Raw genomic sequence first — 71,316 nt, 5'->3', positions numbered from 1 at the left:
TATGGAGCTTCTCCAGTACTGAGATTCTGATTCTATTCGTCAGCCTTTCTTGCTTTTTGTCAGTGAAGAAATAATATAGCTCCTACTTGTGTAGCAGGAATAGCCGACTCATGGTTGATTTAAGTACAGTACTGCAACTAAGTTACCGGGAATTATCTGCTAAAACTGTTTTTGCTTGCTGACTTTAGATATGCATATTCTGGTGAGACCGCAGATGATTATGATGAGGAAGCCATCTCTCTCACGACTGGAGTGAGGGTAAGTGACTCGGGGACCAAGCTCGAAAGGAAAGAAAAGAAAGCATCTGTTTCAACCGATCTTGTAACTGATCAAAGAGAAGATCTTGAGGAGGACAAGCGTGAGTAGTGTCATTCCTGCATTTCTGGAACGGTAATTGCTAGTACTTTATGTATGATGCTCTTACATCATTTGCATTACATGTACAAAGCGCTAGAGCCTATAGGGATGTCAAACATGTTGTGACTGATATAGTTCAAACTTGTACATAATGAAATGTATGCTACGTTGAATATATTCAGGTGCCATTGACCCTTTTTTCTTCTTTTTCCTTCATCCAAGCATTCTGTTGTGGTGGGACTGGCCTTAACTGACAAGTAAGTACTCCAACTTCAAGAGTGTACTTCTATAAACCTCAACTGTCAACTGTGTCTTGTGGACATTTGACGGTAACATGACACTTAAATTTTGGAGGTGTTTAGATGATCATTTTCTAAGTTTGAGTATTTGATTGATGCAGTGCAAATGTGTTGAGGTGTTTAGATATACATATTTAAAGTTGGAGTACTTATTACTTGTGAGCTGAAGTCAAGTTTGAATAGACTTAGTTAGATGTTTATTTGTCCTTATTTGGCGTCCAATATTCACATTGGAGTTCAACTAAATACAAATGAAAAAGTCTCATATTGAGAGGTTAAATGCTCTCTTACAAAAACAACTCTGTACTCAAAGTGATTCAAACTCGAGATTTTTGGTTATAAATTTAGGGCTCGTTTAGTTATGCGATATGAAATCATCAAAAAAAAAAAATATTACTCCCTCTGTTTTTATTTATATTTACCAAATCAATTTCTACTTTATCATTTATATTCATCCAATATAAAGTAACAATGAATTTTATGTTTGTGAAAATAATAAAATGATTATAAATTTTATTTACATATGAAATAAATGGTCCGTGAATATAAATGTAGGGTTGTTTTAACAAAATATTTAACTTGTGAGCTAATTTTTATATTTGAAAAATCTCAAATTATGATATGAAATTTCTAAAATTATAATTTTTGGAGAATATGATATCGCATGATCAGATGCTTATTAACATTAATGTTAATAATAATGTAGTGATGTTTGACAAGTAGAACATCTTATGCACGTGGCTTTGGAATGATACACGTTTAAAAGTAGTTTATACTTTATCCATACAGTTGCCCACCTACCACAAATTTCTTTTCATAATATCTTTTGCTAATTCTTTTTTAGACGTCTTTTAAAAATATTAATAAGATTTGTTTTAATAATTTATCTTTTTTGAGAGAAAAGATTATTTTTGAAATTTTATAAACTTGTTTAGACTTTCAAAAAATATTATTTATTGATAAAATTTTAAAAAATTAAGTAATTTGTCTTTATTTAATAAATTAATAAGTAATTTGAAATAATTATTTATAGTAAGCTGGATAACTACCTCTGCCCTCGACATTAATGAAGTAATTTTTCTAATCAACAAATTAGAAGTCTTAATCCAATGTACACTCCAATTATATATGAACTTAAGTTAAAAGAAAACGAAATATTATCTTATATTGATATTTTATATTAACTTAACACTCATTAAGTTTAATTGATGTAAATGTAAATTAAGCTTATCAATGATTAAACAATAAAAGTGATACATTAATTTTTATATATATATAGTTTCAATCTTTGAATGGGCTTGTAAGATTGTTCAATTCATATTCGAGTCTTTCAAGTTACAAACTGCTGGAGGTAGTAATTATTTCGTGAAATTAGTCGAAGTACATACAAGCTGGTTAGGACACCACCGTCATATGTTAAAAGTGTTTTAAGCAAAAAAAAAAAAGACTCGTTTACTATCAAACACTGACATTTATTCCTTAATATATAAGGGATAGACATCAATTAATATCCTTTTTCTTTTTTGGATTCAAACAATAAATTAATATCTTAAAAAACCTTATTAACCTAATTGATTGACTACGTAAACTTTCATCTTGCATCCGCTGTAATTTTCTTCACATTTCCCCCTCTTTGGCCCCAATTTTTATTCTATTTTTTCAAAATATCCTCAAATCCATTAGTTATTTTTATTTTATTAGTATAATAAAAGTTAAAAATCAGATTTTTTTTGATAATACACGTGGATTATGCCTATTGGATGAACCACCTCATAGGGTGCCACTTCATCATTTTGTCACATAGGCACTAAAAGCCGCCATATATGTCCTCATCATCTTCTTTAATGATAAGCAAGGACAAAAATAATATTTTAATTTAGTAAGGAAGATCCTATTATTATTATTATTATTATTATTATTATTATTATTATTATTATTATTATTATTATCGAGTTGCACATATTTATTCCTTACCTTACATTATTATTATAATAATAATAATAATAATAATAATAACAACAAATTAAAGTATCTAATTCTTAATGTAAAGTTGAATGCGTTTAAACTCTTTAACATTCTTCGAAGAACATTCATAATAAGTTTAGAAGTTTTATTAACTATAAATTTTGAATTATTAAACGATGTAAAATATAAATGTGATAGATAAAACATATATTCATTCATCACTATATAAAATTTAAAAAGAAAAATAGTTCAACATTTACGTAGCTCATGAGAGTAGTATTCTGTCTACTTTATTTTACTTGACCTTTCAATAACAATAACAATATATTCTATGCAGTCACATATAATGATATAAGAAGGATGTATAAAAAGGATAAAATGTACGATAATTTTATGAATGTGAGAAAAAAAAAGTTTTTAATAGACTTTTGATTCAAGACAATAATTTAAGAAAAGACATAATAAAAGTAATAGAGAGAACAAACAGTAATAAAAACAACATAAATTATACAAAATAATAGATTTACAAAAGTCTAAAAATAAGAAACTACTTTATAAAAATAATTGTGCAATAATTAATATAGGCAACAAATAAAACACTCCTACTTATTAATCTTTTATACTACTATTTCGTATCGTTCTACTTTCATACTTTTCTAGGTAAAGTTATAATCTCAATAAATTACTTGACCTTTATACTAAAAATATTAGATTAGATTTACAAAGTCTTTGATTAACAACCCAAAAAGACTTTGTGGTAGGTAAAACCCCCAAAAATAGGAAAGAAAAAGAAAATAACGTTCAAGTATTTCTATTAATATTAATACAAAAAAAAAAAATCCCACAAAATTCTATGTTCATATAAAAACAATTTCATCACTTCAACACAGTTAACACGTTGAATCTGTAGCTTTCGATTAATTTTGTGTTTTTTTTTTCTTCCTTGTTAAGGTTCTTTTTCGTTTACACAAAGATTACATCTTTCCACTCTTATATCAATAGAGTTGCCTAAAAGTTGTCCTTCTGGGCTTAGATCACCAATATATGATCTGGGTATGATCTATTTTTCTATAAAGATCTGACCTTTATGTGAATTTTCTAGGTTTGATAGCTTCTAGGCCTTAATTTTGACTTTTCTTGATCTGGGTCATTGTCATATTTGTCTATCTAGAGCTAAAGATGAAGGAAAAGCTAGGGTTTTTAGTGTGTGTTTGGTTTATTGTAATTGGGTCTTGTTTGGGTAGATTTGTGGTGGAAAAGAATAGCTTGAGAGTAACTTCTCCAGACTCAATCAAAGATGTGTATGAGTGTGCAATTGGGAATTTTGGGGTTCCACAATATGGAGGAACTATGGTTGGTATTGTTGTGTACCCTAAAGCTAATCAGAAGTCCTGCAAGGATTTTGCAGATTCTGATATTTCATTCAAAACTAAGGCTGGTGGTATGCCCGTTTTCGTCCTTGTCGATAGAGGAGGTAAAGGTTCTATCTTTGCTGCCCTTTGAATTGACTTGTTAGAGCTTGGTTTAGTGATGCTTGTTTGAGTTCATACTAAGGATGTTTTTTATCTGTTAGGTGCTGAGGATTATATAGATTATCTTAATTTTGTTTTTGTCTATAAATTGTGTAATCAGATTTCAGGTTTGTAAATGTCATTTAACTATGCTTCAGTGGGCTCTCTCTCTCTCTATATGGTCATTTCATTCTCATACTAGATTGCCTTTGGAGGAAATTAGATTCCCTAAATCTGCACTTATTCGGACACCAAGTTCAATTCTATACACAGAATAAAAGACTTGAAAGACTCCTGGTAAACATTGGACTCTTCCTGTTAGTATGCCTATTTAAATTTCTACTCTCTGTTGTCAATCATTGAATGTATTGAAGTTGCAGTAGCACGGTTCTTATATGTTGAACCAGAGAAATCGTTCCTACATCAGTGCTTTCTAGAATTGGAAATCATTGATGTAAGGAGCACAGTTCAGATTATTCTGATGCCTTTTGAAGTTGACAATGTTTTGTAGTCTTGTAACAAGCATGCACTTGCTTTTGGCTCTTCCAGTGAACCTGAGGAAATGTCATCTATGTTTGTGTTTTTTATGTGGCTGGTTTTGCTAATTAGTCTATATTTTATATCTATTCCAAGTTCAAACTACCACAAATGCTCCACCTACTATTACTAAGTATTTAAGACTGGATAACTAGTGATGGATGACCAAAGTGGATCTTGTTAAAACCCGTGTATGTATCTAACATGTGTCTCCTTTTTCTTCTCTGGTCTGTGTATACTGCTTTACTGTCAGACTGCTATTTCACACTTAAGGCTTGGAATGCTCAAAAGGCTGGAGCTGCTGCTATTCTTGTTGCTGATGATCGCAATGAACCTTTGATTACCATGGACACCCCTGAGGAAGAGGATGCAAAGGCAGATTATCTGCAAAATATAACTATTCCATCAGCTCTAATTAGTCAATCGCTTGGGGATAGCATCAAGAAGCAACTATCTAAAGGGGAGATGGTTAACATAAACCTGGATTGGAGAGAGGCACTTCCGCATCCTGATGAAAGAGTTGAGTATGAGTTTTGGACCAACAGTAATGATGAGTGTGGTCCTAAGTGTGAAAGCCAGAGAGAGTTTGTCAAAAACTTCAAAGGGGCTGCCCAGATACTTGAGCAGAAGGGATATACACAATTCAGTCCCCATTACATAACTTGGTATTGTCCTGAGGCATTTATTTTGAGCAAGCAATGCAAGTCTCAGTGCATCAACCATGGGAGATACTGTGCTCCAGATCCTGAGCAAGACTTCAGCAAAGGTTATGATGGGAAGGATGTTGTTTTACAAAATCTGCGCCAAGCTTGCTTTCATAAGGTTGCCAATGAAAGCGGGAAGCCGTGGTTGTGGTGGGACTACGTTACTGACTTTGGAATCCGGTGTCCAATGAAGGAGAAGAAGTACAATAAGGAGTGTGCAGATCAAGTAATCAAATCCCTTGGTAGGTTGGAGTTTCTTGTTTTTGGTGTTTCCTTTAACGAATTTCAGCTCATGCACATTTTTTCCAGTGTAAATATGCATTTGGTGTTAGAAAAATATATACGTTTGATGTTAATGGTTCAATGTGCTAACTGCGATTCATCTTTTCCTTGTAATATAGTGGTGATGGTTAATAATTGCAGTTGCTTACTGTATTTTGGTAGTATTTCTGTCTTCACATCCTTGTCCATGAGCAGTGAGCACCGGGTCTTAGCCTCTTAGGTATAGTCTACCTTCCTGGTCCACCATCTGATGCTAACTTTACTAAATTGTTATTTTTTGTGGATTGTAATATCTTCTATTTTAGTCTGTCTAAGGCTCAATCACTTAGTTATAACTGTTCTATTACACAAAAAATGCTTTTCAGCATTATATTTATGTCTTGTTTAGATGGTCGATTTACAACAGTCTGAAGACATGCTCAGATATATACTCCTGAAGACGAGCTCAGATATACTCAGACTTCCTGATAACACATGATTGTTTTCCCACTTGGGTTGTTATGCTCTTACTGAACTGATGCATTTAGATCTTTCATTTAGTTTAAATGTCTGAAATGTCATTTCACCTTCTCTTTTAAAGCTTAAGGAATAGACCTTGTATGGTTTTTATATATTGTTTATCAATTATGTGGTACAGCACGAATTAATTGGCCTTGTTCTTTGTGAACTCAAGATTTTGTCTAACTGTTAACCTTGTTATTTTTTCCCGGAATGGACACAATAGGCTTTGATGTAAAACAGATAGATAAATGTGTTGGAGATCCTGAAGCGGATGCTGATAACCCTGTTCTAAAGGCTGAACAAGAAGCGCAGGTGTGTCAAAAAGCAAATAATGGGGCAAGCTCTTTCCCTGACCTTCTTGACTTTATTGTTTCTGAATGGACTTCTTGAACTTAATTGTTACTTTTGCATTGCTGCATTCAGATTGGAAAGAACTCTCGTGGAGATGTGACTATCTTGCCAACTCTTGTGATAAACAACAGGCAGTACAGAGGTATAACTCAAAGTATTCAAGTGAGACTGTGAGAGGGTGCCTAGTTTAAATGAAAGAGATTCTTGACTTTTAGTGTTATCTACCTTGTAGGCAAGTTGGACAAGGGAGCTGTTCTGAAGGCCATTTGTTCAGGTTTTGAGGAGACAACTGAGCCTGCAATTTGCTTAACTGATGGTCAGTAATCTTTGATCATTACTTTAGCTTTGACGACATCATAAATGTACCAATTGTCATTCTTGCAGACCCTGTTTATGCAATTAATCATTTTTATAAATTGGGGAATCATACTTATTTATTTTTTATATCAAAGGATCCTGAGTTTTTTCTGTATTTCAGACTCGAAAGCCACCAAGCAGTGCTTACAGATCTTGCTCTAGCTTTATCTGACATATTCCAACTTGTGATTTGTTGATACACAATACTTACTTAGCAATTATATCAAAACAATAATTTTTGGTCAAAATAGGCTTCAGGATAGTACACAATCTCTATGATCTCCGATAAGGTGGTAGTCACAAGTTGTTTTGCATTTCTCAGATATACAAACAAATGAGTGCTTAGAGTCCAATGGTGGGTGCTGGCAGGACAAAGCTGCTAACATTACTGCATGCCGGGTATCCAGTCATTTGTCTGTTAACTACTGATATGATAGCATTATTTTGCATCTTTATGTCTAATTTAGTGCTAACTAAATTTCCTATGACATACATTATTATGCTCCAGGATACTTTCCGTGGGAAAGTCTGTGAATGCCCGACAGTTCAGGGAGTAAAATTTGTTGGTGATGGTTATTCTCACTGTGAAGGTACTTAAGATTCTTATGTTCAAAATCTTGGTCACATAAAGTCTCCACTGTGATGCATGAGCATTTTTTCAGAGGCTTAATCTTTTGCGCTTTTTGTGTGACAGCATCTGGAGCATTACGCTGTGGATTAAACAATGGAGGTTGTTGGAAGGGAACCAAGGATGGAAGGACATTTTCTGCCTGCATAGTAAGAAGGCTCCATTCAAGCATTATTACCTTCCACTTGAATTTACTCTCCGGCGTTCCCCCTTTTTTTATGGGGATGCTTACCTCCTTCCTATCATCTGGTTTTATTGAAGCAGCAGACTGAAACATGAAATGTTTTTGTTTCTTAATTTTTTTTGAGAATTGATGCTATAAAATTAGTTCTCTTTGAATTACCCCCTCTTTTTCTGTCCTTCACAGGTTCTAACTTTAGTGATTTAAATTGAGTTATTTCTCTTTGATTTACCCCATACTGTCTCAATTTCATTCCGTGAACAGGGACACTAAATATTTTATCCCTATCTTGTCAGGATGACCACACAAAGGGTTGTAAATGTCCACCAGGGTTCAAAGGAGATGGAGTGAATGTTTGTGATGGTACAGAAAATCTGCTACTCAATATAATTTCATTTTTCGAAATTTGCTGATGTTGTTAGCATTTATGGTATAACTCACAGTTTTTAGCTATATTATAATCTTCTTTTACACTAACCTACTTGAGGTTTTAGATCTTTGTTTGCAACAAAAAGTTTTCCGGACTCTTCTTCTTTGTAGAACCGTCATCTTATTCTCCGTGACTCCGTCCTAGAAAAACATTATCCTGTATATATCCCCATAGAGATGTATAAATAGGAATAACCTTGCTCTTTATTGTGTACTCCCTCTTTACCATTTTATGTGTCACACTCTCCTTTTTAGTTTGTCCAATAAAATGACACCATTCTTTGTTTTGATACTATTGGAATTCTTTACTCCATAGAGATGTATAAATAGGAATAACCTTGCTCTTTATTGTGTACTCCCTCTTTACCATTTTATGTGTCACACTCTCCTTTTTAGTTTGTCCAATAAAATGACACCATTCTTTGTTTTGATACTATTGGAATTCTTTACTCATTTTATCCTTGATGACATGACCTGTTGGGACCCTTTGATATAAGAATTTTTTTCTTTATAAGAAGAGAGAGAATGAAAAGACATGTGGAACTATCACCGGTTTTATTTAAAAGAATTATTTTTGTAATACACATATTTGGTTTACATGTTAAAAGCTTTTGTTAATTTACATATCCAGTCTAACAAGGGAGTACCAATATGAATAATAATTTGATGAGATCCAAAGTTTTTTAATTGTACTACTTCCCCCTTTTCAGATATTGATGAATGCAAAGAAAGGCTGGCATGCCAGTGTCCAGATTGCAAATGCAAGAATACCTGGGGTGGTTATCAATGCAGTTGCAGTGGCAATTTATTGTACATGCAAGAACATGACACATGTATAGGTAAGTTTTAACTTCTCATACATGTTTCTAATAGATTAAAATATGGATGAAGCTAGTTAAATGTTGATATGATGGTTGTGATGCTCATTTAGATGCTTTTATCTATAACAGAATTTGAATTTCACGAGCAGCTTTGAGCTACTGTGATTTCAAAATCTGTTGTATTTTAATCTGTAAATAATTTTCAAAAGCTGCAGGCAATGATGGAAAAGCAGCATTTAGCTGGGGTCTTGTTTGGGTTATCATCTTGGGTTTGGCAGTTGCAGGAGTTGGAGCATATGCCGTGTACAAGTATAGGATCCGGGTATGTTTTTTGTTATATGTTCTTATTTCATCATCTTTTGTCACTTATGACCTTTGGGTTTGGGTACACCACCAGAAATTGGAAATCTAGCAGTAATGTGAGTTAGGTTACCGCAGTTATTCATTAATGAAACTTTTCAAAGTGACGTGGAAAGAAAATGGCCTTCCAGAAGAGACATACAATACTGCAAATGCCAAGATAACCTATGATTTGGATACTCAAATAAAAACAACTTCACTTCTTCTCAAAGAGGGCAGGTGTTTCTTAAGAGCTTGAAATGTGAAAATCTAATCATTCGAGTCCCCCTATTGCAGCTAAAATCCGTTGAGCAGTAGTCTATTTTGTTTTGCTCAAAGCTCCTCAGTAGTTTGATGAGAAGGGCAAGTAGTTCCCTCAAAAGAAATCTTAAGAATAATTTGTGCTCGCTTTGTACAAGCTTCCAGCTATTGTGCCCTCTTAGAATAAATGGAACACCTGAGTTTCTATGAAGAAATCTCAGGAAAGAAATGAATTAACTTCTTTTAGAGACGCTGTAGGAAACAACTTAGAAATATTGTTATGTATTTGTTCCTCATAGGAAAAAGTCGTTCAGGTTCATTCTGGTCTCATCCTGTGCTCTGCAACAGCCATATTTTGGCATGTTTATCAGTTATTGATCGAGTGTTCATATTCCTCTTTTCTCACCTAGTTTTTTATCCTCCTGGAATTTTAATCATGAAACTAGTATGCACAGATACGCGGCCATTGCCTTTGATGCAGTTTTATGTGGAATTTTAATCATGAAACATGTATTTGATGTTATTTTTACCTTTCCTGATGTATATAATCCGAAAACCTTTTTATATGCAGAGATACATGGATTCAGAGATCCGTGCCATCATGGCACAGTACATGCCTTTGGATAATCAGGGAGAGGTGCCTAATCACATATCCCACGGAAATGTCTGATATTATTCCATTGGTGAAGAATGATTGCGCGGATAGAATGTAACATCAAGTGATATCGCGATCAGCTTTTTTTCCAGTTGTCACGAGGTTCTTTATGCTTGTGTGATTCTAGTGCAAACTCTCACTGTCCGGTGAAGTCCTATTTATGTATATGTTCATCATAACAGTGTACACATAAACTCCCAATTATTATAGGGGAAATTTTCCAAACATGCACTATGGTCCTGAGCTTAATGAAGGGAGAAATTTCTTAGGAACTAACTTTGTGCCACCATAGATAATGTTTGCAGCATGAACACGATGGATGCCGTAAATAGAAAAATTACGTTAGTTAAATGGAGATTACTCTTTCTTATGCGGCGATTTATAATTTTTATTTTTTATGTGGTTGACCAAACACTTGATTATGTGTTGGAATTAATTACACTAATCCCTCTCCACAAATCTCAAATGTGATTTCCTTAAACTATATAAATGTACAAAATGAGATATACATATATCATATGGTGTCATTATAGCGACTATTTTAACGTTTCTTCACATTAGCATATAGATATTAGTATATAGCATGTTGTTAACAGCACATGAGGTTTATAATTTTTAGTTTTTTCACTTCAATGGAAGTTTACTTATAACAAAGAAGATTCAGTGGGGTTTCAAACTTGAGACCTCAACAAAGAAGTCCCAAGCCCAAACACTAAGCCACCCTGTAGGGTGATTAGCCTCCATTTTGCCCATCACCCTCTCATGCATGGACCTCTTAATATAATTAGAATACTTATGTGTACCTGATGTTTATATAAAATTATACTCATCAATTTACCATGAATAATAGGGTGAGAATATGTATCATTAAGTAAAGATAAATCCATGCATAAAACACATATCATGCACTTATTGATTGATTTGTTGTAAACGTCATGTACATGTAAATATTTTTACTAATAATGTATACCTGAGAAACAAAAAGGAAAGACCAAGGAGTCAAGTTTTCATATTTCTTCAAGCTAGCACTGCAAGGAAATTTCAACTAAAACTGAGAAATAGTAGCTAATCTCAAGTTGATGAAAATGTGGTCAAGATGTCAAAAGATCTGACCAACAAAGAACCCCAAACTGTGGTCCATAACATTACAGTCTTGTCCTTGAATACAACGTGACAATTTATACATGGGGTAAAAATTGAGAGGAACAAAATACACTGAACCAACAAACTACAGCGACACATACTACTCCTAGTTTCAATGTTTAGTATATGTACATATAATGTAGATACATGTCCATTTTTCAAAGAAATTAACTTAATAAGACATAGGTTGAGTTAGGCACCAAGCTAATAGGAGTCTTCTCAGGCGAGTTTCCTGTTAACAAAGTCGAGGTACCCCTGCCACAAACCACCATAGTTATTGTATTACAGAATATAACAAGCCTCAAGTAAAACCATATTTTCGGCTTCCTTTTTTTTTCCCAGATAAGAGGCAAAGCTAATCCTAAAATGAATTTAACTGAAATCGGAATAGTGAAAATATATTGTTCCTCTAGTCTGAACTTTGAACAAATGAAATCCTAACCAAACCACAATTCAACTAGCCCAAATAAGAAAAAAAAAAAAAAAAACAAGAAAAGGAACAAAGCAAACAATTATGGGCAAAGAGCTGCCTCCATTACTCGAGTTTTTAGTTGAAAATAAGTAGAGATTATTTCAGCTAAGCATTGCAAGATAATTTTATTTTTGTTCAAACAAAACTATTTTTTCTCAGATGAGAAGTTTTTCAGAATATTTCAGCCTGAAATCTATTTAACTGAATGTTTGCTGATTAATAAGGGTCTACTCTAAGTGCAGAAATAAGGTAAGATCTTTTATTACCTGAAGTATTCCAACTGCTGCAAATTTGTCTAACATGGTCTTCGACTGTGTTGGGTGAAACTTTAAATCTTGTAGTAAGAACTCGACATTCTGAAATCAAGACAATACATATAATTGTTGGTCATTTTGCATATCAATAAATAATATTAAATGATCAAAGACAAAACAGTTATGGGGGTCGGGGGTGGGGAGCAATGAGATCAATCTAACGTCAACTAATAAAAACTAAAGGCAAATTACAGAAGAGGTAATTCTTTACAGAAGCAAAAGCTTGTCTTTTATAGTTATTTAAGGAGTCAAACAGTGATGGCCTAAATCGTTCGTTTACATGCAATTATAAGTCAACCTAGACCCCCCACTTGGTGAGATTTCACTGGGTTTGTTGTTGTTGTAAGCTCAATCATCCTCCATAAGTCCGTCATCTGATGTTATTTTGTGGTGTGAGTGTTAAAATAACCTAGTCGCAACCTTTCGATACCAAGAATTGTGTAGTATTATCTTTGATATCAAGATATAACTAATTCGCGATACTTTTTACAAAGTTAAAAAGTTAAGAGCACATACCTTAGATGTGAAGCATTCATCCCTAAAGGTGTAGTTTACACCTCTAAGCTCCCCTGTCCGACAAAGGTCGTCAATGAATAACTTCACCTGCACAGCCTGACAAAGACAGACAAATGTTTATTTCAAATGACGCTAACAAAGTAAGCTAATCATTATCAAAGTGGAAAACATACATCTCGACTAATTTTTTGTCTATCAAATGGATAGCCGAAAACAAAGGCCCCCAAGTTGAGTTCAGAAACCTGCACTTAGAAAAAGGAAGACAAGAATTACGTGAAAGGAAAAGGGAAAAGGGATGATGAAAGTTTGCATTTTGCAGCACCATTCATTACTATTTTTGAAAGCAAGTTTTATTTTCATCTAAAGCAGATGTATCTACCATGCATATTCAAGTAACTTAGAACGCAACTGACTTTAAACTTCTTTATAGTACCGCAATAGTAAAATGTGGAGAAAAGAGAGAAACTGAATGGAAGGGAGCAGGGTTTATAATAAACGGTCGTCTTTTGCAAAACAATTGTTCGAAATTAGAATCTCTCAACATGTAACTGCTCATGCTGAATTAGATTATAAGTAGCAGAAGTCAAGCAACAAAACTATTTAGCTACCTAAGAAACCACAATCGTCAGAAATTGTGGGTTAACTATATAATGAACATTACCAAACCCTGTAAATCTTTGGCCATCAAGTCAATATTTGTTTTCTTGCGGAGGAGAACACTGCATATACCCAACATTAATGTCATTTCTTCTGACACAACAATGTAATAAAAATGAACATGGGGCATAATTGTTTCAACATAATCAAAATTTAAGATGTCACAGAGAAGCTACATTACGCGAGAGGTGATGCAACTTTATTTGTTGTGTCCGAAACAGCTAGACCAACGTACTTATCACCCACATCCAACCCAAGAATACGGCCACTTGCAAGTGCATTTGACTTCAGTAATTCATGAAACAAGTTGGATGGCTTCAAATACCTCATCTACAAAAGTACCAACCAATCATTTAATTTGTGAAACACTTACTTTGGATTCAAGAAAATTTGTTTCATATTGGAGGCATAATGCATCAACACTGCAACCAATTAGCATGGGAAGATCACTACACCTTCACTTGGGCATTTTTGTGAACTCTTGAAGGATAACATTATCAACTTACCCATAAACAGATCAAAGATGCTCACAAATTTGAGATAATCCTAAATGTAAACACAGTGAGTTTGGAATTTCACTAGGACTGATATTCAATACATATCCAAAAATAAATAAAAAGTTATTGGAGCACATTGCAAAAATATAAACATTGCCACAGCCAAGAAGACAAGAATCTCATTTGCAAGAATACTAATTGAGGTTAATGTTACCAAGTCCCTACCTAATGAGATTACTTGTATTGGATCCAAATGGTAAGAAATTTCAGCTACCAGTCATCTATGATTGGGAACCTAAATTCTGCCCTACATGTTTATGGACATAGTTGCCCTCCTAAGGGAAGGGAGGAAGCTAAAGCACCAAATGAACAACTTAAACACAGGCAGGAACCAGGGAGAGTGGTTCAGGAAATGAAGAACAAGGGTACAGTCCAGGTTGTGTCAGTTCAAGAAGCTCTGGTAGCTTCTGCACAACAGGTTACAAGTCAGCCTAGCAACACAGAGTTCTCTTCGACAGATGTTGCTTAGTCCTCAGCAGAATCAGACTGATTGCTCAACAACAGAGTGATGGTCTTCAAATGCAGCAACCTAGTGATTCTACTCAACAAAAGTTGTTGTTTACATCCTTACTTTACTCAAATAAGGCGAAACGTCGTGGTGACTCAAAATATAATCAATTAATTCAATTCAATTAAATTTAAAAGAGTTTTAAGAAACAAACTTATGACTCGCCACCTAATTTTAGGAAAACTAGGAAACCAATCAATTAATTAACAAAAAATATCTATGAAACCAATAGATTAGGTAAGGGTTCAAGTGATTCCGAAGAGAAAGTATTAAACACCCTTCAAAATCCACAATTATGGGTCCCGAATGAATTCATTATTTCAAATTGAGGAGATAAAAGCAATATACAAGTATAATAAACATGTGATATACACAAATAATAAAATAAAAGAATAATATAAGAAAGGATCTAAGGTTTGCCTAACGTCAATAATATACACAATAATGAATATTAATATTCGAACTTCATTCGTATAGCTTCCTGGGAAAGCAACTCTAGGGTACATGTAAATACACTTAGTAAAGTGTTAGTAATGAATAAATATGAATCAAGATAAATAATATATAATAACTTAAGATAAAACTCGTATTATTAACATGGAAGGCCTTCAATATCGATGGTAATTTCTTCATCAGCCAATTGTAACATACAAAGTTCATGAACTTAAACTAAATTTTCGTCATTTAAAATGAGGAGGCCTTGAAAACCGACAGAGAGATTAGGGATTTTTTCATTGGTCAATTTTATAATATCCAAGTCAAAAATATTAAAAGTGCAAGATGATAAAACTGAAACTATTTGAAGAAAATCTCATGACAAAGCGAATAGTGAGAAATTAACTTAAGAAGTAATGCAAAAGGCATTGACATAAGTCAACCTAAAGTTAAAATAGTGGGGAAAAAAACTCAACAACAAAAGTAAAAATGACCAAATAACGTGTTGGAATTATGCCCTCCTTAATTCTTCTAAGGAATACGTAGGAGTTACTTGTTCCTTAGTTCGTTTGTAGTTTCAAGTTAAATACGTACATAACACAATAGCTCAGTAATAATTAACTCGATTAATTATTAATTCACAACTTCAAACTACAAAAGATTACACACCTATGTAGCCTATGAAATTATAAGCTCTAATTCCAAACTCAAAAACACAAAACCCCCAAGTTTTGTATTTACCCAGATCTTAAACGTTCCCCAACCAACAGACCAACAATAGTAGGAAACCCCTAGTGACTAATACCTACAGATTACTAGTCGACTTAAACAAAACAGAATAAGCCCTTCAATTTTGTTCTCATCAATAACTCACAACTCGACAATCAGATTTCTCTCACTTTGTAAATCAATTCAGCTTGGATCTCTCTTTGTAAGTGCACACCTTTCTTTGAGAGAACCCTTCTTCTTTTATAGACAAAAAAATCTTTCCTTCGTTGACTCCAACTTGGTAAACTTTTAGTGACTTCTTCTCCTTGTATGACTCGGACTTCTCTTTCTGTGTGCAACTTGAACGCCTAACAATATTGTATTTATTTTCCGCCTCAACATAATTCTTTTTCCCAGTTCCAGTTGGATTAGGCCTTTTAAGATCATGGTTGTGGAACAGGTTTGTTGTGATTTGTCGTTCGTCAAAACCTATCTTGATCTAACATAATGCAGTAACAAAATTTGCACAAAATAGCTGGAAAAAAAATTAAAAATAATGCAAATCAATGTTAAGCAAGTCAAGATAATAATCTATATCACCCCACAAACAATAATGGCCAGCAAAAATAAAATACAATAAACAAGAACCCAAAAGTCCACCAACAACAGTTAACTTGGCCAATTTAATTGGAGTTCTGCCAAAGAAACACAACTCACCAAAAAGTGCAAAATCGATTTAAACACAAAATTTAATAATAATACAGTGAAATAGATGATAATGAGATAATAATACAGTGAAATAGATGATAATGAGAATAATCAACAATGATCAAAATACAGTAGATTATGCAAAACAAACACAAAATAAGGATTTATTAAACAAAAAGAATGGAAAAAGAGATCTAGCTTACTGTCTGTTGTAGTGTGTTGCTCGAGTTTGGAGCTTGCTGGTCGTCTTATTTTCGACGTGGGTGGTTGGATCACGAGTTCGTCGGAGCTCGGAGCTCGGAGCTCGTTGGTTCGCCGGAGATTATGTCGCGGCAGTTGGGTTTCGCCGGTTGTTTGTCGCGAGTTCACTGGAGTCTGTTTGGTTGCTCACTAGCTCACCGGAGCTCGTGGCGTTGTTGTTGTTGTCGACTGTTAACTGGAGCCAAAAGCTCGCTGGAGAAAGAGGTTCGGTGGAGTTCGTTTGCTGTATTTGTTGTTCGTTGCTGGATAATTGGAGAAGGAGGGGTTGTGTGGTTACTCCGGTGGTGAAGGTGTTTGGGTGGTGGTGGCGGCTGTGTTAGGTTGTGATGGAGAAGTGAGGGCTGGGTCGTTTTCTGGTGGGTCTGGTTTTGTGGGAAATGGGGTCGTTTGGGTTGTTTACTGGTGGGGTTCTGGTGGTTTCAAGTTGTATTTTGGCCGGAGAAGAGAGGTGGATGGTGGCGGCAGCTTTAAGGGTAAATGAAAGAAAAACCTTTTTTTAAGCTTTTATCCACCCCAACTTTATTATTATTTTAATAAGGACTTAATTTAACATATACTTTAACAAAGTGTAATTAATGACATTTTAAAAAAAACATACAATTTAACAAAAAAATAATGATTTAATCGGAAAGAGATAATATTCTCAACATATCCATGTTCAACTAAATATGACAAAACCAATGTAATTAAAATTAATTGATAAAAGATTAAAAAGTTTGAGAAATAAGAATAAGGATCGATAAACTTATTTAAAATTATAAAAAAAATATACTTTGACCTATTGAGGAATAAAACTTAAAAGTTATGAATTTTAAAAATGTTAGATAAGAGTGTCAATAATCATAAGATTCAAAATTCTTTTTTATTTTTTAGAACTCCATGTCAAAGCAAAATAGGCCTAACAAATTGAAGAAAGCACTAAGAAGTACATTTTATGTAGCTTCCGAATAAATAATTTTAAAAATATTATTAGTTATATTTTTTATTCCATCATTTTTGTTTTGCAAGAACGGAGTTCTGTTAGCCTAATCCGAAGATGTGATATAAGTTAGCTCTTAAGATAAAAAAATTGAAATATGAAATAAAATAAGGTATAAAAAAATAAAAATAAGAGTCTCACTCTCTTGTAAGAGTTTGAGACCACTAAATATGTCATGTGACGAAATATATTTAAGTTCAATTAGTTAAGTAGATGAATAATTTTTAATTGGAGACAGACATAATAATTTATGCCAAGTTCAAGAAGTGTTTTTAATGTAGCATTAACATTCAACATTCAACATTTGAGGAGTAACATGTTTTTCAAATTGGAAATATACCTTCAAGTTGAACAAAGTCAAACATCAATTTTCAAATAAAGTGAAAATATTTAAATGGGTCCTAAAAGTAGAAGTTAAAAAGATACCCCTGAGTCCCTAATTACTTGTTCATTTTTCCTTTTATAGTTATCTCTAATTACTTGTTCATTTTAACAAATCAAGAAAAGACAATTTTTTTTACCTATTATACCCTCAATTAAATGACTAATTACTTTGAAAACTGCAGAACTTTTCATCCACTTCATAATTAATAGGGGTAAAATGATAAACTCACTATGTCATTAATTAATTTTTTAATAGGTATGCCAATTCAAAAGTTGACAAGTAATTAGGGACAGAAGGAGTACAAAACATGTGGTCCAAACCACTATTTTTTTTGTAGTTCTCCAATCTTTTAAAATAAATTTACTAAAAATAAAATATCTAATTTAGATTCAAAATGAATATTTAAACACTAAAAGGCGTAAAACTTTATGTTTGGTAAAAAATTAGATGTTCACAATCATGAACATGATTTATGAAATATGTGGCTTATTTTGGCTCATATACATGCTAGTTGATGATTTTACTCCTCCTTACAAATTTAGAGTTAGGATTAGAGTAATACTTCATACGATCGTTGTGCAAGTTGTATATCAAACTGTTTTGAAGTGTTGATATAGATTACAAATTAAAGTTGAAAAACGAGAATAAAGTGATAAAAAGGAACAATTAGTTGTACTGAAGAACTAATTGTTTGCAGGGCCAAAGACTTCACATATTTAGTTATGGAGAGGAACAATTAGTTTTAAAATATGAACAAGTTAAGCGAGTCAATAAAATATGGGCTCATTTTACCTGTAGTATGTTGAAGGAATTGTTGTTGCCTTTAGCTCCCAATGGGATTTTTTTCATACTCTGGGCTCGAACTCGAGACCTCTGGTTAAGGGTGAAACAGTTTCATCACTGCACCACAACCCATGTGTAATACCCCGGAAACTAGTAAGTTAAACTAGAGAGTTCTAGAGCCTTGTGTTAGGGGTTTTAGAGTTTGAGATGAGGGTTAAAATCGTAAAAATGATATCCCTTACTTAGAATGAAGGTTTTAGGGTTAGGGCGTCAAGGTACGACCCCCAGGGACCCCCTAAGGGGTCCTTGAGAAGGACCCCAAAACAGCCCCCCAAAAACTGTAAAACAAAAACAGCCCTCCCACAGAGGGCATCTACGGACAGTAGATGGACCCACGCCCCGTGGAAAGGGGTCGTGGGTCAGGGCCCCTAGTTCCTCTGCATGTTGAGCTCTAGTACCCCATCTACGAAGGCGCAGCACAGTCCGTGGGTGGGGGTCTCGTGGATGGAGGCAAATTTTAGTTTTTAGTTTTTAAGTTATGAGTTTAGGGGTTAACTGATAATTAGTTATGGGTTAAGTGAGGTCGGTTAGTTAGTTATTAAACCACCTATATAAGCCTGATAGCCCCTAAACTAAGCCAATTAAATCATTCTTCCAAGACCTCAAAATAAACTCATTCCCTCCCAAATAATTCGCTCTCTAGAAGTAAAGAAGAAGAAGAAGAAGAAGAAGAAGAAGAAGAAGAAGAGAAGGAAGCTAGGACAGATTTCTTCCATTGATGCAACCTTGGTTAGGGCTTTGAATCAAGGTATGTTAGCTTATTCATCTATGGGTTCTTCCACCCATAGAAGTCCCTAGATTTCCCCCAATTGTGAAAACAAAAACTCAATTCTAGCTAGGGTTTCTTCCTACATTGTGGGTAGTGTTGAAGTATGATTCCAATTGAGTGGATAATACTTAATTATGATTGATTTAGCATTGAATTATGATATTATGATGAATTTATGTGATTTCCATGGTTAACCCTAGTCTAATTGATGAAATTGATATTATGTGGGTTTATGCCATGTAAGGTGAAATTGAAGATGTAACATCTCGCACCTAGAAACGACTATAAGGAGTTCAAAATATGAAAATATTGATTTTTGGAAAGAATAAGGAAATCTAGAAATTTTGTAAGTTAAGAAAGTGAGTTTTGTCCATTTTCAAACGGACATAACTCCTATATCAGGATGAGTTAGGAGCAGCTCTTGATATGGTTGGAAAGCCCTTGGATAGATCTTTCCAACACCGCCAAGTTTGCGCGATTTCGACATCATATGAGTGAGATATGCCTTTCGGAAGTTGGGCTGTTGGATTGAGGAAAGTCCCAATCCGGAATTAAGGAAGGGCAAAGTAGTCTTTTCTCTAATTTATTTTCTAATTCGTTTTAAGGGATTTATTGGGGTAAAAACTTATTTTAGTCAGATTAGAAAAATTAAATTCACGCTTAGGGCTTGGAGAAAAGAGAAAAGAAGAAAGAAAGGGAGAAAAGCCTAGATTTCGCCAAGAACATCAAGCGTTTGGAGTGGAATTCATCGGGGGTATCCCTATTAAGGTATGTGAGATCTTTTAGTGATGGGTTGGTTCACCCACACACCAACTTGTTTCAATTTAGCGATTTTGGGTTGTTTACATGTTAAAAAGTGAAGTTCTTGATTGGTTGTGTTGTTGAAGTTTCTTGTTGATTTGATTCGTGTTTCCGGGTGGATTTTCGAGTTAGATCTTTTGTAAGTTGAGAGTACTAATGACCCTAAGTGTTTGGGAAAAGAACTAGGGAAGATTGGAAGCTTTAGAGATGAAAAACGAAGGAGAAAAGTCGGAGTTCACATGGGGAAAGGGTGGGGCGTCACGCCAGCCTACGCCCTCCAAAAGGATTTCTGAAGTTTTACCCTTGGGGCGCCGCGCCAGCCAGCGCTCCCCAGCATGTTCTATGAGGTTTGGGGTCTGGCGCCCCACGCCTCTCAGAGCGCCAAGGAAGCCAGTGCACCCCATCCCTCCCCCATCTTTTCGTACTTGTTCCTAAGCAATGTACCTATGTTTTCTAGTTGATTCCAACACTCTAAGGTATATCTAAACATCATGAAATCATCCATAAATATGAGATCATAAACCTTGAATCCATAATCCAATTCAAGGAAAGTTCAGATCAAAGTCAAAGGAGTTGAGAGTCAAGTCTAGAAGTTAAGAAGCAAGTCAAAGCAAAGTTTCTTAAAGTTTTCAAGAGTCTTTAACAATGTTTTAAATTCATTTTAAGACTTAAGTTTTCAAGTTAAGAAAAGAGTAAAGAGTGGAGTTCATCTTCTTAAAAAGCTATTAGGGAATTAAGTATTCCCAAAAAAGTTTATAAATGTTTTCACATTTGAGCAAGAAAGGGGAACATTGATTTCATGAGAGCTTTTAAGCTAAGTTTTGAGTAATTACCTCAATTCAAAGAAAGAGTTTTGTTTTTACAAACATATGAGCTAAGTATATTTTGGAAGTAGTATTGAGCACCGATATGGGATGCGAGTTCATATTAACTCAAGTCTCCATAAACCATGTAGCTATCATGGGTAGTAAATGATCATACTTTTTAGATGACTCTTTAAGATGCTTTTAGCATAGACTAGTAGATCCACTAAGTTAAGCGTTCTATATGACGGCAAAGTATATGACAGTTCTGGCAGCGTGGGCAAGACGTTGTATCACCACTTAGGCTCATAGTGGTGGTTGTCGGTTAGAGAATCTCCCACAACAGTTATATTACTTTTATATATAAGTAAAGTTGAGTTTGTTATTGCTTTATCTTTAATGAACTAAGTTATTTATACTGTTTTACAAGCTTTATATATATTGCATGTGCCTTATTGTTGTATATTGAGTTCAGTTATTCATGAGTTGTACAGAGCCAAGGTAAGTGTTCCTTCTCACTCTTTTCAAGCTTAAGTTATTGTTTAGCATTCCAACTCGCATACTCGTGCATTCAATGTACTGATGTCAGTTGGCTTGCATCGTCTTATGATGCAGACACAGGTAACCAAGATCAATATCCAGCGCCTCGTTGATCCAGTTGAACACTCAAAGTCAGTGGTGAGCCTCATTGCATTCCGGAGGACTCTTTTATTCGTTTTCTAGTTTAGTTCATTAGGATGTTGTGGGGTTGTCCCAACATCCATCGCAGTTGTTTAGAGGCTTCATAGACAGTTAGTAATTCAGTTGTCTTTACATTATCATTTAGATGTTGTTTAAAGAATGAGTTGCCATTTTGGCTAAACTATTATTTCTCAAGTTATGCATGAGTTATATTTTCTTATGTTTAAGTCTTCCGCTGAGTTAAGTAAGCCAGGCCAAGGGTTTGCTTGAGGCCAACAATGGTCTTCGAGTGCCAGCCTCGTCCAAGGTGTAGGCTCGGGGGGTGACAGAAGACTTAGAATTGATTTTCTAAAATTGATGATGTATATAGTAATTGTTCAAGAATAGGAACATATAGGCATGAATTGAATTAGATTTTAGTATATATGATGGATCATGTCAGTAAAGTTGAAATTGAATCTTTTATGATGAATTGTGACTAGAATCACTTGGTAATGAAAAATGTGATTAGAATACCTTGAAATCTATGTATGAATGTTGGTTGTGAGAAGTAAAGCTTTGAGAGTAAGGCTTGTAGTCATGAATGTTGAATCACTAGGGCTTTGAAAGTAAAGTTAATGTGATGAATAGAAGTCTAATTGGTATAATTGTGGTGAAAGGCCTATACTCACTTAACCTACCTTATAAATGATTGATTGTATAAAGTGTAGAATCACTTAAACATGGTTTGATTGTCAAGGACATCCTTCCATGAGACACGAATGTTAAACAAGGCTTAATAGCGAATCTTGGGGTGTATGCTTGGCCTCAAGTGGATATTGACAATGAGATGGAGTGTCACACAAGATAGGGTTCAGGCTCCAAGTTGTAAGGAGAATCACACCTAGTTGATGTGAGGACTATCTAAGTTAAAGGGGGAACTCTTACGTAGTAGAGTGTGGGTTTTCCCAAAGTTAGGTCTTACGAGATGAAAGCCTTCACATAGTTGAGTTAAGGTTTCTAGAAGCAATTTCCATATCCAATGAACTAAGACTTACTTAAAGAAGTACCTCATAGTGTTCAAAAGCATAAATGTACTTAGACATGCTTAAAGAGGCATCTCATATGATCTATATTAATAATGAACTTAGATGTGATTAAGGAAGTACATCATAGTGTTCTAAGGTTCAAAAAGAGGAGCTAGTTTCCAACCAAGAAGTATGAGTAAGATGACCAAAAAGGGATACTTAGCTTGGATGGTATTATGGGATGCTATTCATGCATTGCACAAGTATGCTTTGAGGTTACTTGAGAATGGTCTTATTATGATGTGAATGACTAAGAGTTGAATAATGCTTATATGATGCTTGTGTTGGATACTTTGCTTATTATTATGATATTGTCTCTTATGCTTATAATTGATGTTTCTTGAAGTATTGGATTATGTCTTATGTTGACTAACCCTTATCTCATGCTCTTATGATGTTATGCTAGCTAACATATTTAGTACATTTTGTGCTACCCTACATTCTCATCAAATGTAGGGTTCGGAGATTTGAGTCCCAATCTTGAAGCTAGGTTTTCTAAGGAGCAACGGAGTGAAGATTTGGTGAGTCCTCATAGCTTCGAGGACAAGCCCACTATTTCCTTTATGTCTTTTATTTTCATGTTAAGACTATTGTATGGCTGTGTCCCAAAGGTTTTAATTCAAGTTGAGTTTTAGATGGTTTGAGACAAAAGTGTAGTAAAGACTTCTGCTTGCTTTTATGAAAGACTTCGATTGTATGGATAAAGTTTTTAAAATTTATGTACTTTTCTATTATCTTATGTTGTGATATGCTAAGGGCTTGTATGAGACCCCTTCGGGATCAAGTACGCCGTGTTACTTCTAGGGTGTACCCCTGGGTCGTGACACCATGTTGGTGAAGTCTTTTATAGTTATTCCTTTATGATGTTAACTAGATTCAGATACTTGCTAAGACTATTGTTATTTTTGTCTTTAGATGCTAGTCTGGGACTCTGGGCATTTTATAAAGGTGAATTTTTATTTGTAAGTAAGTGCAGAATAGGGAAGTATAGGCTTACTATCTATTTATTGTCAATAGGCAATACTGTTGAGCACCCTTATTTTTGTAACGATCTGTTACTCCGTTTTGGGTACTAGAGTTTTTTATTCCATAAAAGATTCTTTCAGTAAATTCTAAATAGATATTTTAGACTTATGAAAAGTTATTTAATTGATGGGTAATATTAAATAATTAATATTTTATTGGTAGTTAATGAGCTAAATCTGAAATTTATTTAATACCTTATGTCACTTGGCCCACGTGTAAAAATTGAATTTAAGCTAAAAGGGATTTAATATTGGTAAATCATAAATTAACGAGGAAAAAAAATAACTTCCTAAAAAGAGGACCACACAGTGCGACGACAACCTAAGCAGCAATACGATTGCTTCAGAAAAGAAAAGAAAACAAAACGAATGTATTCTAATCTCAACTCAATTTGTAAGTATTTACCCAGTGACTTCAATTTTTAATATTATTATTTTGTTATCATATTATAAATTAAGTCTTGATATATTGAGATAGGTAATTAAATATTAGGTGTATTGTATTATTTGAATATCATAAAGTTATGATAATTGGAGGAATTGAGACTTACCCTTAGGTTTGAACTTTAGGAATTTGATTATAGATTTGGGTGAGTTATTGGATCTAGACTAGACATATAGTAATACAAGTGTCTATAGACTCGTTAACTTATGAATTATGCATACTTGATAGATTCGAAATGTTCTGAGGCATTGAATAAAGGAAAAGCATTGGTGAATTAGCTTGCTTGACTTCGATTCTTCAGTAGAGGTAGATTATGGTTTGTTCTATTGATAGCGAGACTCTTAATAGTGATTAATAGTCATTGAGTAATATTGTGAATTATTCTATGTACTTAATTGTTGTGGTTTTGATGATTATTATGTTGTTGTGATTGATCTGTAATCTCAAGACCGCAAAATTCATAATCTTGAACTTGCTCCATCACAGTGATGTCTTCAATAAAGAAGTCTTGATGAAATATTGTTAATGAAGTGGAAAGTAATAATAACGAATGATAAATTAACTATATTTTATTTGATCGGGTGCCACGAACCGGCATGATATATTTGGATTAGGTGCCATGAGCCGACATGATATTATGGAATCGAGTGTCACGTTCTGACACGATAACATTAAAGGAAAATATATTAAAATAACTTAATATACTAAATCTCAAAGAACTCATTTTCCAAAAGAGCATAGCATAGAGGCCTGAGTCCTCACGACGTTCCTTATATTGTTGACTAATTACATACTTGTTTCATTACTAATGTCACTTGTTCATATTGTTTATTGTTTGCAACCTGCTAAGTGTTATATTTGATTTTATGTTATTACTTTATGCATATTAGTTTCTATTTTGAATCGGTCGATGATATCTACTCAGATATGTTGCCTTGTACTGACCCCTACTTGTATTTTACTTCGTTTTCCTTTTGTGGAGTGCAACAAGTACAAGCAACTTCGACTCACCCTCAACTCTTGTCAGTCTCAAACATATCAGATTCTAGGGTGAGTTACTCCTTCTAGCTTGTGTAGGATTTCTCTCGGTCATGGCTTGATGTCGTTAGTTTTCGGACACAAGCTGTTTTATTTATCTATTAGGGTGTCTTATATTCTGAGACTTAGTATTGGAGGATTAGGTGACCATGGTGAGATGATTTTTAGATTTTCAAAAACGATATGTAATAAACTCTAGTTGATTTTATTTCTTACTTTAATAATTTTTCAGTTTCCACATTTTAATCGTATTTCATAAGTTGAATAGCTAATATAAAATGGGGTTTGCAATCGTTGGCTCGATGTAACACCTAATAAATTGGAATTTGAAATAGAAAATAGAAAATGCTTCAATTGAGTACAAATGCATGTGTACGGAAGGTTGTACAATCCGTACAGGGTGTCATGGACCGTACAACAAACTGTGGTGAAGGGTGAACTTGTGAAGAGGTCCATGACCCGTCTCCTAACCCGTGAAGTTGAACCCCAAAACTCCAGAAGGTTCACAGACACTTGGACGATCCGTGAAGCTTTGTACGGACCGTACCGTGAAAGGGACTTCATCAGCTTTTAAGTTTTGGTCTTTCCCATATGCATTTGGTACTTACACTACGTCATTTTAACTCATATTCTAAGCCTAAACTACGACATTTTACACCTAATTAAGGTCTTAGAAAATGTTAATCGATTCTTTTACGTTCATTAACACTTCAAGTCATTAGAGCAAGGTTCCAAGAGGAGAAAAGGTAGGGTTCGAGCGTTCTTCAAGTTTTATCAATTTCGCCAAGAACTTTATTTTTTCATGTATGTAAGACTATCATAGTATTGGACTAGTTCATCCTCACGCCCTACATCTACTTTTAAATAAGTAAAAGAGTAATCTAGGGTTCTATCCTTAGATTTAAGTATGCTTAAGATGAGTTGATATTGAGTTCTGAGTTCGTGAGTTGTTGATTATTGAATTCTTATGTCTAATTATTGAATTATCGTAAATTGTATATTGTGATTATTGAATGGATTATTCATGTCTATTTTTCAGCATGAACCTTATTTCTTAGTATTCATTGAATTCTTATTAAGAGTCTATTAAGCAAAACATTATTGTTTAAACTGAGTTTTGAGGAAGTAAAGAGGAGTTTGAGAAAGAGTATTACCAGAACTAAGTATTTTCCAAATGTTTCATTTTTACATGAAGAAAAAGAGTAGACTTTTTTTTAGAAGAGTTAAAAGAGTTTTCACAAAGATTAAGTACAGAGTTATAACCTCTTAAAGAGACCCCTTTTGAGTAATTATCTCAATCCATAATGTATTTTTACATTGAGCAAAGAGAAATTTTGTTTTTAAATGAGCAATGAATCTGAGATATTTCAGTGCAGTTACCAGTTTAAAAGGATAGTTTGAGAAATTATCTCAAACCAGAGAAAGAGTATGCTTTTATACATTTGAGCAAGAATATACATTATTGGGAGTAGTATTGAGCATCGATATGGAGAAGAGTTTAGACAACTCACATCCCCCATAAACCATGTCTTGCCAACATGGGTACAAGATCTTATTTTTTAGATGAATCCTTAGTGCCTTCGGGGCCGAGCTTAGTGGATCCACTTAGTTGAGAGGTTCTATATCCCGGTACGATATAAGACAGTTTTGGCAGCATAGACAAGATGATATATCATCACGTAGCTCATAGTGATGGTTGTCGGTTAGAGAATCTCTCAATAGAGTTAAATTGTATTTTAAATATATCACTTATTATGTTGAAGTTCAGAGATGAGAAAGTATTTTGTAAAGCTAAATGATTATATTCCTTTAATTCTATACATTCATTTGAGTTTATGGTATATCTATTACAATCCTTTCATTTAGTTATTTTGCCTCAGCTATATTACATACTCGTACATTCAATGTATTGATGGCATTCGACCCGCATCTTTTATGATGCAGATACAAGTGTTCAGGATCATCAACATGTGTATCATTGAGATCACTTTGCGCTTCAGATAGCTTTGGTGAGCCTCATTGCTTTCCTGAGGATCTCACATTTATTTTCCAGTTATTGTTGAGTTGTTGTAGGTCTTGTCCCGACATCTATCCTAGTATTAGAGGCTTCATAGATAGTTAGAGTTGAGAAGTCTCTCAGTATTTCCCTTTTATTTTGAGATGTTTTATTTATAACATTGAGTACTTTCAATCATTGAGTTGGATCTATTTGAGATATATGAGTTAAACTCTGCATATAAAGCTTCTTTCTGCTTGAGTGAGTCTTCCGCTAAATAGTCAGTCAGGCCAAGAATTTACTTGGAGATTAGAAACGGTTCTCGAGTGCCGACCACGTCCAGGATGTAGGCTCGGAGCATGACATTCGTCCATCTAAAAGATTAAATGTGGGTGTCATGAACCATTTTGGATCGTGACAATTGTTCATACTCACTCTATATTTGCTACACCTTTTGTGTACATGTCCATCTATAGGTTCGTGTGGAGATTGAGCCATTGGACTTGAAGAGACTTGCCAGAGTTTAGAGTGAACTGCTTTGTTCGACAATTATAGATTCTAGTTTCTATTGTTTGTTAACTTTCCTGTTTTTCTTTCTAGCCAATTTCTAGTATTCAGACTTATATTTTGTCCTGACTCACTCTTGTATTTGTGTTACCAGTTATATGGGATTTTTCTAGTTATACAAAAAAAAAAAAAGGTTTTTTCATGAGTCTATACACTTAAGTAGTTAACTAATTTCTTCTTTAGAAAGGGTTGGATATTCAACATATATATCGAATAATATTTTTTAACTTTTGATTTTCGCCCACCTTGTTGTTACCATTTAAGTGGAAAAAAATTAATTTTTGATTGACCAAATATCTAAATTAATGAAAAGATATGTCTGAAAAAGTTCAATAAGCTATTAACAATAATGAGAAAAAAAAATCATAAAAATATACAAAAAGAAAAGATTAAATAGGATCTTCATAAAGATGTGGGGTAAATTTCTTACAAATAACTTTGCATAATATCAAGCTCCACTCTTACAAGATAAATAGAGGCAATATAACAATTATTTGCATCAACGTATAAAGTTGAACTCTTACAAATGACTTCCACAATTGCAATCATCAGAACTTTTGTTGACTTGTCTCCTTTTGTGTCCTTGATTAATTTTGTGAAAAAGGACAAACTAGGCTTTGAATGTAAAAATCAGTAAGAAGACCAAAATCAAATGTTCTAAGATCTACACATCCTATTGAATTATCATTTAAATTGTATATCATGTGATATGGTCTAAACATAACCAAAAATTCACCTCTTTTTGTCAAATAAAAGGATTGAGCAATAAAATATTCCACACGATCTAGAGTATAATTGATAGTAAACATCTTCATCCAAGATACTTTATTCTCATACTCCTTCATTACCCACACCTCTATGTTAGTTGTCGCATTACTACGAATCATGATAGAAAGATTACTTTCCAACACTCCCAGCACGAGAATATCATTTCCACATGGTCGCTCCACCTTTCTCCATTTCTCATCAGTCAAGTCAAAAGAGGTTATGCTCCAGACCCTTAAATCAAGATCATTAGTAGTAGCCCAATAAAGTTTTCCATTCAGAAACTTACCTGTATTCATTAATCTCCCCTCATTTCGAGGATAATCAATTCTTCTCCAAGAATCATTCTTTAGACTATACATAGCGACCTCATCAAAATTATATAACACCACCTTATAATCATCATGGATTTTATCATATCCAAAACCATATATGAAACGACTAAGAGGCCTCGGTTCAATTTTATGATCAGGCAATTTCTTGTACTTTCTTATAGTTGGGTTCCATAAATATATATTTTTTGCCCTATTTACAAGACATATCAATCCATTCACTGAACCCTCAAACAAAAAAGATATATAAAGATTTTTCATGAGATAATCCAAGTTTGATTCCTCTATATTCCTAAGGTGTATGTTATTATTAGCTGATAAACTCAAATGAGACTTGATAAACTCGGGGCTAGAGATCAAAGCAAGCCAAGATTTAGAAACACACCTAAATTTCAAGAGAGATTTCACTGGAACCCTCGAGAGGATTTCAATAATAATTTCAGTAGGCATAGAAGGGTTTGCGGGGTTGCTCCGATTTGAATCAGATACTAAATTCTCTCCATTGAATTTTCTTGCAAACAACATTTTACTCATAATTTGTGAAAATGTTAGAACTAGTAAATAAAAAAAGCAAATCAACATTTTTTCTACTTTTTTTAGATTGAAGTGAGAATGAGAAGAAAATCCTTCCTAGATTTATAATATCAGTTACATAAGGGTAAATGTGTCATTTGAAGTGAAGTGAAAATGAAGATATGTCTCTTGCTAGCATTAAAATTAGTGTGTATACAGTGAATTAATAAGTTATTTGCATTGAGCACCCTAAAATTCTTTGATGTTTACAATTTACACCCTTTTCTTTTAATGATTTTCACTTTAATTTAGTCATTTGAGCTGATAAAAATAAAAGCATATTAAAAAGAAAATGTTGGAGCTGATAAAGAAAGTGTAGGTGGATATATAAACTTATTAGGTACTTGTATGAGTGGAAGTATCAAATACCATGAATTATAATTTATAAAAAATTAACAAAACTGTTGACAGATAAAACACATATAAAGTTTAAGCCAAACTAGAAGTACAATTATAAAACTAAAGCACTCCAATTTTTCCTTATCAACAATATCCATGTCATGAAGTTCTTTTTATTTCTTTCAATAGTTACTATGTATGATGTCGATTTTAGATTATTTGTGTTGATTTGATATTAAATGACCTTTTAATATAATAATAATAATTTATATTTTTAAAAGCGAGATAAAAAAATATCAATTATAATATATAGATCAATAATGTAAAAGGTTAATACAAGGAAATATGTTCAATATTAAAACTTAAAAGGCCATGTAAATTGGGGAGTAATTTAAATGTACAACCCATCATGTAATATTAGGAAACTATTTTGACTCGAGCTCAAAAATTGAAGACTTACATATTATTACTAGTGTTATATCATATGAGTTTAAGATTTATACGACGTCCTTATAAATAATTTTTTACACCATTAAGTTATTCAAAAAAAAATAAAAAAATGCGTAAATATTCTTAAAATCTAAAATATTAAAATTTTACTAAGATACGTTACATGAACTACATAAATGCCAAAATATTAGTGCTTCTAATCTAACTTTTTGTATCAAAGACTTTTTCTTTATTTTGCCAGAAGAACAAGACAAAAAAGAAAAGAAACTGAAACAAAGACTTTATTTTGTAAGCCCAAGAACAGACAAATCACAAAAAAACAAAAAGAAAAAAACTATAATGTAAATGCAAAAACAAGAAAGTTGACTAGTAATTCAAGCCAAAAATTATAACCAAACACATTTTAAAACTTCACCCAATGTTTCACTGCTCACAATATTTTTAGAGTTATGTTTGGAAGGTAAACTGGCAGTAAAACAAGGATTGCTTTTCTTTCCCATTTGTACACTAAAACAAAACGTTTCCAATAGCATTCTCAATGGGGTTCTCTAATGTTACTCCTGCAAATACTAGGTTCTAATACATATAGATACAAAAAGTTTCAGTTGTTACAAAATTGTATCTGAAGCAACCTAAGCACGGCTCATGTATTGTCCATTTCTAGTATCAACCATAATCTCCTCCCCTCTATTTATGAATAATGGAACACTAACAATTGCACCAGTGTCGAGGGTTGCTGGCTTTGATCCACCTGCCACAAAATACAGATCATATTGACAACCAGATACTTATATTTGGCATCATAGTAGCTATACGTTAGGAAGAAGAGTGTCAAGAATATCAATAGTTGACACTGAGACAAACCAAAAGACATGGATAATTTATAATGCTATACCCCTATTAGAATCGAATCATAGGACATGAAGCGTATATGCCTCTGAAATCTCCTTCTAGGACTTCAAGTTCAATGGTTCAAGCTAGTAAACAGTAAATGATTACCTTGGGCAGTGTCACCTTTGACGCCTGGATCAACGTCCACCACTGTCAACTTTACTGTTATAGGCAATTCAAAGTCGATCACCTACAGAAATATTAACCTTAGTTTACTGATTACGAGTAAAAAATATATGAAAGAGATTGCTTCTACAAGACAAGATATAGGATCAATGTGAGAGACTGAGATTCCCAATTGACACTTATAAAGTAGCAAAACAGAAACTGCAAACACTTGAAATAAGTTCAGCATTGGAAAATACCTTCCCATTCCAGAAAAGCAAAGTGCAGTCCATGCCCTCTTTTAGAAACTTTGCTTTATCTCCAACATCTTTTTCATTTAGACGATATTCTTCATAAGAGGTCTGCAACGAAATTGCCCAAAGTTCCCATAGAATATACAGTGAGTATATAAGGGGGAACAGAAACAACCAAATTCTAGTTCATCCTTCCTAAAAGTGGGTAAGGACTAGGAGAATAGAAGGGAACTTGATCCACATTCCACACGAGCAATGTAACCAATTAAGACATTAGAGAGCCACATTAAACTTCTTCTTTTGTATTTTTATAGGTATTTTGCCCATATGCACCAAGAAGGTACAGATACTTACAGAAAAAAAGACTTTCAGATCCCTTTAACCATGAAGGGAGACCACCAAGTTAACAAAAGTATTTAAATCATTTTCCTGTTTCAGATTACACCAAACATACAAAAGAGAAAAACTTCTATTCTTAAGTATCTGTGAAATGCACAGATATACTTCTATTCTTAAGTATCTGCATGAACCATTTTAACCCGTCAGACTAGCTTTAGCTCAATTGGGATAAGAAAGGGCAGAGCTGACAACTTAAGGGACTTATGAGGTGCAACTATAGATCAGATATTTAGAACTTCACCAAAACCAAATAAATTAGCCGAACCTTGATGCCCACACTTGTACATGCTAAAGTGCCTTGAATTTGGGTCTAGTTTTATGTGCCAAAAGGGTAAGATGAAATACAAAATCTCCATAATACTATACAGGCTAAAGATTAATGAATATAAAAGTAGCATCTTACACTTCAAAGGCTAATAGTAGGAAAAAGAGAATTGCTGCTACAGTTAGGTATAATCCCTCAAGTAACCAAGTCCATCGACTAGATAATTGCTGCCAGGTTTATGCTAGTTCATTTTCTTTTTTTCTTTTTGGAAGTAAGGAGGGAGAAAGATAGCAGAGTGTCACTTCAACAGATTGGGATATGGGAGCTCTATAAAAGTAACTTGCATAAGCTTGCGCACTCTATTAAAAGTTACTGTACTTTACCAGATCCATGAAGACATACTGGGCACCATCCTTGTAGGTGAATTGCTTTGTCTCCTTGTAGATATTTGCCTCTTCTATCTGCAGAAATATTTGAATGTCAACTGAAATTTAAAATCACATGAGCAATGACAACTTGGTTGAGAAAAAGAACTGACGTCAAAGTTGCAGGTCCATTATCAATGTAATAGATCTGACAGTCTTTCAGTAGATTGTAATGTATTTTATGTTCTAAAACAGGAAGGAAAGGAACTTCCACACTGCCTTCGACAGACTTTCTATTGCCTGGTAAAAGTCGAACAACAAGATTAGTTATGGCATTCCTATTAAAAGGAGCTTACACCACAAAGTTAAGAATTCCTGCCTTTATTTTCTGTAGTATGGTTGTATAATTCATGATTTGATGCTACCATTTAGTCAGTCAACAAAAAAGAGAGAAGAGTATTAAGCCATATACACAATGTAAATATAACAATTATTTGAATTGTATAAATGAAGTTTCAGGGTGTACATCCTTGCTTTGTATCTTTCATTCTCAGTCCTAGAGTTTGTAGTAATCCCCACATTGAGAAAAGGTAAATGACACTTTCCACAATGTCATAAGTTGATTTCCACCTTGTAGGGCGGAAAGCAAACTAATAACCTCTCATGACTCATGATACATATCTTGCTTCAGTACCATTCTATAATTTTGCATAACCTGACTGTGGTTCTTAACTTCATGTGATTCACTTCTTTCATTCTATAGCATTCGATGCCCCTTGACAACAAAAGCAGGGGATTCATTTAATATTATTTCTTTAGTCAATTCATAATGTGCATTATTTTTTCTCCTCAGAATAACTAATCCATCTCCAACTTAATGAGCCACTTACTCGGACGAGAGATTACATGATGAGCAAGATATTTGCTCACCTTCCAGGAAAAAGCTATATGCTAATATGATGACTACAGCAGCTGCATTACTTTGTCAAAGTTCCTCTAGCAACCAGCATCAGCGCCAGAAATACTTATTTTCTCCTTCTCAAAAAGCCCTATGATCACCAACTTCATCACGACATTTAAAACTCAATTTGTCCCTGCTCATGCTATCATCAGCATCATCATGAACACATGCCAATGCCATTTGTTCACCACAAGCTCCAGAGCATCTCAACGACTGGTCAACTGGTTGTATATACTAGTTGTTTTTCTTATATACACCAAAAGTGAAAGCCTTAAAAGTAATATTCAGTATTCACAATCACAGTAGTCTCAACACAGCATCTTCACAGATTGGTCAGACACCAGTACCATCAGCCATGCCGTCAACATGAAACTTTCATCAATTCAAAATCCATCAACTTCCAGCCATTGTACATACAGAATCTCTCAAACATGTTCTTTCTCTCTGGTATGATATCTAATCAAGAAATTTTGAGTGTAGAAATAAATACTATGACATGTATTTTGACATCTAATCTATCAAGTAGACACCCTTCGGGAGATCGATGGTCCAACTCTTCACCACCAACTTCCAAAGATACTTAACTAAATAAGAACATCAATGAAAGAAAATTTGAATACTTGGCTGGAAATCCTTTCATCTTTCATTTGTATTAAAAGTTACTTAATACTTCTATAATTTCAGGTGTGACTACAATGATAATAAAAGGAAAATATAAAGTTTGACACTTTTCTTAAGAAATTCTCAGAAGAGTTAATACAAACAGGTTGCTAAAGATAACTGGATGGAACAATTTGTGGAGTTAAGTTAATATCTAGCCATAAGATAGCAATTCATCTGTTGCATCACTAAAGCTCAGAGATGGAACTGCTTACCTAACAAAAAATTTACCAAGATTCAGCTAACACTCAAAAGAAGACTCTTTATCACTTATAGAAGGTTTCTGGATAATTTCCGCAATCATCTTAACACTCAAAAGAAGACTCAAACTAAAGTGATTTTCAAAAGGTTACCAACTATTTCATTTCTAAATATATGGCCCATTCATAGTTTCTTAGTTTGTTCGAGGTACTCGACAACTTCAATTGGTTGATTAAAAAAGAATGGCCTGTGCTACCTAACCGGTTCTTGTTGTAGATGACATGAATGCGACATTGTGGTGTGACCTTGGCAATAAAATCCACTGCAGCATATAAACATATAGAGTAAGAGAAAAAGCATAGTGGTTCCACAGATATTACCTTACTTCCAGCTCGGAAAGTTTTCTCAACGCTGTTCCCTGTTACATAGTTGCGCAATGTGGTCCTCACGAATGCAGCCCCTTTCCCAGGCTTTACATGAAGAAACTCTAAACACACCCAAATGATAAGTATTATCAAACAGTAAAAAGAATCGACCAAATTTTAGGTGTACTCAATACCAAACTATTCATATATATGTATTTGTATTAAAAAAATCATCTATTTTTTACTTCTGCTTTATGGACTACAAGTAAAATAACAGTCTATTGTACAACGATACAAAAGTGTGAGCTTATCACAGTCCCAAAACATTGGCTTGGTAACCTATATAGAAATCTGAACAGCAAAACAAACAGTTTATAACAGCTAGCATACCCTAGAGTGTGAGTGGACCAACAATGTTCTAAGTAAATTTAGCATAATCCAACCCTTCGGGGTGGTCCAGTGGTTTGGGCTTGGGACTTCCATGTTGGAGGTCTCAAGTTCAAAACCCCTTGCCAACAAAAGCAAGGGGTTTGCCTTCTAGGTTGAGCTCGTCACACCGGGCTTACCTAATGCGGGTTACCTCTCCTATCTGGTTTGCGAGCTACTGCATAGGAGCGGGGGTTTTACCCTGTACGCACCCAAAGGGTAGCGGCTGCGGGTTTCCCTTGCCATCAATTTTTTTTTTTTAGCATAATCCATTTATTCGTTCGTTCATTGTAATCATGAAACCTTACACTTCACTCGGAATCCTCTAGTCTTGCTCTAGTTTGTGTATTTTCATAGTAATCATCCTGTAATTTGGGGTCAGTAGGATAAATATGGTTGTCAATAATACATGGCTATAAACTTTCAAACACACTAAAATTTAGCAACTTCCGCAACTGTAAAAAGTATTGCAAATTTTACTTCTTTGAATACAATTACTTGACTTTCTAAACCCCGAATTTTCATAAACTACATAAATTAATAGAGCTATTTCACAACCCCTTTCCTTTACTGGTGAAAAACAAACAGACACTTAGCATAACCAAACAATAAAAAGCTAAAATCACATTAGCAACAATGCACTATGAGGAAGGGAATCTTAGTAGTACAGTTGGTTGGCTACCAGAATTTTCACCCCTCCCCCATTTCCCTTTCCCCTACCCCCTCAATTTTCAGGCAGAAAAAAATTTATAATTATCATGTTGGGTTATTAACAAAGATAATAAGATATGGGGAGTGGCCATTAATCACCTATAACCTTGCAAGGAGATCCATCCACTTCAATGTTGCTGCCCACTTTAATATCATTGCTCGAAAACGCGAATATCTCTGAAAAAAATTACCAAAAATGAAAAATTAGGAACACCCACAAAAAATTGAGTAGAAAAAAACAAGAACATTGCCATAGTCACTAACTAATACTACTCCGAGAAGAATAGGGGAAGCTAAAAGTTACTTACTAGGGAAGCTGTGGGATGTTCTGCGGAAAATGGAGGTAGAAACAAGAAATGGGTTTGAGGAAAGAGAGGAAGAAGAGGAGAGTGAACAAGAATTGGGAAACAGAGATAGCTTCAGATTAGTGAGTCCCGCCATTGTTGCTCCTCAAGAGACTGAAATGGACTATAAAATTCTTGTCTATAGATAAGGAAGTAAATTATCTATTACTTCTTGGATTCACTCAATTGGAAAATAAACTCGGTTCGAATTATTAGTTTATTTCTGACAGTTTTAAAATACTAGTATTTTATTTAACTAATTAAATTTAAATACACTCTTAATATTGTAATATGAGGAAAATATGCTTCTAAATTCTCACCACATATGGCCAGATTGAGGAGGTATCTAAATTGAGTTGATACATGAGGAAAATCAAGTACATGAGTGTTTTTAATACATATCCTAGTTCGAAGACAAAATTAATAACCTACACTACTCTGTTTGGATCATTGTTATTCATTGTTTCATAATGTATTGTAATGTATTGTACTCTATTGTATGGTATATACAATGTTTGGCTAAATTGTATTGTTTGTTGTTGTTTAATGACATTTTAATTGTTTGGTTTGATTGTATCGTACTGTATTATAATTTATAAATTTACTAAAATATTCTTAATTATTCTAGGGTAAGAGGTTTGACTAGAATTAAATAATATAAGGTAAAGGGTAAAATAGTATTTTGAAATATTATGTAAAGATATAATTGGAAAAAGAAATTAAATAACAATGGAAACACACCAAATCGGTTGTTCCATAAAATAGGGGTTTTCATTGTTACGTAACAACGAAATTTAACAATACAATATATTTTAAGTAACAATCAAAATAAACATTATAGGTATAGTAACAATACAATACAATGAGTAACAATGATCCAAACAGAGATTTAAGGTGTTTTCAATATTAAAATTATGCAGTTTAACAATATTTAATTTTAGTTCCAAAGTTTTGAAAATATATAAAATAGTCCCATCTTTAAAAGTCTTAAAATAGTTGCACCTTACTTATGTTGGGATTTGGGGGTTGTTTTGGGAGTATACATTTGGGGAGTGTTGTTTTATTCCAATAGCTCAGCTGGTAAGAGCTTTTGTTTATTATGTCTTCAAAATATGTTAATAGCATATGATGATTACTAGATGGATGAGAGGAGATTATAAAAAATTGAAAGTCTTGGGATAAGGTGATAGCTATTCATCGTAATGATATGTATAATGATTTAGTTGAAAGAGTAATAAAAGAATTTTGACCAACATATTAAGATGTATTTTTGCATCATATCGATATGAAAAAAGTGCAACTTATAGTATTTTTAATATAGAATTTTAAATATTCAATTTTTAATTTTGAGGGCTCATGCAAATAACTATATAAGTATACTATTAATTTATTGGTAGAAAGTACGTACTCAAAGATATGAATCTTTTCTATTCTGAGGGCTCATGCAAATAACTATATAAGTATACTATTAATTTATTGATAGAAAACACATACTCAAAAACTATCTAAACAAGTACTCAAAAACTATCCATGAAATCGTCCCTTGTATGATCTCATGAAAAAACTTGATCAATAGGAAGACTTTGAACTTAGCTTAGTACTACTAGAGGTCCCTTAGAATCTTAAACCACATGAGATCTACTTCCTACACTTGAAAATGGACCTTAATAAACATGATCAAGTAGGACATCACCTGATTGAAGTTGATACACTTACAACAAATGATTAAAATCTTTAACATAGAGTCTTGCAAGGTGTTAAAAGGTTCCAATTTAATCTAATAAAAAATTCCATACACCTCTTCATAATATATGATACAAATAGGGAAAAATTACCTAACTATACAATCTTTCTTTCCATATTCTCTAAAATTCCCTACTATTTCAAAATATTACAAAAATCCCTATTTTCCTTTTCTTCTCTTCTTTTCCAAATACATAACTCACAACTCTCTAATCCAGCGATTTTTGTTCCTATTTCACGCCTGAAATCACTCCCACAGATCAACAGTTGCCTTCATCACTCCATTTTTGAATTTCAAATATATTCTCTCTCCAGTTCATCGATTTCTAGTTCCTAAAGAGGTAGAACTATTTCCTCATCATTTTTTTTCTTTCTAGTTCTTGAATTATCGTTTTAAAAAAAAAAACTTTTTTGCCTTTTTCATCTACAATTTTCTGATACATATGAATTCTGATGATGAAAACTTTCATGAAAATATATATAAACAACGAAACGACTCATTAATCATGAAATTTGAGAGCGAAAAGGTCGAAAAATGATGCATGCTCGAGTTCTAAATCTAATGTTGGGAAAACTCCCATAAAGGAGGGAAAACATCACTATCAAACTTGCAGATTTTCAATGTATCTCATTTATTTTGATTCTTAAATTAGACTTTGTTAGTTTATCACTACTCTGATACATCACAGCTACAATAGCCTTTGTTTTATATAATGTATCATATTCACATTTAAGGTATTGATACATAACCACAATATTGTTGAATCTTTGAGTAGTGTTTATCGTGCTCAATATAAATGTACTTGATACATAAACACTACCTAATGTATCAAGTTCTACAATGTATCTTCAATCCTATTCAAATTTAAAAGGCTATATAGACAGTAACAAATCAATTTTGTGTTATGTATTTATAATCTTTAGTGTTTTTTCAGTCTTATCCAACTTAGAAGGTTATGCATATGTATATATTATCCAATAATAATCTTGATACATAAATCATAATGTTCTATAATTAGAGCACTATGTATCAACTCCAATAATAGGTATATGATACATAACAGTAACAATGTTGACTACTTTATTATGTATCAAATTATGATATTTATCTTTTTAACTCTTATATTTCAATTTTTATGATACATTGTGCAGCGCATTGCGTGATTTATGGATTTGATATTTAATTTTACATTTCTTTTCCTTTTTAAGCGCAACAGAAAAGATTTTGTTCCCCTTTTTAGCGCAACAAAAGGATTCTTCTTGTATCAGAATTAGTGTATTTGGATGGTAAATTATGTATCCGGATGAAGAATTAATGTATCTGAATGGTGACTTATGTATTCAGAAGGTACAAATTTTAAGGGATTATTATAATTAGAAAAATAATAGGAATATGATGTAATTTACTCTTTACACTATATGATTTATGTAAGTTATACTAAAGATAATGAGTATATTACTTTTGTTAATTGACATACAAGATATTATAAAGAAAAACCATTTTCATTTTATGTTATCATAACTTTCAAATACTTAATTTTATCAAATTTTATCGATTGCAATAGTCATTCGATAACATTTAAAAAATTAAAATTAAACCATACATCAAAAATAAAACACATGAGACAATTTCAAAAATCTCTCATGTTTGTTATATATAGAAAAGAAAAAAAAAAGTAATGTCACTCACCCACCACCCCTCACCACCAAATTTTGTAGTTGATGCTCTTTGGTTAAAGATTTGATAAGCATGATGTCATTATAGTATTAGCATAAGCACGCGTAGAAGAAGTAATCAATTAGGGGATTGAATAAACTAAACTAGTTTTGATTTGCTTACTTATCCGTTTAATTACGCAATGATGATTGACACACATCTATCTTAGTTCCAATCTTATCTTACACACTAAGCCAAAAGAACCATAGTTGAAAAGCTAAGTGCATTTTTGTTCTTTTGATTAGGACTCCCACTTCCTATATGAGCCATTTGTTTTATACTCCCTCCGTTTTAAAAAAAAAGATCTTTTTTCTATCTAGTTCGTTTTTAAAAAAAATGACTCAAATCTTTTCTAGTAATATTTTAATTTCAGTTTTTCATATGTCATGTTTAACATCACAAGATTAAAGAACATTTTGATACATTTTTCATAATTTTAATTTAGGACCACAAAATTGAAAAATCTTCTTTATTTTCTTAAACTTCCTGCCAAGCCAAACTATGTCATTCTTTTTTAAAAGAAAAAGAGTATTATACAACACTATTTTTTAATTTAAAAACAGGTTTAAGACATTTCTGTAAATCTTTCAAGTACAATACAAGTTTTAGATAAATTTTAAGATTGAAAAGTTGATTTTTGACTACTTTTTTATAATAATTATAATATACTCAATGTAATTTTTTAAAGTAGGGTGTGAAGAGGATGAAATGCATATAAATTTTATTTTTATTTTAGAAGTAGAGACTATTTTTTTAATAGATTCTCAGAATAGTCCAAAATAATCTAGAAATAGTCAATTTGATTAATTTTCAAAATTAAATTAAATAACATTAATTTAATATTTTAAACAAAAAATTTAGATATTAAAAAATTATATAAAAAATATTATAAATTGCAAGTTTTTTGCATATCAATATGATGAAAATACTATGTTAATCAAAGTTCTTATAGTTTAACTTTAAAAAAAAAATTATGACAATTAAAAATGAACGGAGAGAGTAACTTTCTACTCTAATTTGTATCCTCCACAATCTTTTATCTAAAATCATACCCTTGTATGTTAAAATGACTTATATCCTATCTAATCACACGTCTCCGAATACTTCTTCTATCTATTTTATCTTTCGAAATTCATAGCCAACCTTTCATACCTTCGCAATAAGACATTAAAACATATCTTCTCTATATGTCCAAAATCATCTCAATCTTGCTTTCACATTTTCCCCTTTATGAAAAGCTCATATGATTTAAGTGAAAAAGAAACAGGGAGAAGAGCAGAGAGACGTTAGTGGAAGAGGAACTGAAAGGGAAAGGCGGGCGACCTTTGCTGACCCTTCAAGTCTCTCCCTCCCTGCATGTCCCCTTTTCCATTTTTTAACTGTTTTACACTTTACGCTTCTCTCTCTCCCAACTCCACCGGTGATACAACTTTCCGGTACCGGAATTTCAACAAACTTCCCTAATATTTTTCTATCAAAATTTTGAAAATAGACCCACAAAGACTGCTGCTTACTAGCTTCAGTTTATGTCTTTAACTCTTGTTTTCAAGATTCTTCCTTTACTCTTACTATTGAGCTTTTTCATACTTGGGTTTTTCTAAAGACTTCATTTTTAGCTTTAAAAAAAAAACTTTTTTTGGGTTTTGCTTATGAAGTATTAAGAAGAAGATTATGCTGTATTAGGGCTTGATTAGAAGTAAGGAGTTTAGGAATGGAGTCGAAGATTTGCATGAATGGACTGTGTGGAGCAACTTCTTTAATTGAGTGGAAAAAAGGGTGGCCTTTGCGATCTGGTGAATTTACCACCCTCTGTGATAAGTGCGGGTAATTCAATTCAGATCTCTTCCTTTATACTGAATTGCTATATGTTTGTAAATTCAGTTTTGTTGTTTTTTATATTTCTAGAAACTGTTTTGTCTATTACTCGCTCTGTTTGGTCGTTTTATATGATAACATTACCATTTAGGATGTCAAACAGTGATTTCTAGATATTTTTATTGTAAAAATGTTGTGACTTTGTGTAGATTTTGAATTTGTTAATTTTATTCGAGAAAAGATTAAGGAACCAATGTCCTAACTCCTACTAATTGAGATGGAATATCAGATGGTTTGAAATTTTTTTACTGAGCTGGTTATTCTTTTTGAAACGGAAGGAGTATGTAGAATCTGAACAGTTTCTGTGTTTATGTTAAGGTTATTGTGTTGGTGAATACTGTAGCAGCTCAGAGAATTATCCTTTTTGTTTTGCTGAAAGATATTCGCTAAATCATGTTCTTTTTTCTGACTGTTAGTTAATTCGACAAAACAATTACTTTACCTTTTCAAATTAGAGATTGCATATTCAATTTGAGAGAATTAATTCTATTGGGATAATATGCACCAAGTAATGGTTGCTCAAACTGACTCTAGTTCTGGAAAGATTAAGAATCCTGCAAGATCAAAATGTGGGAAAGATAATCCCTCTACTTTCTGTTTCACTTGTTGTCTTTTAGGAAGTCGGTGCAGATTAACCTGCTTGCCTTCTTTTAAGGATTTGCATTATCTGTGGTTCTTGCTGTGTCATAGTGAGGTTTTTTTGGCCGAGATCAGTAGCATGGGCTTGTGATCTACGTGAGGTGGTTGAAGTGATGGGGAAAAATGTAGTGAGGGGATAACTTTTTTTTTTCCTTTCCAGAATTGTCTATTTGGTTCCATGTTAAGTTACTGTGGAGCAACTTTGTCTTTTTTTGCTCTATTGGCCTTTATATGAAATAGAGATTGCATGCAGTGATTTCACTTACAGTAAGTAATTCAGTGCTGATGGAATGAAATTATTTTATTATTAATATTTTGTATTTTTTTTTTCCGTATGTTTCGTTTTGTTTGTTTGTTTTACTTCTTCTGTTATTTTTCTGTTTGTCTTGTGTTTCTTGGTCAGGATAGATGACTGGTAGTTAAATTCATGATAAACTTGTATATTTTGCAATCTACCACCTGCATTGTCCTAAGGAAAAATATTCACTTTAACTTTGGTATAAAATGTAGCTAACAGAAGTTTCACCATAAACTGAAAACTAAAAAACTGATGCAGAGTCTTAGGGCATCCAGTTTGAGAAATTATAACCGGAGAACACTTCGGGTGTGTGAGGGATAAAAATAGATAGTGATGAGATAAAATTTTTGTGTCTTGTTTGGTTGCCATGTTTGGGATAACTTATCCCATCATTTATACCATAGTTATGGGATAAGTTATCCCATATACATGGTGGGATAAGTTATCCCAGGATTAGTTATCCTCGGATAACTTGTTCCCAACCAAACGACCCCAAAATAGACACATTTGAATAAATATTATTGATGCCAAAGCAATTCCTGGTATAGTTGATGTGAGCACTAGCTATTATTAAAAAAATTCAATGGTGATATATTGGAATATGGTGGTAACCAATTAGAATTGAAGACCACATGGTTGTACAGTCGTACCACTGACTCAGGAGCCTACCTGTCCATTAATGAGTAAGATTCTCTTCAGTATTGAGTGGCGAAATCACAAACCACAGCCATTGGTGGGTCGAATGGAAACTTCTGAGCCCTTTTTTCTTAAAAAAGTTAAGATGGTTCGAGAACCAACTTGCGCTAGCATATGTTAACTAATCCATCAGCACATATATAACATAGTTCTCGGTAATTCTGACCATCATGGCTTAGGCAGACTGCAGATGGGATGGATTGACCTAGTGCACCTACTGGGGAGCAAGCTTTGATTCCTAAGGTTTTCAGTCTAACTCTTCGACTGGTAGGCCTCCCCCTTGTCAGCCTTCTATAGTGTTCACTCTTTTCTTGCCCAATTCATGCAGGCACTGGGTTACTATAGTTTCGTGACTTAATTTGTACATTCTATTCTTGTTAATACGAGACCAGTTTTTCTTCCCAAAAGTCAACCCACTTAGAGTAGATGACCATCATTTAGCAATCTCTGGATGCCTTTCTCTGAGTGTACTGAGTTATCTCAAATGCAATGGTAGATTATCTCTTACGCCTAAAAGGTCTATTGACCAAGTTCTCTTTGCTTGAATGGTTGAGAGTATAGCATTTAACAAAATAGTCCTTCATGCTGATGAACGCCAGAATCATACTAACTAAATACTTAGAAATAAGTACGTTGAAAGTAATTGAATTTGGAAACTTGGAGGAATAAAAGAATTTACCTTAAGTTTTAATACAAAATTCTGGCAAGCCGAGTACTGTCAAATTGGTGAAAGGGTAGATTTCTCAACATTATACTTAGAAATATTTGTGTCTGCTAAAAGTGGGATGAATTTAAACACGTATTAATTGCCTCAAGTTAGGTGTAGGACTTCTCATCAATTATTTTTAGGAAGGGTTAATATATCTTGTAAAATGAAATATATATATAGGTCTACAATTTGTCATGTGAAGTTTGTATTTACCATCTTGTGAGTTGTGACCTAACTTCACTCAGATTTTCCTGAGAATAAGATCACTAACTTTTGATGTCATAACATGGGATTTGGATTTACTCCAGGACTGCTTATGAACAACTACACTTCTGTGATTTATTCCACTCGGAGGACACTGGTTGGAGGGAGTGTATTTCATGTGGCAAGGTTAGCTCCAGAATAGTATTTCTGTTTCATAGTACAATCTAATTCTCTGCAGAGCCACTTACCTTTTAAACTAATTTTGGTATTCGCAGCGTCTTCATTGCGGATGTATTGCTTCTAGCTCTTTGCTAGAGCTGCTCGATAGCGGGGGCATTAATTGTATCAGCTGTGTGAGGAGCTGTCAGCAACATGCTGTGAGATAAATTTTATGCATTCATGTGAATTTTTGTACTGTGACACACAAATGAATTGTAATTACTGAAGTTGGCTTGCTAGCTCTCCTTGGATTGTAAATTGTAATTTAACTATTTAAGTAGTAGTCCATAAAACATTTGAATAGCGTAGTAAACTCTAATAACTCGTGGACATTGCTCCTATTGATTTTATCCAAAAAAATCACATCTAAGGAAAAAACCCAGCAAATTGCACTCGTGCTTGCCATCTGTTTATCTGTTCTATTTCCTGATTGTTCTCTAACATTGTTCTGGAATAGGATGCCCTATTTCTATTTGTAATGTAGTTAAGCAAGGCTAGTTTTTAATAAGCAAGTATTTTTTACATTGAAAGTGACAGATTGAAGTTGCTAGACTTGATATTGTTTCTTAGGGTTTTCGCTATTAGAAATTTAGGAACTATAATTGCATCCTGCATCATGTTCTTCCATTTTCCTGCAGACCCCAAATCATGAGAAGCCCAAAGCTTTTGGAACTTCTATCTCAAACAGTGTTGGTGAAACAGCTTCCACTTCTCTGGGCAGTCAGATAAATGGTTCAGAACCAAATAAAAGAGAGGGTTCTGACAGTATTGATCCAGCACTTCTGCTCCTACACCAGAATGACAACACCAATAGGCCTATAGGCCAAATAAAAATGGAAGAAACCTTCCATCCTGCTGGAGAATCTGGAAGCACTTTTTCATCAAATTTGTGTCAGACTTCGGCAGAGTCCTCTAAAAATGCCAAACTGGATTCATATAATGGATACAAAGGAGTTATGGAGATTCATGGATCAACGGTGCAAACAAATTTAAGCATAGCTCTGTCTGCACCTTCACCGAACTCAAAGCTCTTTCCTACTACATTGGATGAGGGGGACCTGAACAAGACAATTTCTTCCTTGCAGCAAGGGTCTAGATCTCGAAATCTATTGCCCAAACCCCCAAAATCTACCTCTGCTTTGGGACCGGAGATGAATGCTGGCATAATTTCACAGATTCGTGTTGCCAGACCACCGGTTGAAGGTCGGATTAAGAATCAGCTGCTTCCACGCTATTGGCCAAGGATAACAGACCAGGAGTTGCAGCAAATATCTGGAGAGTATCCATCATGAGTTCTTAAATTAGATTCATTGTTGTTGACCTATTTCATACATGATTTCCTTGACAATGTCTTTTCAAGCTCAAATTCCACCATCATACCATTATTTGAGAAGGTCCTGAGTGCAAGTGATGCAGGTCGAATTGGCCGTTTGGTGCTTCCTAAAGCGTGTGCTGAAGTAAGTTTCCAACTTTCGCATTTATTTCATCCTCCTCATTTTTACACATTCCTATCTACCGACTTTTTTGCCCACCAAAGTAGAGGCCTAGTCTTCCTTTACCTCTGTCCTCGTGGTGACACCAGCAATTTATTTAAATTTAACTATTTTTTTTTTTGGAAACTGGTAACTTATTTAAATTTAACTATTTTCATTGTTCAGGCATATTTCCCACCAATTTCTCAACCAGAAGGCCTTCCTCTGCGGATTCAAGATGTGAAGGGCAAAGAATGGGTGTTCCAGTTCAGATTTTGGCCAAACAACAACAGCAGGATGTATGTTCTCGAGGGTGTGACCCCTTGCATACAATCTATGCAATTACAAGCCGGAGATACAGGTAATGAAGTTTCATCCTTTTGTAGTGAGCCGTAAAGCCTGTTATATTCGGATTACCTTGTTAACATTAAGCAGTAATCATTTTCCTAGGCTTGACAAGATTGTCTTTTTATTCATGAGATGAAATCTCCTGTTCATGACATTCTAAGATTCACCTTATGATTAAGACATTTTAGTTCTTTTACAAGTAGGGGTAGCAAATGGGTTGAGTCAATAAATAGGTCATTACCCAAGTCCCAACCTGCCCAATATTAACTTGGACTAAGATGGGATAAATAGTAGGTCATAAGCCCCCCTCCCCCTCCCCAAAATAAAATAAACGAACTTGACCCATCCTTTTTTCCTCCAATAAATAAGTTTACATTCTAGTAAGAAACAGTTTTTGTAGCAAGTTCCGTTATTCTGACATGTTTGATATTTTTAGTTTTTTTTTTTGAAATAGATGTTTGATATTTTTAGCTTACATTCTTAACCTTGAATTAAGTCTTTCTCCATTCCTGTGGGTTATGGTAGACATCTATACGGGTTGTGTTTGGGCAGCTTGTCTAAGACAGGTTAAGTTGGGCATAGCTCAAATTAGTTCATCAGTGAAATATCCGAGTCCAGAGACAAAGGGTAAGAAAATTTGTCAAAAATTCCAAAAGGGCAACAAAATTAATTATAGAACCAAAAGGACAACTTTCTGACGGAGAATTTGACGACGTTTAAATCAGGGCAGCTGCCGCAAGGCGTGGAATTCCATGCGCCTTGCGGCGTTTTTTTTTTTAAATTTTTTTTGTTCAGTTGATATAAATTGATTATTTTTTAAAAGTATACTATTGGGCTTAATTTTAGGATATTCGTAAAACCTTTTAATTATAGATAGAGTTTAAATATATTATAATTATTATTATTGTCAATATTTAATAATTAAAAAACTATATATATATAAATGACAAACAAAGAAAATTTGAAAAAAAAATAAGTGAATTATAACAAGGCACAGGGCACCTTAGCCTTGTAAGGCGCATGGCCAGCGCCTTGCATTTCATTCTGTAAATTCCCCGTGAAACTTTTACAGTGTTGAATCAAATCAACACTGGAAAAGTTTCACGTGGTATATGTTTCAACAAAAATAAAAAATTTAAATAATTCAATTAATAGTAAAAAATTATTAGATAAAGTGATAAAAAATTATTTTCTTCATAATTTATTCATATTAAAGTGAATAAAAATAATTAAAAAAATATATATTAAAATCACAAACAAATATAATTTGAAAAAAAATAATTAAAAATCTATATATGTAAAAATGACGGAAAAAAATCAAAAAATGCATGCATTTGATAAGTGGTGTACTCATGTCAGCATGCAAAAAATAATGCAAAATTTGAACAAAAAAAACAAAAAATGCATGCATTTGATAAGTGGTGGTCATGTCAATGCATGCATTTGACAAGTGTGAATATATGTTTACACCTGAAAATCATCCTATATATTTATATATATATATATATAGTAGAAGAGAGAGTTTCAAGTTTTTCAACATGCCAGTTTTTGGGTATTAAATAAAAGTTTGAGGGTATTAAAGTCTTTACAAAGTTTTATTAAATAAAGTTGCTTAGTAGAGTTATCTTTTATGCTTTATTAATTGGACTCCATCAAGAGCTCTAAAAAAAGCCCATCCTTTTATCATTTAATTACAAAGCATGCCCCTATAATTCCATGGAAGCTGAAGATAGGATGGGTCCCATTTGTCTTTATAGAGTATTTTTAAATTTGTTTGGTGAATAGAAGCACACTATTTTTATGTATTGGGCATAGGTTAAATATTATTTTGTGTGTTAATTTTATTTATTCATTATTAAAAGATAGATTTTATTTTAACTTGTTATTATTAAAATGCAAAGTGAGGACAATAATTTTCTTATATTTTATTTTTAATATTAATTACTTTTTAAAAAAAATATTTTTCAACACCTAATATTAAATATTAATTAATAGGAGTATTTTGTGAAAAAAAATAGTCATGTTAATTATTATTTTCTTATTCTTAATAGATAAATGTGACAAATAAAATTGAACAAGAGAATATATACTTCAAAGTTATATTGAGAAAGTAATTTGTGGAAATAAATAAATAATGAGGAGAACCAGTAATACAATGAAAATGTTATTCTCCAATTTGTTGGGATTTTTTGTGAAATCAATTCATATCAATTAATTATAATTAATAACATATATAATTGTTTTTTAATTTAAAACTTATATTAAAATATTTGCTCTTACACTTGTTCATTTTAGCAAATTAAGTAAAAAAATATTTTTGTATAATTTTTATTAAATAGTTATATGAAATACTAATGGTCAATTTTATTAATATTTTATAATTTATTTTTATAAAATACAAATCTATCTAACCTATAGTTTTAATTAAAGAAACCTAATAATTGATCTGGTTCAATTCAATGTGGTCATTATTTTAGTTTCTAGAATTTGACTATTTGAAAAACATCTTTCGCAAATGCATACTATACTCCTAAATAATTAGGAATTTTGATTTATTTAGAACATTAGTAATATATATTAGAGAAAATTGTATGAAATAACAAACTGTTAATTTAAATTAAATGCTATAGCCATAGTTTATTTTAATTGTAATTCACAGCAAACATTCCATTTTTTTGCCATCTGATTCGGTATACAATTAGCCATTTTCGGTATACAATTAACCATTTTATACATTTCGGTATAAAATGCGTTTGTGTTTGTATAAAACGAGAGAAAAGTGTATATACAAATACAAATACATATATTTTCGTCCTATACACTTATAGTTATACAAATACAGATCTTATTATATAAATTACAATGTATAAATGAATCTATACAAAACTGAACAATTTATATAAAATTGGATGTTTCTAGTGAATTATACAAATCAAAAGCTCCATAGCAAATATAAAATTTGTTATGGAGCGCAATTATGCAAACTATAGCTATAACATACAAATATGATTTTTATGTTTGCTATATGTGAAAGTTGCTCTATATCAGCACGGGCCATTTTTTCTAGTGTATATATATATATATATATATATCACTTCAAAGTTTTAATAATTTCATTCAAATTCTTTTTCTCAAACAAAGTTACCAAAGTTGTTAAAGTTATCAAACTTTTCAAACTTTTGAAGAATCTAGACAATATACGGTAATTTAATGGTAAATTTTATTTGCTTGTGATTTTAATATATATATTTTTAATTATTTTTATTCACTTTAATATGAATAAATTATGAAGAAAATAATTTTGTTTTATCACTTTATCTAATAATTTTTTAGTATTAATTGATTTTTTTTTTTGTTGAAACATATACCACGTGAAACTTTTACAGTGTTGAATAATTCAACACTGTAAAAGTTTTACGGGGAATTTACAGAATGAAATGCTTCAACACTGTAAAAGTTTCACGGGTTTACAGAATGAAATGCGCCTTGTTACAATTCAATTTTTTTGTTTCAAATTTTCTTTGTTTGTCATTTTTATATATATATAGTTTTTTAATCTTTTTTTTTTTTCAAATTTTATTTGTTTGTGATTTTAATATATATATATTTTAATTATTTTCATTCACTTTAATACGGTGTGTGATTCCTTATTTTTTTGTGGGAAGTTGTCATATTTTTAATTTTATTTGAATAATAATAAAAATCTTTTTTAATTTTTTTTATAGAATTATTTAAATGTTGAATTTAGAAATTAATTAGTTTTAAAATATAAAGATGTAAATATTAAATATTAACAATAATAATATAATAATAATAATAATCATATATTTATATAAAAGAGAAGCTTAGGCCCGCCTATGTGGCACCACCACTAGCTAGAATTTTTTTAAATTTTATTTATTTCCAAAAATAGCCTTTCCCTTTCATGAAAAGATGTGAATTTTATGAAAAGTTGTGACTTTTATGAAGAGTTGAAACTTTTATGAAAAATTGTGACTTTTATGAAATGTAGTGACCATTCCAAAAGGTTGCAACTTTTCTAAAGAATTGTGACATTTTCGATAAGGCCCAATAAGCATTTGTTCACACTACTCTTTTTTGTCCGTAAATAGAAGGATTTCCTCTCATTTTAAAATAATGAGAATTCTGAACTTCTTTTTCAGCACAATCAAATATTCGTGTACTTTGCTCCTGTTGAATGACTCACTGACATTATTGTTTTTGTATCAATACACTTGTGAATAGAATCGTTTTATCCTGAGAGGATTTATTCCTTTAAACCTCAGGTACTAGAGGGGAATAGTTTTCTTAAGAGGACATTGTACATTCAGTTGGCTCAATTTTTTCCTTTCTGTTTTATTCTATTGTTATAGATCGTGGTATATCTTTTTACATTAATTAATTTATGCTTATGATATTAATTGTTGTTTTTGAGTACATGGTTTAAACTTTGTTGTTTATGTTTCTGCAAAGTTATTGTTATAAGTATTTGTTAGTACATATATTTTTTTAGAGTCATTATTTATACTTATGATATTAATTGTTGTTTTTGAGTACATGTTTTAAACTTTGTTGTTTAAGTTTCTGCAAAGTTATTGTTATAAGTATTTTGTAGTACATATAAAGATTATTTATTTATAAAAAAATTAATATCTTATGTTGATGCTCACCTAATTTCCCAAAAATATCAAATAGTAACACTTCCTAGAGGAAAAATGATAAATTATAAAATCAAATTTAAGATGATTGATTGAAGGATAAATGATAAGATGCTATAATTATCATTTTCCTTTACATTATTAATGTTTGTTACTACGTAATCTTGTATGTAAGATAATATAGTGTTTTAGTTTTAATGACTGATAGGTTTTAAGTATTATTTTATAAATTTCGTGATATTAAATTCCCACGCGAAGCGCGGGTTATTTTACTAGTAATTATAATATATTTAAACTCTATCTATAATTAAAAGGTTTTATGAATATCCTAAAATTAAGCCCAATAGTATACTTATAAAAAATAATCAATTTATATCAACTAAACAAAAACTTTTTTTTAAACAAAAAACCGCCGCAAGGCGTTGAAGTTTGTGCGCCTTGCAAGGCTCATGACAGCTGAGACTTACAAGGCTCATGACGGCTGCGCCTTGCGGCGGCTGCCCTGATTTGAACGTCGTCAAGTTCTCCGTCAGAAATTTGCCCTTTTGGTTCTATAATTAATTTTGTTGCCCTTTTGGAATTTTGACAAATTTTCTTACCCTTTTGGCTCCGGACTCTAAAATATCTCATGCCCAACCTGATAAGTTTTGGGCAGGTTTTAAATAATTGGGTCAATTTTGCTACCCCTAGCTCTTTGCTTTAACTCAACATTGAAGCAATGATGATGGCAGGTCAATACTCATTACCCACCTCTATTTGAGATAAAGGGGGTCAGGTTAGACATAGTGTCTATGAGATTTGAATTTTTGACACTCCAAATACATGCTTTTGCCCATCACTCTTTGTTAAAGCCAGTCAGCTATTCTGGAATTAGAATGACAGTAATAGGGCCAATACTTCTTTCACTTTTCCAAGTTTAGATTTTATTAGCTATAAAACAACAATGAGTTCATTGTTAACTACTGTACCTTCCAAAGTTGGTCTGACAGGATGATCCTCAATTATATTTACTTCTTGTAACAACCAGCTATTTTCCAATTCATACACTATCAGAGGGAGGATAGTCACATTGAGTACTTATAGTATTAACATAGATAGTAAATTTGCTCCTCTGGTATGGTTCCTAACAGGTTTGAATATAAGAAAGTTATGCCAGGAAGCGAATAGAGTGAAGAAGCAAAATATCGTATGGAATATCTTTTTCCTATCTTCTTCTAGGTATCTAATATGAAAGAATTTAGTTTTCTTTTAGGTTTTTACTGAAAATGTCTGGTGTACTGGCTCAATGATTCAATATATTTATAAGAGTCCTTCCAAATCAAGATAACAAAACAGAACATGAGTTTCACCTGTGTAGTCTTGCTGACTTCTGTGCTCATATTCTAGCATTGATCTTGCTCATGAGTCGGTCCAGCTCCTGATAAGCTCCACATGCTCAAGAAATGGATAGAAAGCGGGAGAAACACATGTTTTTCTCTAGTGAATGAATTCCAAAATTTTTGTGTTGTGAAGAGTCCCACATCGGCAATGGAAAGGGAATTTAGACTCTTTAAATGATCTTGGGCAATCCTCACCTCTTGAGCTAGCTTTTGGGGTTGAGTTAGGCGCAAGGTCCATTTCTTTAATACCTGTCATTTTATGTTTTTGTTCCTTGTTCGTTTTTGTGTTCTCTATTCAGACTTAGGATTCTACTACTCATTTCTCATCCTATAAGAACATTTTATTGCAGTAACTTTCAGCCGCATGGATCCAGAAGGAAAGCTTTTAATGGGGTTTCGTAAAGCATCAACTGTTAATTCAACTCAGGTAAGTATTCCACATAGGGGTTTCATATGAGTTCGCTTTAGTGGCTTATAGTATATAATATTGATTATATTGCCTAAACAGGAAAATCGTCTGTCAGCCATACCCAAGAGTGTTTTCTCTACTGAACCCACCTCCTTCTCAGCAATGCCTGAGAATCTACCTTTAATGAGTGGTTACTCTGGCCTTCTTCAGTCATTTAAAGGAAGCAGGGAGTCTTCTGTGAATTTGTCCTCAAAGCATTTCAATAGTGGTGACTTTAGCTGGTACTTAACCGAGAAGAACGGAGGCAGGAATGCAGATGGTGCCTTTTCCCCTTCAATGCCTGTTTCAGAGCGTAAAAGAAGTCGTAATATTGGGTCAAAAAGTAAGAGACTGCTCATTGATGCCCATGATGCTTTGGAGTTGAAGCTTTCATGGGAGGAGTTACAGGATATGCTCCGACCACCACTGAGTGTCCAGCCAACAACTGTCACCATTGAGGACCAAGAATTTGAAGAATACGAAGTATGTAGCTTTATCTTTGAATTAATTTGTGCTTCTCATGCTTTATGGCTGAACTAGATGAATTTGACATTATCTTAATTGACGAGAATTGCTATTAAGATTTAATCAGTCTGCTAAAAAACTCTGGCTTTGGTTTGTAACTTTGTTCTTCAAAATGCAGCAACCACCTGTTCTTGGGAAGAGGAGTATATTTACTGTCCGCTTATCTGGGTAAGAAAGAATATCTTATCAGAATGTATTCCACTACTCCAGCGTGTTGCTTAAAAAATTACGAAAAAGGACATCAGCAATAAAAGACCGTCATAAGTTACCTTTTCTGAATATTTTTCACTAACAAGGAGTCCATGGCCTATGTTGCTTAGACTCCAAAACAGCTGCCACAACCGTGTCGAATCCTCCAAAAAAGCTTAACTTTTGGACGATCTGAGATGCACCCGGCGACCTAGTTATATGGCTAATAGGAAACAATATTATGTTAATAACTGGTTTGGTCAGCATGAAACTGTGAAGAATGTCCCTAAAATTTGTAAATTCTAACTCATTCTGCTGCTACAAGAAGAGCTTTCCTCTTTCCCAAAAGTTTGGTCCTAAGACATAGCTCTCTGTACAGTGGCTGTTTCCTCCGAGAGACTCCTTTCTTCTGTCATATTCCAACTATGTCTTTTCCTTTATTCAGACCTTAATTTTGGAAGCTGAGAGTTCTAGTGGTGATGTCTCTTCCCTTGGCATTCTTTGACCTGTTTATTTCTCCAATGGTTAAGAAAACAGAAAAGAGAGAGTAGATGACAAAATAATGGGAAGATATTGGAGCGGGCATAGACACAGAATGCTGCTTTAAATTTGGCACCGAATAGGATGACATCACCAATTCACCATTGAAGTTTGAACTATAGACTGTAATTTGTTCTATTCAACTGCAACAAATACTTTTATAAAACATATATTTTTTTTTCTAAAGATTCTTTTTCATGTCCATCATTGACATTTGATAATCCCTAGACTGCTCAAATTGGAAGTTTTACTGGTATATCACTGATCCCAGGGAGCAGGAGCAGTGGGCTCAATGTGATAATTGCTTTAAGTGGCGAAAGTTGCCAGCTGATTATCTTCTACCTCCTCAGTGGACATGTCAGGACAACATTTCAGATCATAGCAGGTCAGGACTTGGCAATTCAAGGAATTTTGCTCAACAGCACTTATGTGACTTAAAATTACACTAATCATGCTCATGTTCTCAGGTCCTCTTGTTCCGTCCCAGACGATTTAACACCCAGAGAGCTTGAAAATCTTCTCAAAATGGACAAGGGTGAAGTAACTTGTTGCTTTAGTTTCAGTGTATATTTCGGTCATGCACCAGCTGGTTCTTATATGATATCGTCCTAAAATTCACGAACTCTTGATTTAATATACTTATGTAATGCCTTCATTATTTGTAAGCCTGTAGTTGTGCTAAACTAAATGTCATTTACCAGTCACATAATTAACATGTAGCCAGTTGTGCAAATATGATATGAAAATATAGTACGAATTACCTCCCATCCGTTCTAGCTACAATGTTGCATGCCTGACAGTCATTCCACTTGCAGTCATTTTAACTGCATGCTTGGTTTGGTTGGGGACACTTTTTTAGTTTTACAAAAATACTATGGTTCTTAGTTTTGTTGGCGTTGTTGTACAGATTTCAAGAAACAAAGAAGTGCAGCAGGCCAAAGGATAACACAGGCCCATGATTCTTCTGATTTAGATTCTCAAGCAAATGGGATAAGCATTGCTGGTGACCTAAGAGAGCCTGGTCCCGCATCAGTTGCAACAACAACTAAACACCCAAGGCATCGACCTGGATGTTCTTGCATTGTGTGCATCCAGCCTCCCAGTGGGAAGGGCAAGCATAATCCGACATGTACTTGCAATGTCTGCATGACAGTGAAACGTCGTTTCAAGACACTTATGATGCGCAAAAAGAAGCGTCAATCAGAACGTGAAGCGGAACTTGGCCAGAGGAATCAGCTTATGTGGAGTTCCAAGGAAGAGACTGAAGTGGACAGCTTCTCTAGACAAGTGAAACCAGAAGTTGATCCATCAGACAAAGAAAGATCTGGAAGCGAGACACTGGCGAGGGGCCATAGCAGCAATCAATTGCAGAAGCTTCCTGAAATAAGTAAGTCGCAATTAGACTTAAACTGTCACCCAAATCGTGAAGATACAGGTTCATCTCATATTAGCATGATGTCTCTTCTTCAGCAAGCATGTCTGCCGCTAGAGACATATCTGAGGCAGAATGGTCTAACAAGCTTAGTTTCTGAGCAACAAGGGAGCTCAGGGTCCCAAGGGTTTCCCCAAGACACCAGAGAAAGTGACCTACGCGTCCAAGAGGATCTGTGCCTTGCTTCTACTGCTCAAGAGCAAGAAAAGGATGTCGCTAAGGAAAGCTCTGAACCAGATCAAAGTGGAAAAGACCAATGATGAGGACATGAAATCCTTTTGCTTGCAATTGCTCCTTTCTATTCTTTTTCTTGATGGACCAACAATACAGGAGATTTCCACTACCTTGTTGATATCTTGTAGTTATTAGGAGTGTCAAGCAATTGGATGTTAAAATATTTGTGTTTATAGGTTGTACTACGTGTCCTGAAAAATATATTTAGATGCTTTCCCTCATGAGTAACAACTTTTAAATGTCATACAATTTGCAATAGCCCATGATGTATTTGCTTGAGATCTTTTAATGAGATACACACATGGTGGACAAAGGAGTTGAAAAGAAAGTTGCTAATATGTATATAAAAAATTGGAATTGTTTCAACAAATTCTTTGCTCTTTAAGTAATTTAAAGGGAACCCCACCCCCTCAATTGGTTTTGTGGCTTTAAAAAAAATTGTTTTTGGTTTTATGTATTTTTGCTATGTGATCCATAAATTTGATGAAAGTGTAGCGGCTGATATGAAAAGGAGGAAGAAAAAGAATCTGCACCTGGAAGATAGCAGCCAGCAGACAGCTGATAATGAACATTTGACAACTTAATCATCTACATCAAATGCTAAGATTACTTTTAACTATTGCTTAAAGAAGCTTGAAATGTCTGAAAAATAGTGTACAAATCAAGAGCAGGCAGCCTGTACTAATGCAAATATATGCGAGATTTTGTAGCTGACACTTTTCAACCTTGTATTTCATTCACCATTAGATTACAAAACTTTCCAGGTAATATGGAATACTGAAATTTACTTCTCTATCAAAAGAGTAAGGTTGCATCACCCTCACTACTGAAACCATATTTCTCACCAAGCCAAAGTTCCCAAAATACAACATTTCTTGATACACAAAAAAAAGAATACTTGTACACATATACATCATTACAAAATAGAATTTTCTTTCTTCTTTATCATCCCTTTCCTTTCTCTTTTTATTGCTTTCCAGCAATCTGGGGATTGTTTTTTCGTCTTGGAAGGGGCTGGAAGTTGACGAATAACATATTAAAGAAAATCTACATCTGCCCACACATCTTGATTCACAGAACACTAATCAAACGAAAGGACAAACCTTATCTACAAAATGTTATTTCCCATGTCTTCTTCCTTGAGGAATGGGAAGAGCTGGAAAACCACATCTTTATCCTTCATATATTTTCATGTAATCACTTGTCAAAGGAGAGGGCTAGAAGTAACCAATTAAAGAATAAACAATCAAAATCCTTCAACACTAGACCTGCGAAAAGATGAAGTTGATGACCTTCGGCTTTCCAGTCTATCAAGGTCCTCCAAAGAGAAAGAGTAGGAACATGTTAATGAAGGACGAGCCGAGGGTTGGGTAGCAACCTTTGAGGGAGAAGCCGATGTTCGGGTGAGTGGTAAGGAAGGGGAGAAACTCAACCTTGGCACAGGAGTGATGATTCCATTCATGCTTGGAGACTTTGACATGTGTTTACCACCAACTACCGCTGGTTCTTGCAGAGGAAACCGTGAAGGGCACTTCATCAGTTGTACGGTTTTGAGTTGGTCAAAGATAGTTCTCATGGTGGGCCTTTCAGATGGATCCTTTTGCAGGCATCTTTGGGCAATATCAGCCACTGTCCGGGCTGCTTTTGCGGGAAACCGTCCTTTAAGCTGAGGATCCATGATAAGCGATAATCTACCATCATCAGCAAGGAAAGGCCTAGTCCACTTGACTAAATTCCTCTCTTCCTTTGAATACCGACCATCGAGATTCTTCCGGCCAGTGAGCAGTTCTAGAAGAACAATCCCGAAACTCCAAACATTGCTCTTAGGAGTTATCAACCCTCTCTCCAGTGTCTCCTGCGAGAGATTTGCGAGGGCCTGAATTAAAACCTCCCAAGAAGTTAGAAAGTGCAAATAATGTAACACAACTCATAATTAGACTCAAGAGTAATTAGAAAGCAAAATGCTTCTCAATAAATAGTAATCTATGATGCATTGCCGTCTCTTCTCTTAAGAGCCACATCCTCTGAAATTCTGGGTCACAATTTCTATCACGACATGCTCCAAAACTAGAACTCTACTCACATACATCTTAACTACATGCCAGACAGCTTGCTGATGATCAAACTATACAATACAGCCATCTCAGCTAGTCCTCCCAAAACATAGGGTAAAAATTTAAATTTTAAGACTTAACATTTCCCAGAGATAAAATAAATGCTGAGTGACTGCAACAGTAAATAAGAGAACTTACGATTGAATTGCAAGATATCTCTGCCTCTTGTATATTCGTAATGCATCCATACCCTGAGAGCTTTGCACTAAAATCTTTGTCGATTTGTATATTTCCGGTTGAAAATTCTTGGAACATTGCCTGTTGGTGGAGATGAGAAATTTAGTAAAAAATGACTATAGGTCAAGTCTCAACATGAAAAACTACGAACTTCCGTTATAGAACACAAAGATGATGCCAAAAACTACAAGTTTGTGTGACGGGAAAAAAGGCCACACAGCTCAGGCTACATAGAGCAGATAATAGTGTTGATACCTGAAAAGGTCCCTCCTCATGTAGAAATGTAAGACCTTGTGCAGCACACAAGGCAATTTTGGTTCTCGCATTCCAATCTATAGAGGGGCCATCTGATCTTCCGAACAAAAGTCTGTCTAAGCTTCCATGGAAAAGTCTCTCAAAAACCAACATCCTGTGCTCAGAACCTTCGCGTGCATGAAAACCAATCAGTTTACAAAGTGAAGAATGTTGCAAAGAAGCCAGGGTGTTCACCTCGTTGACAAATTCCTTCAGACCCTGAAAAAGTCGAAAAGATGGTGAGATTGGTTTCTAAATATCATGGACTTGTTAAAACCTCATAAACCACAAAGCTGATGCAGGCTTGTCATGCAAATTCCTGATTTGGACAATATCCATTCTTTATCACTGCAGAAAAGAAAGGGTAACAAGTGCAGAGAAACAGTGCTGCTAAATCTAGCCAAATATGAACCCTGCCAAGCCTAGACACCAAACTAGAATGGCATTACAATATTACTGCATCATCAGATATAGGACAGATAAGAGAGGGACTAATCAGCAGATGACACACAGCTAGGATAATATAAAGTCAAAACATGCCAATGCAATTGAACATTACCTGTGAAGAAGGGTGAAGGCGAGTTATAGTGGCTTCAAGCTTCTTTGCACCAGAGGCATCATCCCCAAATGAAGCTCTGTAGATGACAGAAGAGAGACCTTCTGACACACAACGTTCTGGAGAGAATTGGTGGCATGCAGCAGAAATTTCATCAAAAGCAAAGTTCCGAAGCGTTCCAGTAGAAGGTAAAGTAGGAGGCAGCACAGGAGGCAGTGGCAATGGTCCAGAGGCATTGAGAGGGCTACTTGTATTCCCCACTTTGAAGCTTTTCGTAGTCCTGAGAGCAGCGGCATTCTGAGGTGATGGAAGTGGTAGAGGCTGAGGAACTGATGACCTGTATTCCTTTATTGATCCAGCACGACTAGTCAGCTCTTCATGTTCCTCACATTCATTTGACGCTAGAGCATCTTGATCTGCTGTGTCTAGACTTGATGGGGCAGATAGAGTTCGTGCCCTACTAGTTGTTACTCCATTGTTTGACTGCACAGGTTTCACTCTTGTTCTAAAACTTGGTGGTGCTGACTGCAATGATCTTGTTTGCCTCTGGGGTTCAGGCAGTGCAGTAGGTGACTGCTCCTGAGGGTTCACACGTTTGATGTGGATGCTATGCTCAGATTTATTCTTCTTACTCTTTGAAACCGTGAAACATCCCATCTTGATGTCTAAATAATCTGGCCTTATCAGGTTTATATCGTCCTGCCAAATCAATAGTAAGACATAAACACAAGACAACCATTCTGAAACACTTTACAACCTAAAGTATTGAGCAACATGGGTTTATCAGGGAATCAAATCACTAACATTATATAAGATCACAGAGTAAAATCAATCATTGGCGAAGTTGCAATCAAGAAATTATACCAACACTTGGCTTCACCAACCAAGCTAGTTTGGGAACCTAAGATATTGAATGATTTCCTACTATTGCTTAAAACAGAATTTGAATTACTTCGGTTCCACTTTCCAAATCGACCTAAAACATAGGCAATTTTCAATTGCAATGCTGCCATCAACTTATATTCACTGTAAGTACTTCAAATGATTAAAACTACAGCATTTCGACAAGAGACTCAAACCCAAGACCTCCTTATCACATGACAACAACTTTACCCGTTAAACCAAGTGATTTTTAGACCCTGAGGCAGATAGGTTAGATGTTAAAGCAATCAATCAATATTCATCAATAAAGAATCAGAAATCAATCAAGTTTCTTGTTTGCTAAAGATAGGTTCAACTCAACAAGAGGATCAATGAAAACAATTCAAATGTTTTGGTACATTTCCATAAAAAGTGATGTCATCAATAATTGTCAATATATGCGTTCATAGTTCAATCAATTTATAAGTTCTTGAATTTTCAAAGCACAAAATACACAAAAGTTTCTCTTAATTGGACACTAACTTCAAGAAAGGCAATTTTTCAAGAATCACTAATAAATGAATGTGGGACTGATAAAACCATTCTAATCTAAACTACCAACAACAATAGATTCCCTTAACAAGACCCCAAATCCAAAAATTTCAGCTGAACAAAAGTAAGATCAAGAAAAGCTAAAAAACCAACCTGGGACACTTTTTTTGAGCTCAAAGTTTGGATCTTTACTGATTTCTTGGGATTTAAAAACAACCCAGATAATGAATTTTCAATCAAATCTGTTGAATGAATGGGTAAATTTTGGGTGAGGAAAGAAACCCTAACAAGAAGTTGTAGAAATATAAATGTGGAAAGGCAAAAAGATGAGACTTTTAAGAGTAAAAAGGCAAAAGAAAGTAGGAAAAAGAAGACTGGAGTTTGTTGGGTGTGGGGTAAAGGGCGTGGGGGATGGGGGGTGAGGTGGTTTCAAGGAAAGAGGAGTGAAGAAATATTAGTCAAACTCAAACCAACAAAAATCCACACAATTATTATTAAAAATCTCAACTTTCTATTATTATATACTTTTAGATTAAGAAAATATACCATTGGTATCATCTACTTGCATCAATGCAAATCTCACCCTTATGACATTTTTGCCCTCACACAATATATAAATTAAATGTGTCATTTAATTTGATTTCAGTTAATATTTCTATCCTTTAATTATGGATGTGTAAATAGACACACATGTATAAAATTGTACAAGTAGACAGACGCATCATACGTAGTACGTGATATAATATAAGTAAAACACCACATAGGACGCACAATGTCATGTATAACACCATGGAGGATGCATGTGTCTATTCGTTCAACTTTATACAAGTTTAAATGATATTTATGTATTATGCCTTTTTGATAATGTTTGGAGATGAAAGTACTCCCACTATAATTATGTTTAAGTGTTTAATTAGCTCATTTAAAAATTCAAACTACTAGAAAGAATACATCACACACTTATTCTCAAATAATTATACATATGGTTTGAGCAAAGTTGTTTACTGACCCTTTTTGTTTTGTAGGGTTTGGCAAGATTATCTGCCAAATATATACTAAAAAAATACCAACATTCAATTAAACACAATTTTGAATATGAATTTAAATAATATAATAAAATACAATCACACACTATTGACATTTGACCTCACTTAGCAAAATATGATTAAATTTATAGGTATTGATTTTAAAGTAGGAAAAATTTGAGAGAAGTTGTATTAAACTAGATTAAGTTGTACTTACTTATCAAACAATACTTGTGGGAAAAACCAAACACTATAAAATAGATTTTCTCTTATAGTGGTACCATTAAAGTATATACTTACTAAATAATAGCTAATTTATCTCCTGGTTTTTCATTTCTCAAATATTATTAAAAAAAAGTTGTATTGTAACATAAATCGGGCAAGCAAATTAGCACTTCCTTTATTTTAATTTATGTGTCACTATTTGAATTGACACAAAATTTAAGAATTTTTTTCTTTGTTAAAATTTGTGGTCTTAAACACTCCTTGACCACTCGTGTAGCTATAAATCATTTCTTTAAGCGTAAAAAAAATAATATTTTAAAGTAAAGTTATGTTTAAGGCATAATGCATAAATATGTTTTTTAACTTGATCTCAGTTGAAATCTATACCCTCCAACTTTAGATGTACACAAGTAGATACTTAAACTTGTATAAAAATTGAAAAAGCAGATATATGTGTTCTATGTGGCATAATACACATAAGACGCCACGTAGGATGTAAATTGGTCATGCAAGACGCTACAAAAGGATTAATATATCGATTTATTCAACATTATACAAGTTTAATTGTCTACTTATGCACAATTAAAATTGAAGAATATAAATATAAGCCAAAGTCAAGTTAAATGACACATTTATCTATTATACTTGTTTTTAATTATATGTGATATTTTGTTAATTGAGACTGAAAATGAAAATATGTCTATAAATTGAGATGAAGAGAGTAATAGAATTAAAATTTGGATATTGAGAAGAAAATAAAAGAAATTGAAAGAAAATAAAAATAGAAAAGGTAAGGGTATTATAGTCAATTCATGGTGCTAAATTAGTGGTAGTAAGTACTTAATTAATTAAACAAAGCTCGAAAATCAACAAAGAGGGGCCTTGAAATCAATGTGGGGGCAGGTCAGTCAAAGTATCGGAAAAAGTTAGTAGTACTACTTGTACCAGCATCGGAGTATTTTCTTTTGTTTACTTTGATTGTTGAGAAAATGACCCTTTTAGTATTTGCTCCGTCAATTTTTACTTGTTTACTTTAAATTTTATATTATTCTTATGAAATAATAATTGATATTTTCTTATTCGAGTCTGTCGCATAAGATTTATCTAATACAATATAATTTACAGTTTATTATATAGTGAGGGATTTATTGCGTGTGCACAAAATGTTCCTCATTGACTGTTCATCCGAAGGGCGAAGGTTATATGAACGGCGGATAATATATATAGTATATTTTTAAAAACAACAAGTAAAAATGGACGGAAAGAATATTTAAATTTCTTTTATTAGTCAAAGAGGTCCTTAGTGATGAACTTTTGACTCTTCTTTATTGCCGTCTGATAGACTCCCCAACGACTTACGTGGCGTTCATATGGAACACTAGGTCCCACTTGACGGCAACATTTTAATGTATAATTTAATTTTAAGGAAATACATGTAATTAAAAATTCAAACGTGGGAAAATATTTTTATAATTTATATTTATATTTTTGTTTTTTATTTCTCCTCTAAAAGTTTGGTTTACTTTTACTAATAATTTAAAAATGTACGGATTTAACGTCTTAGACTTGATTGAGGAACAGAAAGAATATGTACATTAGTTTGAAACTTTGAATATTGAATACCTTTTTTTTTCTTCCAATTATTAATTAGTTTGAAATATATAAAATCTAAAAATTGTTTTGTAGTTTAAGCAACGTTTTAAAAGATGAAAGTGTGAGATAAGATATTGTACTCCTTCCGTCCACTTTTAATTGTCATATTACACTTTTTGAAAGTTAATTTGACTAATTTTCAAAGTTAAATTATTATATTAATTTGATAATTTGAACATAAAATATCACGACCCAGACCGTCGTGATTGCACCCACACTAACCCTCTGATGGAAGAACCATTAATACTAATTAGCCAACCAAAGAACTACACAACTTAATAAAAAACTAAGGCATTTAAAGGTACGGAAGCAGGTTTAAATACGTGAGTCAAGTAGAGTTCCCATAAACTCCAAAAGATCTAACAACGACTAACAAAACATTGCGGAAATATTCCCTAGAACATGAAAGTCAATGTACCAAAACTCTAACAAGGAACCCTAAGTCTAAAGAAAATGGGTACAACCCAATTAAACATACAAATATCTAAAGTACTAGTCTAAGTCCGAATAGTAATGGACTAAACATAACGAGAACTCATGGCAGCCTGAAAGAACTGGCTCACCCTTGAATTCGAATCGATCACTAGTCTTCTAAACGAGGTCTGTCAGTAATCGCCTGAAGATTCCCTGTACTCAACAAAGAAAGAGTAAGTGCAATATCAGTATACAATCACAGTGTACTGGTAGGATCATGCGGCTATCCCAATAAGTGAAACATATGCAAATAATCACAACATAATAATAAAATAGGCATATACCGAACATGTACAATATCAGTCATCTTATCAGGATCAACGAACAATTCCACATTCTCAAATACATCAATACAACAAGTCAATGGTCTTCTCATGAAACCCACACCCAAAATGTTAGTGCACCGGTACGTGGTACCCGATCCAAGTTAGTGTGTCGGGCGTGACACCCGATCCCATATATGCGTCGGAACGTGGCACCCGATCCAAGTTAGTGTGTTGGAACGTAACACCCGATCCATTCAACAAGCCACAATCACAATCACAATGTACATTCTCATAATCATACAATCAAGTGTTGATTCATGGCATACAATTATTCAATCATACTCATTTACGATTAGTGTGATCAATAGTGCAACATTCGCATACATACATGCATTAAAATGAAGTAATTACTAACATACATCACACTAACATGAAATCACAACCATCACTTACCTCGAACAAAGCTTGAATCCTCCTAAGAAACTTGATTCTTCCCTTTCCGGATTCTTTCCGTTTGCTCTAGGTCTATAAACAAACAATTCAATACGGGGATCAATAATTAAGGTCTAATTTACCTGAAATATGATAAACCCAATAACCAAAACCAAAATTATGATCCTAAGGTGCAACTAGGGGTTTTCCCTCCATCCAAAACCGTTCAACCCCCCCCCCAACCAACGATATACAATCAAGATTTTATGTTCTACGGATCGAAAAACGAAATTGGGGAGCAAAAACCTTACCTTTAGCACCAAATTTCGTGGAAAACTGTCAAGAACTCGCTTGGGGTCGTCTCCTAGCTCTCAAAAACGAAAATTGCAGAATAATGGCGTTTTTGAAATTTATTTTCGACTTAATTCGCGACTGGCCCGTTGTGACGAATCCTATCCCGCTACAACGGCCCATCCCGCCTTGGCGGCTTGCATGGAAACAGTTAGCTAATTTAAGAGTTTCAAACCTCCATTTCATAACACACCTTCATCCCATGACACTCAAGAACTACCCTATCACGCTAAGATGAGTTCATTAGTTCTACTCGCCCGAATTCAATTTTGTAAAGCGTACGGGTTCCTTAACGTCTTAGCTATCTACTCATGTGATCAAATTCATAATTAGATCTCCCATCTGTTACCGGATTTCCCTAGACCTCACTGACTCCGATTTCGTCCAAATCTGGATTAGGTTGGGAAATTTCAAGTTACTATGAAAAAGTTTTCCGGCCCAAAATTTTTCCCCGTTGGCTTTTCTATAACGACGGGAACAAGTCGTTATAGAAAATTTAGATACTCAAAAACGATATGAAAAGTACTATAAATTGCAACTTTTTGCATATCAATATAATGAAAAAATACATCGTAAAATATTGGTCAAAGTTCTTATCGTTTGACTTTAAAAAAATCATGACAATTAAAAATAGACAGAAAAAGTATTAAGTAAGGGATAAGACGGAAGTTTCATAATTTTTTTTTTTCTTTTTTTAAAACACAGAAAGATGTAGACATTACATTAAATGATTTAAGAAAAGTAAAGAAATTCATAGAAAATAAAATGTCTAACATATTTCTATAAGTAAAACAGAATATAATAGTGTTAACATCATCATGAGATACAAATCAACTGAATGCCTTTAATTTTCAAATAATTGAAAATTCACAAATTGGACTATTTCCTTTAGGCGAAGCAATTGAAATAACAAACTCATTTGTAAAAGTAAATGATTTACGTCTTCAGATTTTTTTTAAAAAGAATTAAAGTTGATATTTTGGAGTTACAAAAAAACTTAGATATGTAGTAGAATTTATTAAAATTTTGTAAGAGAGTTTCTTTTATTATTTGTACTTGGAAAAAATCTAGATAGTCTCGAGTATTAAATAATCGAGTGAGATATTTGTAGAAGAAATTCGAATAGTCAACATAACTATAAATAGAGAGGACGTTAGGCATTTATAATCAGTCCAAAACAAAAGAATATTCTTCCATAATCAAGTTTTCCAAATTCTTCTTTTTCCGTTCAACTTCCTCTTCTTTAGTTGAATTTTCTGATCTTAGTTAATGATTTTGACTTAGCAGAAGATTTATCCGATTTAGGAGCAATCGGGTGGATTATGAGAGGGATTATTCTCTTCCTTTTGCTTTATGTATCTTGCAAAGACATAAAGCTATATGTGCCTCTCTAACAATATATATAACCATAGAAACTTAGAAAGCACTAATATAACATGATTAGCTTTGTAACTACACTAAGTTTTTTAAAAAAAATATTGAAGTATCACAACTTCTTCAGATTTCACAATTGTGAAATACCTAACTAAGGGACTATTTTGTCATTTTACAAAAAGAGAAAGAAAATAAAAATTAAAAGGGATCAACTTGATATGTTAAAAGTGACAAATAAAATGTAGGGAGTAAATAATTTGATCATAGCGATCACACGTTAAAATGATACTTTCAATTTAAATTCAGAGCCAAAGTGATAGATCTTGTTGAGACGAATTCAACACAACAAGAATCTTCTCAAAATTTCATCCACAACTTGAAAAAATTACAAATTACAGATGTAATTACTGTAGCAAAATCTAAAGAGCAAACTGACAACAATTTTCAAAATCTTTCTCAATCAAATTATGTTGTGATTCATGATGTCTCACTAATTGGAGATGATAGGTCATCATTAGATTTACCGTTCCATAAACTTTTTAGGAGATTCCATCTTGTCGTTTGAGAGAAATCAGTTGGTGAAGTTTTACTAAATTCATATTATTATATATGAATGTATAAATACCTATTATAATTTTGTATAATCTTTGTATAATCTTTGTATATTGAGTGTATATTATTGTATATGAAGTTATTAAGCATTTTTATAAAAATATATAGAGTTAAAGGTAGAAAACACATCTAAACTATTCAGTATTTTGAGTTTCATACCTGAAGTATCACCCAATAGTTAGCGAAACACGCCTCGACTAATTTTTGATGTATATACACTCTCTTTTTTGTTTAAAAATTCTGTCATGTGGCACTCCACGTGGGGAAATAGTTCTACCGTGGTAAATCTAAGTAGGTTAATATCAGGTTAAAGGTTAAAATTATCATCAATTCACCATATAAATTCTTCTTTTTCACCTCCTTAGTTGTGGTCTCGTTTCTGCGGTGGTATCGATATCTCCGACCTGAAAGGGGAGAGTTTAGGATTTTAAAAAATTCAATTAAAATGTCAGCAAATAGAGGCATTATATATAACAGATAAATGAAGATTTTATGGACAAACACACCTAGAAGCATTTCTAGACAAACACTTTTTGTCTAGTCAACGTCTAGGTGTGTTTCACTAAATACTCTCAATAGTTCAGATATAAAACTCAATAAAATAGAATAATTAAAGTATGTTTTTGTACTTTAATATGAAAGTTTTGTATATTATTGTATGTCGGACGTATGTTATTATATATCAAAGTAAATTGGTTAATTATACTTTTATAAAATATTTCCTATTTTTATATCACATATAGTGTGTTATTATTGATAGAAAATGTAAATTTTTTTGTCCACGTTATTTTGGTCATTTTCCCCACTTTTTTTTCATTATTTAGGTTCCAGACTCTCCACCATCATTCACCCACGTTATCAGTGAAGCTTTTTGATTTTCTCTTCTTTTTCTTCTGTAATGATTTTTTTTTTCATGAAAGTTTGTCTAATGAACAATTTACTTTTTAAAGTGAAAAGTTAGGTAGAATAAAAAAGAGGAGAGATACTATTAAAACACTGATTCACACGTCAACAAAATGTGAATCATACTTTTCGTGTCACGTCTGCCCAAAACGTTTAAGTTGTTCAAATATAACATAATAGATTATTGAGAAAAACAAATGTCTCCCTAATCTATTATCGAATTCTCAACTATACACTTACACTTTGCGAGGATTCTATTATCTTCCTGAATTTTTCAATAATAAAATATATACCACCCTAAAACTAGACAACCACATTCTCAACATGTAGTGATGCCCACTCGCTGCCCAACTGTTATTTTTATTATTTTTATTATTTATATTTATCTTTTCCTTTTTATCCCCTTTTTCATTAATTACAAAAATATCTTTACTCTTTTATTCCTCCTTCTTCTTCTTTTCTCTTTTGTTTTTCATTTACTTCTTCCAAATTAGTCATTCATGAAAAAAGTCGAAGCTATATTTATTATCATTTTTTCATCACTTTAAATCATCCTTCAGGCACCTTGACGAGCTTGATTACTCATCTCTTCTTTTTTTTTTTAATTTTTTTATTATGTTGTTTCTTTGTCTTCATGACACCAAATTTGTAATATTTTATTTACGGGTTGTCGATGTTAAATTCTTGGGTCTTCACCAAACAACAATAGAGATTGAAGATATGATCTGATGGTTGATGTATTTTACTGACCTAAAATCGGTGAAAAGGTAGATTAATGATGTTGATATTTTGAACTAATTTGAGATTGATAAAAATGAAAAAAGATGGATGACCCAGATCATACATCTAAAACTCATGTTTAGTTTGCTTTATGAAATTCATGATCGAAAAAATTTATTTTATAGTCATAATTGTTTTAATTCACTGAATTTCTTCAATAATTAAAAAAACTCAATAATAGAATGAATTTTTATGATGGAAGGTGTTTACTAATTCTATTTTTTTTAAGGTTTTGTTTCTCCTATCTTTCTTCTTCTGCTTTTTTTTTTTGGTCTTTATTTTGTGATTTTATTTTTTTTGGAATAGTGAGATTAAGGACGATTTGATTTTTCAGGCAATATGAGTAATAATTTTAATAATTATTTGATGATTTGCCGTGTTAGTTGTAGAAAATAGTGAAATAAATTGTAAAAATATATATTAGAAGATGGATAAAAAGATGTGGTTAGTGTAGTGATGGTGGTTCAAGGTGGAGGAAATAGTGGTGGGGTGCATGTTGAGTAATGAGAAATAGAGGGGAAAAAAGAAAAAGAAACAAAAAACTTAAAGAGAAGAGTAAAAAATATATAATTAACAAAAAGTCAAACTAAAAATATTATTTATCAATTCTTCTGACTTCCACATGCCTCGAAGAGAGTGAGGACACTCTCTGTGCCATGTCAGCATCTAAGGGTGTAATTATTCTGTTTTAAAATAGTCTAGTAGGGTGATAGGACTCTTGTGAAACATAAGTGTGTAGTTGGAAATTCGATAATATGTTGAGGGGACATTTGACTATTTTCTCTAGATTATTTAATAAGTATTCCCTCGTCCTTAATTATTTATCCTATGTTTATTTTTTTACTTGTTGATTTTAACAAATTAAAAATTAATATTTCTTTTTATCTATTATACCCTTAGTTAATATCTCTTAAAAAAGGTAAAGCTTTTTGAAAATTTTAAATTTTTAATTCATTCACTTCATAATTAATAGAGCTAAAATGGTAAAGTCATCATATCAATCTTTATTTTCTTAATAGGTGTCTATTCAAAAGTGGACAAGTAATTAGAGACAAAGGGAGTACAAAACTAGATTAAGGTCTTTAAATAAATTTCGTTTGGTCGGAAACAGGTTATCCCATGATTAATTATCCTAACATTAATTATCCTTGGATAACTTATTTCACCGTGCATATGTGATAACTTATCTCATTACTATGATATAAATGATGGGATAAGTTTGTCATGCCCCGAGCAAACACCCTAGACGTGGCCGACACTTGGAGACCATTGATGGCCCCAAGCGGACCCTTGGTCTGGCTTACTTAACTCAACGGAAGACTTAACTCAACAGAATAAACTCAATACAATAGTTTAAATGATAACATCTTAGCCACAATGACAACTTATGTCTCAAAACAAATTATCTGCAAATACATAGATAAGGGGCTCAATACTAACTGTTTGACTGTCTATGAAGCTTCTATAATACTGAGATGGATGTTGGGACAGACCCCACAACATCCTAATAAAGAAAACTAGGAAAGCGAAATAAAAGAGTCCTCCGGAATGCAAGGAGGCTCACCACTGACTCTGGAGTGCTCAACTGGATCAACGACATGATGGATGCTGATCCTGGTTACCTGCGTCTGCATCATAATAAGATGCAGGCCAACTGACATCAGTACATTGAATGTACGAGTATGCGAGTTGGAATTCTAAACAACAACTTACGCTTGAAAAGAGTGCAAATGAATACTTACATTGGCTCTGTTTAACTCATGGATAACTGAACTCAATATAAAGCAATAAGACACATGCAATATATATATAAAAAAAGCTTGTAAAACAGTGTAAACAACTTAGTTCGTTAAAGATAAAGCAATAACAAACTCAACTTTACTTGTATATAAAAGTAATATAACTTTTGTGGGAGATTCTCTAACCGACAACCACCACTATGAGCCTAAGTGGTGATACAACGTCTTGCCCACGCTACCAGAACTATCTTATACTTTGCCGTCATATAGAACGCTTAACTTAGTGGATCCACTAGTCTATGCTAAAAGCATCTTAAGGAGTCATCTAAAAAGTATGATCCTTTACTACCCATGATGGCTACATAGTTTATGGAGACTTGAGTTAATATGAACTCGCATTCCCATATCGGTGCTCAATACTACTCCAAAATATACTTAGCTTATATGTTTGTAAAAAACAAAACTCTTTCTTTGAATTGAGATAATTACTCAAAACTTAGCTTAAAAGCTCTCTTGGAATCGATGTTCCCTTTCTTGCTCAAATGTGAAAACATTTATAAACTCTTTGGGAATAGTTAGTCCCTTAATAGCTTTTCATGAGAAATGAATTCAACTCTTACTCTTTTCTTTTATTGAAAGTTGAGCCTTAAAATGAAGTTAAAACGTTTAATAAAAACTTTTGAAAACTTTAAGAAACTTTACTTTGACTTGTTTCGTAACTTCTAAACTTGACTCTTAACTTCTTTGACTTTGATCTTAACTTTCCTTGAATTGGATTATGGATTCAAGGTTCATGATCTCATGTTTATGGATGATTTCATGATGTTTAGATGTACCTTAGAGTGTTAGAATCGACTAGGAAACATAGGTACATCACTTAGGAACTAGTACGGAAAGGTGGGAACCGAATGGGGAGAACTGGCGTCCCTGACGCTTTGAGAGGCGCGGGGGGCCAGCCCTCAAACTTCAGAGGGCTCTGGCTGGCGCGACGCGCCAGAGGCCAAAGTTCAGAGGAACTTTTGTGGCGCTCTGGCAGGCGTGACGCCCCAAGCCCTTGCCCAGAAAATTCCCGATTTTCTTCTTCGTTTTTCATCTCTAAACCCTCCAATCTTCCCTAGTTCTTTCCCCAAACACTTAGGATCAATTGTACTCTCAATACACCATCAATCTAACTCGAAAAACAGCCCAGAAACATGAATCAAATCAACCCCCAAGCATTAACAATTCAACCAACAAGAATTCTACAATTTGTTCTTCAAGAACCTCACTTTTCAACATGTGAACAACTCCAAACCAAGGGATTGAAACAAGTTGGTGTGTGGGTGAACTAACCCAGCACAT

At 33.3% G+C, this 71,316-nt stretch overlaps 7 protein-coding genes across 11 annotated transcripts in view; 3 read left to right on the top strand and 4 right to left on the bottom strand.

The window, feature by feature from the left end:
• The window catches only part of LOC125840028 (uncharacterized), a 6,917-nt gene extending 6,360 nt beyond the window's left edge, over window positions 1-557 (top strand). Inside the window, exon 5 of the mRNA XM_049519011.1 lies at window positions 189-557. Coding sequence (XP_049374968.1) covers window positions 189-366 — 178 coding nt within the window. The 3' untranslated portion in view covers window positions 367-557. The remainder of the gene's footprint in view (window positions 1-188) is intronic.
• A 2,932-nt stretch (window positions 558-3,489) lies between these two features.
• LOC125840026 (vacuolar-sorting receptor 1) lies at window positions 3,490-10,548 on the top strand. Of its 2 annotated transcripts, none has more exons than XM_049519009.1 (12): window positions 3,490-4,095; window positions 4,923-5,615; window positions 6,380-6,468; window positions 6,580-6,649; window positions 6,740-6,823; window positions 7,187-7,263; window positions 7,373-7,454; window positions 7,559-7,641; window positions 7,970-8,036; window positions 8,813-8,941; window positions 9,139-9,245; window positions 10,095-10,548. In XM_049519009.1, the coding sequence occupies exons 1-12, from the start codon at window positions 3,801-3,803 to the stop codon at window positions 10,191-10,193; spliced, it is 1,875 nt and encodes a 624-aa protein (XP_049374966.1). In that variant the 5' UTR covers window positions 3,490-3,800; the 3' UTR covers window positions 10,194-10,548. The 2 variants fall into 2 exon arrangements, with proteins under 2 accessions (XP_049374966.1, XP_049374965.1); XM_049519008.1 differs by having other exon boundaries at window positions 9,133-9,245.
• Window positions 10,549-11,537: 989 nt separating this feature from the next.
• On the bottom strand, window positions 11,538-13,652 carry LOC125840050 (uncharacterized). Of its 2 annotated transcripts, XM_049519035.1 has the most exons (6): window positions 13,462-13,652; window positions 13,285-13,342; window positions 12,797-12,865; window positions 12,624-12,719; window positions 12,060-12,149; window positions 11,538-11,576 (listed from the first exon to the last, which is right to left on the bottom strand). In XM_049519035.1, the coding sequence occupies exons 1-6, from the start codon at window positions 13,608-13,610 to the stop codon at window positions 11,541-11,543; spliced, it is 498 nt and encodes a 165-aa protein (XP_049374992.1). In that variant the 5' UTR covers window positions 13,611-13,652; the 3' UTR covers window positions 11,538-11,540. The 2 variants fall into 2 exon arrangements, with proteins under 2 accessions (XP_049374992.1, XP_049374993.1); XM_049519036.1 differs by lacking the exon at window positions 12,797-12,865.
• A 14,791-nt stretch (window positions 13,653-28,443) lies between these two features.
• Window positions 28,444-29,535, bottom strand: LOC125839906 (F-box/kelch-repeat protein At3g23880-like). The gene has a single exon (XM_049518879.1). The coding sequence runs from the start codon at window positions 29,533-29,535 to the stop codon at window positions 28,444-28,446; it is 1,092 nt and encodes a 363-aa protein (XP_049374836.1).
• Window positions 29,536-30,701: 1,166 nt separating this feature from the next.
• Window positions 30,702-36,424, bottom strand: LOC125840046 (uncharacterized). Its single transcript, XM_049519031.1, has 7 exons — window positions 36,227-36,424; window positions 36,018-36,095; window positions 34,797-34,903; window positions 32,613-32,690; window positions 31,572-31,673; window positions 31,315-31,396; window positions 30,702-31,066 (listed from the first exon to the last, which is right to left on the bottom strand). The coding sequence occupies exons 1-7, from the start codon at window positions 36,357-36,359 to the stop codon at window positions 30,948-30,950; spliced, it is 699 nt and encodes a 232-aa protein (XP_049374988.1). The 5' UTR covers window positions 36,360-36,424; the 3' UTR covers window positions 30,702-30,947.
• Window positions 36,425-40,995: 4,571 nt separating this feature from the next.
• LOC125840025 (B3 domain-containing transcription repressor VAL2) lies at window positions 40,996-55,839 on the top strand. Of its 3 annotated transcripts, XM_049519005.1 has the most exons (13): window positions 40,996-41,546; window positions 44,248-44,329; window positions 44,419-44,520; window positions 45,001-45,641; window positions 45,723-45,819; window positions 46,021-46,195; window positions 52,570-52,646; window positions 52,728-53,150; window positions 53,311-53,360; window positions 54,193-54,306; window positions 54,389-54,456; window positions 54,829-55,308; window positions 55,392-55,839. In XM_049519005.1, the coding sequence occupies exons 1-13, from the start codon at window positions 41,434-41,436 to the stop codon at window positions 55,451-55,453; spliced, it is 2,484 nt and encodes an 827-aa protein (XP_049374962.1). In that variant the 5' UTR covers window positions 40,996-41,433; the 3' UTR covers window positions 55,454-55,839. The 3 variants fall into 3 exon arrangements, with proteins under 3 accessions (XP_049374962.1, XP_049374961.1, XP_049374963.1); XM_049519004.1 differs by having other exon boundaries at window positions 54,829-55,839; XM_049519006.1 differs by lacking the exons at window positions 44,248-44,329; window positions 44,419-44,520 and having other exon boundaries at window positions 41,529-41,546; window positions 54,829-55,839.
• A 459-nt stretch (window positions 55,840-56,298) lies between these two features.
• LOC125840027 (probable serine/threonine-protein kinase PBL11) lies at window positions 56,299-59,424 on the bottom strand. The gene is made up of 4 exons (XM_049519010.1): window positions 58,732-59,424; window positions 58,134-58,391; window positions 57,840-57,959; window positions 56,299-57,463 (listed from the first exon to the last, which is right to left on the bottom strand). Exons 1-4 carry the CDS (start codon window positions 59,383-59,385, stop codon window positions 56,834-56,836), a joined length of 1,662 nt encoding a protein of 553 aa, XP_049374967.1. The 5' UTR covers window positions 59,386-59,424; the 3' UTR covers window positions 56,299-56,833.
• Between the last annotated feature and the right edge of the window lie 11,892 nt (window positions 59,425-71,316).

The sequence above is a fragment of the Solanum verrucosum genome, unplaced genomic scaffold (genome assembly GCF_900185275.1).
Source record: "Solanum verrucosum unplaced genomic scaffold, falcon-dt-bn FXZP01000177.1, whole genome shotgun sequence".
Taxonomy (NCBI): Eukaryota; Viridiplantae; Streptophyta; class Magnoliopsida; order Solanales; family Solanaceae; genus Solanum; species Solanum verrucosum.
The sequence above is the reverse complement of the archived record's forward strand: the minus strand, read 5'-3'. Positions and strand labels throughout refer to the sequence as shown.

Coding starts and splice junctions, on each gene's coding strand:
- LOC125840026 (XM_049519008.1), top strand. CDS start 3,801: ATGAAGGAAAAGCTAGGGTTTTTAGTGTGTGTTTGGTTTATTGTAATT. Junction 7,264..7,372: donor CTAACATTACTGCATGCCGG/GTATCCAGTCAT, acceptor ATTATGCTCCAG/GATACTTTCCGTGGGAAAGT. Junction 7,642..7,969: donor GGACATTTTCTGCCTGCATA/GTAAGAAGGCTC, acceptor CTATCTTGTCAG/GATGACCACACAAAGGGTTG.
- LOC125840050 (XM_049519035.1), bottom strand. CDS start 13,610: ATGAGGTATTTGAAGCCATCCAACTTGTTTCATGAATTACTGAAGTCA. Junction 12,150..12,623: donor ATGAATGCTTCACATCTAAG/GTATGTGCTCTT, acceptor TCTTGATTTCAG/AATGTCGAGTTCTTACTACA. Junction 11,577..12,059: donor CAGCAGTTGGAATACTTCAG/GTAATAAAAGAT, acceptor GGTTTGTGGCAG/GGGTACCTCGACTTTGTTAA.
- LOC125839906 (XM_049518879.1), bottom strand. CDS start 29,535: ATGTTGATTTGCTTTTTTTATTTACTAGTTCTAACATTTTCACAAATT.
- LOC125840046 (XM_049519031.1), bottom strand. CDS start 36,359: ATGGCGGGACTCACTAATCTGAAGCTATCTCTGTTTCCCAATTCTTGT. Junction 34,904..36,017: donor ATCTCCTTGCAAGGTTATAG/GTGATTAATGGC, acceptor GGGTGTGTTTAG/AGTTTCTTCATGTAAAGCCT. Junction 31,397..31,571: donor TGCTTTTCTGGAATGGGAAG/GTATTTTCCAAT, acceptor ATATTTCTGTAG/GTGATCGACTTTGAATTGCC.
- LOC125840025 (XM_049519004.1), top strand. CDS start 41,434: ATGGAGTCGAAGATTTGCATGAATGGACTGTGTGGAGCAACTTCTTTA. Junction 45,820..46,020: donor TTCCTAAAGCGTGTGCTGAA/GTAAGTTTCCAA, acceptor TTCATTGTTCAG/GCATATTTCCCACCAATTTC. Junction 52,647..52,727: donor CAACTGTTAATTCAACTCAG/GTAAGTATTCCA, acceptor TTGCCTAAACAG/GAAAATCGTCTGTCAGCCAT.
- LOC125840027 (XM_049519010.1), bottom strand. CDS start 59,385: ATGGGATGTTTCACGGTTTCAAAGAGTAAGAAGAATAAATCTGAGCAT. Junction 58,392..58,731: donor GCCTTCACCCTTCTTCACAG/GTAATGTTCAAT, acceptor CGACTTTTTCAG/GGTCTGAAGGAATTTGTCAA. Junction 57,464..57,839: donor AGATATCTTGCAATTCAATC/GTAAGTTCTCTT, acceptor GTTTTAATTCAG/GCCCTCGCAAATCTCTCGCA.